Below are 71,340 nucleotides of genomic sequence, written 5' to 3'. Positions count from 1 at the left end.
AATTAGAATCAGGATTCCAGAACACTCAATGGTTGATGCAAATGTCTTCATTGAATATCTGCATAAACTAAAATGTGCCAAAATTACTCCAAACCAGTAAATTAAAGGGTGCTTTTTTTTTTGTAATTTTTTTTAAAAGCCTCACTTCAGCTCTTACATCAAGTTGTTAAAATGAGTGGGATGTGTGGGAATGTTGATCTGGTTGAGCATAGGAAGGCTCTGTAGAGGGATATGGGCGGGCTGGATTGATCGGCTGAGGCCAACTGCCTGAGGTTCAACAAGGCCAGGGCATTGATCATCCTCCTGTACTCAGCCCTGGCAAGGCCACACCTCAAATACTGTGCTCAGTTCTGTGACCCTCAGTATAAGAGAGACATTGAGGTGCTGGAGGAGGTCCAGAGAAGGGCAGTGGAGCTGGTGAAGGGTCTGGAGCACAAGTCCTTAGAGGAATTGGGCTGTTTAGCCTGGAAAAAAGAAGGTTCATGGGGGACCTTTTTGCTTTCTGCAGCCACCTGAAAGGAGGCTGTAGCGAGGAGGTGGCTGTTCTCCCAAATAAGAAGTGGTAGGACAAGAGCAAATGGCCTCAAGTTGCATCAGGGAAGGTCTGGGTTTAGCATCAGGAAAAACTTCTTTACCAAAAGTGTTGTCAAGCACTGGAACAGGCTGCTCAGGGCAGTGAAGGAGTCACCATCCCTGGAGGGATTTAAGACATGCAGATATAACACTGAAGGGCACAGTTTCATGGTGGACTTGGCAGTGCTAGGTTAATGGTTGGCCTTGATCTTAAAGTTCTTTCTAACCCTGATGATTCTGTGATTCTACAATTCTAAGATACATAGCTTTATTTGTAAACCAGTCTTAAAACGTTTAGAAAATTTTTCTATTCCTTATTGGTTTAGATCAACAATTTGTGGAGCATTTCTGCTCTGAGCACCTGCACAAAGTAACAGTGAGCAGTGATTGTGTTTCTCTGCAAGAGCTGCCTTTGTTAAAAAAATAAATAAAAGAAATAAAAAAAAAGGGAAAAAATCACTTCGGAGTTCCACGCACTTTAAGATGCTCAGTGAGAAATCCTGCAAGATTAAAAGCACAATCAGAAGGGCCTGCATCCAACTGCAATTATAGAATTAAAAGATTTTCCTCCCTAATACTTATCTCTGTAAAGCTCTGTCTCTATAAGATTTCATGAACTGAAGAAGCACTCTTCTCTGTTGCAGAAACTAACCCCTCCCATAATGAATTCCCAAAGAATTTTATCCACAACAACAAACTGATAACTGAGAGTTTTTTCCTGCTTATGAGAACTACTCCCTTTAGTTACAGAATGAAGGAATCACTGAAACATTAGATCTCACACTATGTAAGATTCCAAAAGATCAGAACTCTGATGGGTTCAGAACTGGGCAGGGAACACGCATAGGGCAGGAAATGCTGCCAATGGCCTTACTGGCCTGCCTTACTACACAAACCTGAAGCTTTTCTGCAGCTACCAGCTGGAGGATTTGTAGCTTTTCGTGGCCTCAAAAAGTGGAATTTATCAACTGCACCTCCCACTGCAGGCATTCAGCAATCACTTGTCCTCAATAATCTATCACCTAGAAAGGCAATACAGCAAACTTTGCAAGGTAACTGTATCTTCCACAGAGCGCTGTTTCACTTTTGCTTATTCCACAGAAACTGGTTTGTAGTTGTCTTTGTAAGACTAGGAACCCAAACACAGATACTGGAATTACATTGTCTGAAGAAAACAAAATCAACAACAAAATTAAGGATGAACATGGATAACTCTAGATCTAGGAAAGAAACCACTTCTTTTCATCTTTTGAAGGCAAGGAAAGATTTTTATATAGCAGTTACCAGGGTACCTGGTGTCTATGCATTCCATGTATGAGGAACAGAAACAGCCTGAAACCTATTTCAAGTGAAGCACCTCATCACAGAAATGTACTGTAAATACCTTCCCTTCATCCCATGTTCCCATGAATTTTAAAGGAATTTAAAGCTCCTGTGCTGAACTTGAACTACTTTTAGTTCTAAAGCCTTATTTTAAGACTTATGACCACAGAAGTTAATTTCTGAAACGAACAAACAAAACCAACCCACCCATTCACCCCCACTAAACCCCAAACAAAAGCCCTGCAGGAGACTCTGAGCCCACAGAAAAGGAAGACAGGAGTAGTCCAAGTTGTCAAAGCCACTGTCAGGGAACAGGTTAGATGAGACTGACACTACTACAGACACACACAGCTCGGTGTGAGCTAAAGGCAGAGAAGATAGTAAGTGGACTCCAGGAAGCTGTCTTCAGAACTGCTACTTGTTGAACATTATGTGAAACCTCACAAATACCCATTCAGAAAAGCACTTACATGTGAGGAAGACCCAGAAACAAGGTAATTGAGGGGTACATACCAAACACTTTCTTTACACAATAAAACACCAGGTTTTGTAGCATAACAAATGCAAGATGTTCACAAGTACAACACAGTCTGTTAGAAGAATACTGTATTACATGGCATATGCACACCCGTACAAAGTCTTATCTGAAAAAAATCTGTTACTTTAGTCAAAAAGGTAACTTTCTGTCATACTAAAAATATCCAGCTTTCAAAACATGTTAATTGTAGACAGAAAGAGTTCTTTTTGCCTTACCTTCAATTATTTTCACCCTAAGCAGTTAAAGCATATACATCTTATCTGGAAACTAGTATCAAAGCAATCCTGTACAAATTTCTAATTTATTAATACAGCAGGGAAAACTGAAAAGCATTTAACAAGTGACTCTCCTTACCTTCAGCACAGCAATGAATGGTACAAAATTAGCTCTCTGAAGACCATTTTTATAGAGATCTGAAAGAAAGGAAATCAGTACCATTTTGCTACTTAGTCTTAATAACAATGTCAGCTTGTCTTTTAGTCTGGCAAATAAAACTCAGCATTGCTAGAGAGAGAAGGAACTAAAGGCAAAAGAGGAGAGCTGAAACTGATTTCTTTTTTTTTTGCTGTATGAAAATTCAGTACATTCTTAAGGAAGAATGGAACAACCTGAAAAACTCTGAAAAAGGCAGCGAATGAAAGATGACTTCAATCTCTACTGACATATAACTGATTTTAGTAAAAGAAGTAAGATCAGCATCTGTTTTAAAGTAAGGACAGAAAAAAGATTTGTAATGCTGAGTACACATTGGTATGATTATGAGGCAAAAACTATGCAAATGTTAAGTCCCAAGTGTTTGGCAGAGGGGAAAAACCTAATGTCAACTAAAAATACACTCTCTGAGTTTCCAAAGTTTGCATCATTCTTGTTCAGTGTACTGTGGTACACTTTATCTTCTAGGAATTCTACCAGGCAAACCTCACTTCCCAAAGTGAGAAAAAGGGTCATCCCTAAGGCCAAAAAAATAAAAAAAAATAAATTAATATCCAAACTTATGGAAAGTTATTAAAAACATCACTGAATTAAAAAAAAATTACATAACAAAATGCAGATCCACACTCAAAAGAAAACATAAATTAATAAAAACAAACCACAAAGCAGCATTTTATATCTTATTTATCTCTAAATTTGATAGAGCATACACTTCTTCTCTGGAGACTATCCAACTGCCCAACATATTCACAACAGAATAACAGACTTCTCATAACAGACTTCTTTGAAAATGTTATCACTTCAAAGCTATAAGGGGCTGCTCTGTTTCATTAATAGTAGGAAGCCTTATAAGAAGGCAATACAGCACCTATGACTGACTGAAGGAATAAATAAAAGAATAAAGGCACACAGCTGAGAAGTCACCAAAATTCCCTACAAAGACCACACCAGATTATTAATACCACCTATATTCCCTGTGTTGCCTAAAGGCTACAAACAGGCTAAAGTTTTTATGCCCTACCAACACTTCATGGTGAAGAGAAGACACAGTATGTATGATAATAAAATAATAAAAAACACCTACAAAATGGTTTCCACAAAATTGGATACGGACATAGAAACATTTACGAAAATTATCAGTGAAGGTGATTCCACATCCTATTTACTAACAAAATTCTATGAAGCCATGTATTATTCTCATTCATGCTTCTGCAAATCATGATAGCTATACATTTGTTTAAAAAACAATCACGTATTTGCTTGCAAAAAACACTAAATATGTAACAGTACTATAAGACAGCTACTTCTGTTAGTTCTTCTAGATAAGAAGTTTTGTATTGTATCTCTGCTTTGTAAGAATGAGAAAAACAAGCAGTAATTTTGGTGAAGAAATGAAGCCAGGATTCCTCAAACACTGCGCCTCAGTATTTCCCCTCATATTCCCTTGGGGAGGAAGTTTAATATGGTTAAGTGCATCACTAGTGGTCAGCAGCGGGGTACATCTGCTCTCTAATGAAAAAGCCACTGTTCCCCTTTGTATCCACAGGAAAGAAATTAATTGAGTCTTAAACCTTGATGTAGCATACTACATTAACCGAACTCTCTTTTCTGCAGTAGGATTTCAGACACACACAGTGAGTACGTAGGATTAGTGAGAGGAGAGTAAGTGATAGCATTGACCAACATCTGGACTGCAAGATAGTTTAGTTGTGGAGATGGCATTCTTGCCTGTTGGGTAGCTAGTACAAGTGGATGACTTTCACGTTGACACAGTGACTTAATATGTACTAAAAAAAAAAAAAAGCCCTGTATGATGATAATGGTCACAGACTAACATCTCTGTTCAATAAGTGGGATACAATCCCCAAGTTAAGATAAAAATCTCTTCTGAACTTGAAAGAGTAGTGCTTCAAAAAACACAAGGAGGGCTCCAAACTGCCATCCAGTTTATCTATAGTTAATCCAACTACAATAGTTATGATTTCATCTTGTTTGCTTAAACCAGGAAAATAAACCAATGGGAAATAACTTCCTCCTCTAGTAAAAACATGAGTGTTTTCCTCTCTCTCTCTGCCCCCCTCAGATAGACTGCAGTGCAAATCTTTAGTGATCCTCTTACTCAATTTGGGTAGAAAAATTAACTGTACTTACAGTTAATACTGTAACTCTTTGGTATTTTTTTGCAAACGTTTGAAATTAACCAATCTAAAGTGTCATAAAAATTACAAGATACCATACTACTCTATAACAAACCCTTTTCTCCTATACAAAAAAATACAATTACTGCTTGGTTAAAACTCATACAGATTTTGGGACTTTGTAGGAGGATCTATCCAGCTACTCTCCATTTAAAAATATAGTTAGCAATGGAAATAACTCTCCTAAGTAATTCCCAATGAGTGATCTCAAACCAGACTGAGTGTGACATCTTCATAAGAGGTTCTCCTTTAAGCTAGTGGATCAAGTCCGCAAGTTTCCAAGTTAGAAACCAGGAAAAGAATGTACTCTCATTTACTCTCTCTTTTGCAAAATATGATCTTTTCCTATCCTGGAATACATCCAAATCCAAAGCAGTATTTTACCTCTCCTCAACTCCCCTGTCCCCAGACACCCTTCCTCTGGTTTAGAGAAGATCAGAAAACACAGAAGGCATCTGGAGGAAAGGAATGGCTTGAGCTGGAGAGAAGGAAGAAATATCTCTTAGTGGAAAACCTTTCTTCCTTAAAAACACAAAAATCATGGACAAATTGGAGTATCTCAGATTCTTGCAGACTAGAGAGTTTATTAGTATTAAACAGTGTATTGACTTTAATACAATTGTTTTACAAGTTACTGCAATTCATTGTATTTGGATAATATTGGTAGCATGTTTGTTTTACCTTCTGGAGGCCTGTTAGATGTTGCCACAACGACAACCCCATTTTGGAACAGATTTTCAAAAAGCTGCTTCAGAATCATGGCATCAGCAATGTCAGTGACCTGTAGAAGACAACACATTTGTTTTATCTTGCTTTCAGCTTCTGCTGCAATAGATCTGCAAGTGGCTTTGTAGCTAGGAAAAACGCTTGTTAGTGAAAGCTGTGGAGAAAGATTCTAATTATTGCTTGGTGAGAAAAAATAAAAGGGATAATTAATAAGCAGTGAATGCACCACAGTCTTTCAAAACTTGCCCGCTCTTTATTGCGGAACTCTGCCATTTCTTTACCAATTGCTAAATGATTCCATGTTAACTTCTATTATAAAACTACAGGTGGGAGACAGGGAAAACAGATCTAAACATTTAAGAGGCCTAATTAATTAGAAACAACATGAAAAAACAGAAGACAGAAAGAAAATACACACCGGCTGTTTTACATTTCTATTACCTTTGAGGCAAAGGTTTGCAGAGGTGAATTTAAATGGTCATGGGACTTCAGAAAAAAAGACAAGTAGCCAACTATACATAATCAGCTGCTGTTGAAAATAGAATGATATGACATAGATACTATTGTGTGATTGTTGCAAAAAACAATTCAACAGATGGCCCATCACAAAAATAAGCAATTTCATTGTTCTTTTTAAGTGCCTTCTATTACTGTCCATGAATAATCAAAAGGCAGGCAGTCACTTCCAGCACAGTCAGCCTCTTCTAACCTTCAGGCACAAAACACGAAGGAAAAGGGAAAAAAAAAGGGTGTGACAAGTGATACTGGGGGGGGGGGGGAGGGGAAGGAGGGAATAAGATGACTAAAAATCAGCCACGAAGTAAAATTTCTTTCAATATCTAAGTTTAGCTTAAAGAACCTGCTTTACAGTACCAAGAAATTAAAAGAAACAGAAACCACTCTGTACTAATGAAAATAAAAATAAATAAATTAAAAACAAAAATTCTCTGAAAATCCCACTGTTACAACAGCAACTTATATTTTACTGGAGTTCACCGGCTGAGATCAGCAACATTAAGTAAGCCATCTCTATTATTGTTACACTTGTTTCTCCTGCATTCCCTCTGATTATTATCTAGACACTTGTTGCATTTTGACTTACCAAAACAGACCCCCGTTCTGAGGAAATAAAACAGTAGTGGCATCCTGAGAGCTATATACATTCATTACCCAACAGACTGACAGGTTGCTATGCTTTCACCAGATTACATGTGTATGTTGTGAGAGTAATACACCTACGGGAAGACTATTTAACCAAGTGTAATTTTCAACCCTATTCCACCACCACCCCCTCACTATCATTCCCCATTTCTAAATGATCTTTCTGGGCAGCAGGAAAACTATACATTAATTCTACACTAAAGACAGTAAAAGACTTAGGTTACATTTGACAGCTAGTTTGGAAGCAATAATGTTCATAAGGAAATATATGTAAACACCTGTTCATGCACAGATTTCTTCCAATTAGTTCCATGGAATACATTAATATGGATTATTTTTTCTTTTTTCAAAAGCAAACTTTTACACAACCAGTAACACACCCCTCAGATTTGCACATCTGTGATCAGATCCCACATTCCAAAAAGCGTGTCGTAGTTCACTATTATAGTATATGTCTAATATATCTGCTTATAATTTATTTCTTCTGAATACTAAAATTTAGAAACTTCCCGTGTTCCTAAAAACCAAGACACACAGGGAATCAGTATACATGCACACTCTAGGGGTAACCAGATTTCTTGTATCACAAAACAAAGCTAATAACCAGGATTTAAAAGTGTATTCTGCAAATTATGCTGTTACAAACCTTTTTGTTTAAAAATCCTATGAAGCATGCTACCCTTAGAAAACAGGTAGGGGAAGAATATTAGTCCTCACATAAAAGAAAAGCATTAATAACATTCTCTTATTAACTAGAACTGCAATTTGATGTGGAATTCTGATGTTTTCAATTTCATTAAAAAAACCCCAAACTCTCCAAAGTTCCATCAAAAAAGCAAGAGCCATTTTCAGACCTGGGATGCAAATATGAGCTCTTGTTTCTAATAGAGCTTGGGAAAGACAGAAAAATTCTACAAAGTAAAGCAGGTAGAAGACAGTAACTAAAGTATTGTCATTTCTCATGTTTTTTACTGTATCCAGCATTCATTGCAAGACAGAACAAAAGCAGAGGCTACAAATTACCAATAAGGAGAGCCTGCTAAGGGAGAGATTGGAGACATTTCATTAGCATTTAAGAGAAAAGATTTTCCTGACCTAGTGCTGCTTTCCCATTATGACTCATGTTAAAAAAAAAAAGAAAAAATAATAAAAAACAAAAAAGATTAAAAAAGTTAAAAAAACACTAGACTAATAGTTAATTTACATGTGTAAGTGCCTGAGACTCAGTCAGCCACTGATTGGTACAGTTCCATGCAATGAATGACAAACATGAGCATGTATTACGAGCAATTAGTATTAGCACAAAAATAAGAGACTAATTTTTATTAGAGTCTTTTAATAGCATGCAGGTTAGTAAAAACTCCCTAAATTGTAGCTTGCTTTAAGCCTAAATGGTACTGATGGTATATAAAGACTTAGACTGTATATACTTCAGCATACCAAAAAGTAGAGATTCTGTTTTCATTATCAATAAAACGAACACAGGGTAATGTCACATACTGAAATTAGAGCTTCTAATTATCTGTGTATAGTTATTTGATTGCTAAACAATAACTAGGCTCTTTTCATGGCCAACCTCTGTGTTCTGAAAAAATCAAAATTAGAATTAAAAATGGCCTAAATTCTGTATTTTTTCTACAAAATGAGGACACATTTTTAGAACGGCATTAAGACTTTTTGATTTAAAAACATACTTTCATATTTACAATAAACTGTATGTCAAGGATCAGTAATAAGTAGCAATGCTTTAATAACGTGACAGCCTGTGAGTAAGGCAAATGCTGACAAAATACCTGCTTCAGAAAGGACAAACTCAGAAGCTTAGTGCCATCCCACAGTATTTGCAGAAAGAAACACTTTAGAAATAGTTGGGTGGGGTTTTAATACAATATTTTGGGAAAAAACAATACTTTTAAAAGTACCAAAACATTTTTCTATGGCAGTTCATCAAATCTCCACTTGTTCAACAGTCCTCCAGACTTCGCAAGAAGATTCACTTCAGAGTACTTCTGTTTAGCTTTAGCCCACTGTCAAAGAGGAATGTGCAACCTCAGCAATGCTTTTGTCTTCTGAAGTCCTGCATTCTGTTTCCTCTGAAATATGAACATTAATAATACTCTTTACTGTCCCTGTCACAATATCACTCATCCGTGTGCCTTTGTTTCAGCCTTTTTTTTTAACAGGTATTTAAAAGCAGGGTTTAAAGCAAATCTCAATCATTTTCTGATGTGCCCTGTACACAAGTATTTTGCCAAAGTCATAGAGACCCAGCTTGATTCCCACCTGTCAAAACAGATAGCAGCTTAGTCTGCAAGTTAGAGCAGTGTATGTTCTGAGTCTCCAGCTCCTTACAGTTTTCTTTTAATCTAATTCTTTAAATCTGAGTACAGAATATTACAGTGAAACATAGCCATTATCTCCATGGGGGTAATGAGCTGCAAACATCCTCAATTAGATTTGGCTCCTTATTATCAACATTAACTGTGTCACCATGTGAGCTGGTTTTCCAGTCACTGCACTACCTTATGGCTATTTACACAGAAAGTTTCCCAGAAAGCATAAAGAATCCCAAATTCAGTGCCTTCTGCACAATTTCAGAAAGCTGGGACTGCTCTTCAACAGGCAAAGCCTGCATAACGTTCCATGCCTCAGAAAACCCATCAAGAAATCTAACTGTTCAGAAATCTGTTAATTTAGAACTTTATTACACCCAGAACAAGTAGATATTAAATATTCACATAAGACTACTAAGTCTAAGATACACATTTTAGAGAACACTTCTTTCTCGGCTGTGACACATGGGAAGAAAACATGTGATTTTTACAGCTGAAGTGATTGATGTACCTCAAGCAAGTCAGCAGAGGGAGCAGGCAACCAATTTGGGATCACAAAATACCAGAGCCTCTTCTTAAAATGTAGGCACATGATAGTCTGGAAACACAGCAACACCAGGGAAGGAAAGCAGTGGATATTTATACATAGACCAGGTACCTACACTAACACATGGTACAGCAAAGATGCCTCTATCTACCACATGGTACAGCAAAGATGCCTCTATCTACCACTTGAATATCTGATGTCATGACAGTTAACACTCCTCCCTGCCCTCTTCAAACTTTCCCATTTCTTCACAGCATAAATACAATGGTCTCTGTAGTTAGATTTTAAACTGCAAGTTTTGGAAGCCCAGCATTCATATTCACTAGATAAAGTACAGTTTAAATGATCAAGCAGCTCCTCACAATCTGAAACCTTAGATCAAAGGACTACCCCTTTGTTGAAAAACGCAGGAGTCACTTGAAACAAGAACACCTACTTCTTTACAGCTACAAAAATTCCCATTATGGGAGCTGATCATAAAATGGTTATTTTCTCAGATGCACAGGCATGCAAAATAATAGCTAGGAGATATAAATTGCTCTGCCCATTTCAGTAATGTATTAATTTAACAGCATAACACAGACAATTCACAGTTGATGATTTGAGAACACAGGTCTGGTTTTATCTAGCTCTGCATTTTCTCTCTGAATTAAAAAAACATTTCAGCTGATGAGAGATACGTAATACCTCTTTGACCTCTCTCCTAAAAGTTTTATAAAGCAATTTTTACACCTAAATTTGTGACATGCCCTTAAAACACAATTCACAAGCTGTGCAAAACAAATAAAAAAACAAGTCAAGCTTTTGGGCAAAGATAATTTTACGAGTTTATTTTTAAGCTTCACATATAATTCAATAAAAGTTTCTTACAATGTTAGCTATGTTGATATAATCTGTCACTGCCATGCCAAAGGCTCCAATAAATCTAGGAAAGAATTTAGGTTGAATTCAACATGTTATTTCCACATCCTTATTCACACTGAGACAATTTTGTTGCATTAAATGAACTACAGCGAAGACCAGACATGCCAAGCAAGCATCACGCAGCTACTTTCCTGGGTACTGTACAGGCTCAGTACAGGATGATGGTTCCTGTCCTGAAATACTCATAAGCCTCTTACCAAAATCTAATACCCACTGGTATGACCATTAACTAGACTGGTAAACGACAGCACTATGAGAGCACTTATATCACCAATTTACATCTTATCTCCTGGAAAAAAAAAAAGAACAAATAAACAAACACCATCTTCAAAACTGTGAAGTGACTTCAATAGTTCACTACTGGTCAGTAATTCAAATACTGTATTAGCAGTAACAAGTGTCATATTTTAAAATCAAAAGTAATTTTATGAAGTTTCCCTTGAAGTGAAGGAACAATCTCTGATTTCTTACCTGAAATTCATCAAAACATAAAAGAGCAGCCTCTTCACTTATTTCCTCTGCTACTGGAGCAATTGGGTCATATGATTTGGCCATTAATCCTGCCTTTCTTTTTGGCAAGCTCTGCTTAAGGCGATGTATTCCTGAGTTAATAAAACAGACAAATATTTCATACTTCATTTTCTAAGATAGGGAAAAAAAAACATTTAGCTATAAAAATAGGAATGCTTCAAATTTAGTTCAGTTTCAGGAGAGGAAAACAGCTTTCAACCATATCCAGGCAACAATTAAAAGGTCACATAATTCTGTGATTTCTGTTTTCTTGTTTAGTAAAAGGTGAAACAAAAAAGAAAGAATCTTTTCATGCTCTACTTCATCTTTTAAAAACTGATATAAATTACAGTTTTATCTTGCCCCAATTCATGACGTTAGTTTCAGTTTCACTTTGTAATTTGGCATTTTCTGTATTAACTTCTCTCAGTGAAGAACCCTTACAGTGTTTACAAATTAATGGCACAGCTCTGTGCATTGCATTCTCTGAAGACATACTTAGAATGTATTTAGTTAAAAAAACCTCAGACATAGCAACGCAGTTATATCTTTTAACGTAAAGATGATAATACTGGCACAAAGTACGATTATTACATCCATACTTCACTGTCTCATGGATTGTATTCCATCTGACTATAAACAAACATTTGGAAAACAAAGATCCTGCACTAAGAAGTTACCTTTGTTAAGATTAAGCATAAATGACAAGAAATGGAAACAGAAAATCTCAGTAGTAACCCAACAATGATATAAAAGTGGGCACTAAATGTCGCAGTAGTTGTTTACAGTTCCCAAGAAAAATGTGACTGTAACAACACCTCTAAATTACAGCATTATTTAATAATTTCACAGCATTTTAGAATCATAGAATTTAGATAAAGAGCCAAATTTTAAAATATCTCAGTCAAAATGAAGCACCTTATTCACCTTGTCAGAAATTTTTTCTGAAACTAAAGATGAACTTCCTTCTATTATTTTTCCCTCTAAATTACTGATAGTATTATTAAGTTTGCCAACCAGAACAGCTCTCATTCACCCATTCATTTATACCTGATTTAGTTATTGCTTATTCAAAATGCTGATTGAATTTAACCTGTACTGTTTCAGTTTTAGCAATTGCCTTCTTTGGATTGCATGTAAGCTAATTGGTAACTGGAAAACTTGTAGTTAAGGATTTAATCCGAAATATACACCCAAATTTTCTACACAATCACGTATAAAGAAATCTTTAAGAAAAGATACTTCAGAAATAATATGCAATTAATATCACCTCTGATGTAACAGACAATGCTAAAATCCTTCAACTTCTCTCTTATTTCTTACTTTTGCTTAAATGCTTAAATAAAGTTACGATGATTAATATGAACATGAGAATGAGATAGACTTTTTTATAAATACTGTATTTCAAAAAATTCTCATAAATACCTGTGTCTGCACTTACTCTGATGTACATCTAGCATGAAGCCATGAAAATGGACTCTCTTTTTCTTTTCTATTTCTAAGTGAGAATAGAACATGTCCATCACCATTGTCTTTCCTGTGCCTTCAAACAAAAAACAATCAAAAAAGAAAAACCCCCAAAGGTAGTTAATTTAAGAACAGTATGTACTGATTACAATAATGATTGTTCAATAGCTTTGAACTAATGAAACTATACACTTTCACAGAATAAAGTACAAGCCCAGACTGTTTGTGAAGAACAGTTATATTTTCTGTTAAAAAACTTGGAACAACTGCATTTTTATTTTTCTGTTTTAAAACTCTGATCTAGAAAGAGATGGCCCAAAGGTAACACAAAAGGCTCCGTACACATCTAGGAAACATCCTTAGTATTTCCTTCTGAAATGCCAGTATGTTTTCATGCTGAACTGTTGCAATTAGAATATACAAATTCTCTCAGTGCCCCCCCAATCACTTACTAAATTGTTATATTGCATTCTTAAATATTAGTAAAGCTGAAAAAAAATACACATGGTAATGCAGTCAAATCCAACAGTTTACAGCATCAGAATGTAAGTGTATGAAATAACATAGCGTGGAAGAACACTAATCCTGGAAAACTCATTAAAGCAATAATGCTACATAAGCATAAAGCTTTTAGAGACTGAATAAACATGCATTTCAAGAAAATTCTATTGGAACTGATGAAACTGAAACTTACCAACATCTCCGTAGACATAAAGACCTTTTGGGGGGGTGCTTTTTGCAAAGAACTGGAAATCAAGAGGAAAAAGAATAAATATGAATATGGCATAAAATAAAAGCAAGGACATTGCTGTAGTAAAAAAAAAGTAGCTACACTTAACTACCAAAGTAGCACTGGCTAGCAAAGCATAACCTTGAATAAACCATCAGCTCAGAATTGGTAAGCAATCTTAACATTATATTTGTGCAAAATCTATAAAAGAGACCAAATACATATGCAGGGGCTGGGTTGGGTTTGTGGGTTTTTTTGTTCAGGTCATTGTTGAAATATCCCCATCCCCAGTGCTAGCACATACGCCTTTTACATATAAAAAGATTAAATGTATCCAATACATCATCAATCATCAAAACAAATCTTTTTCCTCATGAAGCCATTTGAGCAGTCAGCCCTAGGAAAAAGGATAGAAAATCAAGCTGTATTGTAGTAGTCATAGATATATACACTACACAGTTACTAAAACAGCTCTTTTTAAGATATAAACCATTAGGAATTAGAAAATCAGTATTGCAAAGCTGGTGAGCATTGTAAGTCCCTTTTCTCTCCACTCTGAATCTTAAATGTAGAATTATCTTTAGTTTAAAAATCAATGGAGTCCCAATAAAAATACGTACCTAATTTTTTTTTCTCAAGTGAGTTATGTTTATCTTGAATGAATACTGCTTAAGAATTTTTAGTCTCTTAATATGACTCAGAACATACATTATGACACCTGTTGGTTTATTCTATTTTATTCAAACTTGTATTTTTATAGCAAAACTTGAAATAACATCAAGACTTTACATTTTAAACAGTCCACCCCCACCCCAGTACTGTATATAGCCACTTCCAAATATAATGCTAATAAGAAACAGCTTCTAAAAAACTGGAAATCTTAACAAAATTCTCATCAAATCCATGAAAACAAATTGATATCCACAGAAAACACTGCAGAAGAGTATGTGGTTGTTTTAAAGTGCTCCACTTTCAGAGTTCTATGAGCTGAGCCAAAACAGAGGAAAATTAAAATTGCAGCTCTGTGGTCTCATTTGGAGCTGGGTAATTGCTAAACAACTTGAATCTAAAGCACTTTTCAAAACACAGTGCCATGTTAAAGAAATGGGAGAGTCAGTAGCAAAACACCAATTAAACATGAAAGAAAATATATGACCAAAGGTAGAAGGATATTTAATACCAGTTTATTCAGAAAATACGCAAGCATAGCTCTTATATAAGACCCACTTACAGACTTCATTTAGAGTTATATTGGTTGGATCATCAAAAATTTGTGTCATCAATCTGTGGCTGAACAGGGTTTCAGAATGCCTGAAACCATTCCATTAATAGACAAGGCTGCAACTATTTGCTAGTGCTCCAAAAGCACTGCAAGGCAACTTGACAAACATTTTTCAGTGTGTACTTTTTAAGACTTTGCACTCATTAAAACTACTGATGCTCAAAGCTACACAGCGAAGAAAAGAAAAATAGAAAAAAATTAAAATGTTTGTAAGAATTTATTTTTAAATTGAGACTAATAACAATCATTATAACAAGACTACCATATTAAAGGTATTACCTAAAAACACTGTATATTAATGTGATTTGCAGTTTCACAAGGAATGACAATAAAACTGGAAAACAAATCAGTGTTTAGATTACTGCTTTACCTCTCTTTGTAAAAGTTACAGAACCAGAATAAGTATTAATGCCTCCGTTTTTAAACTATTTTATTAATTGCAAAGTGTTTATTAATTACATTTAACCATCTTGACATTTGTCTTTTTAAGCATATTTTATTACTCCATTTCTAGAAAACATGCTCCAGAAAAAAGTGGTGTTTTTTGTTTAAAGGAAGCAATTATAATGGCTGGGCTCCATAACAGTCAAATTCTGGTTGATTTAATAATCAGTAGATTTTTAATACTGAAACTCAGACATCCTACCAGTTTCATGCTATTCTTCATGATCATAAAATGGATTATTTGTTATTATTTATTTTTTAATTTTTCTCATGCATCTTCTGAAGCCTGAAAGCTGCATAAGAAAAAGAGCAACTTTCACTAGGACTTCTGATAAAATCCAGACAATGCTCTTGCTTCAAGTCAGAGCAGAGCAAGCAGTCAAGAAAGTCAATGGTACATGGGGGTGAAGAAAGCAGATGACTGATCTTGGTTTCACTGAAACACATACTCCGAAAGAAGAAACTGGGGGAAGATCTACCACAGAAGATCCTCCAGTTACCCTAAAGTAAGGCCAAACTTACTTATTTCAGGGAGGGAAGGGAGGAAAGCGGGAGATGTAGGAAGGCTAAACAACTGAGCTCCTCCTTCCTTCTCACTTCCATGTTATCATGAGGTGTATTTGGGGCCGCAGTATAACAATGTTCAATTGGTTGACAATAGATTTGCTTTTGTAACAATGGTAAGATTTTAAGATGCTAAAGCTAATACTTGAAATGTACAAAAGATATTAAAGGATGCACAAAAATTCTGTTTGAAGGGAAAATTTTGAAATCCTTGTATGTGTATTTTGAATGATCACCACATCCTTTCAAATGAGGGCATCACCACAAGTGTAAAATCCCTTGAGCCTTCCAAATTTCTTAATTCCTGTAACATTTTCTATCCCACAATAATTTAAGACAGTGTAACTTAAGTGCTTCACCAAGTTTCATTATCATCAGGACATGCTACATACAGCAGGAGCTTTTTTCTTTTACAGATCAGCTGACTTGCACACTTTTCTTTGAAAATCATTCATGTGCTAAAACATCTACAATTCCACAAGTTGATACACACACGAGTGCCCCCAGATTTACAGAATTCTCTACCATCAAAATGGTTTTGCACACTTCTGTTTCAAAACTGCATGTCGTACTTTGATTCTACTGCATCAGATTTTTCTTTTCTTGTGTAAACAGCACTTTAATCAATCAATATCCTACCTCATCTAGGGAATTACATAGGTCAAAACATCTCCTTCTGACAACTGACAACAACAATTCTGACAACTTCCTATTCTTTACTAAATACGTTCAACAATGTGCAATGTTTTCCCACCTTCTCCCATGCTCATTACCTCAGACACCTGAAGCAAGCAACTCATTTCCTGGCATTTACACTTTGATTTGAAAAACTTTCAATTTAAAAGGCACATCAATACTAAGATGGTTAATTAAAATATGCAAAATTCCTTCAAGAGACAAGCCTCGAAACAGCAGATTTTTTTTAACACTAACAAAACTGCCTCTTTTTCCCACTTTTCAGGCCTCATTTTTGGTTGCTGTTGTAGCTGACCACATTTTCAAGGTCTTGAATGGTGTTTACTATTGTTCATACCTCTTTTGAAAACATGACCTCACTTATAATTGAGCTTATTTCGAGTCATTAGTACAGCAACTCAACAACTCTTAAGATGTCCCAGTTGGTATTATTTTGAAAGGCTAGAGATCTGAAATGACTATGCAAACTCTTTAGAGCTTTGAACTTCAATTCAGAGGATCTCAAAATATCTCGATATAAAAGGCCATGCTTTCACCAAGCTCAAGATCAAAGTCATTGTTCAAATTTGAGTAATTCTGGAAAACAGAAGCCTACTTAGTTTGCAGCAAGACTAATTGTTTTTTCTACTCAAATTCATCCTATGCTGATGCCCCAGAAAACCTACATCATAAAAAGATAGTTTTATTATCATAAAGGAAACGGCTGGTGTGGTGTCATCCCTGTCATATCCTGTCCCGTTCCACCCCAGACTACTGATTACAGAAAGCTCTGCTCTGTGAGGTAATGCAAGTCTCTTACATAAACACTAAAATGTTTCCATTTTACCTGATAAAAGTATTTGTTCCCTAATCCTACTTCCACCATATTTTTAGTGAATAAAACTATTTAGACAGAAAGTGACAAATAAAGAACAGAACTAAATCCAAAGCAGACCATTCTTATAATGGTTCAGAAGTACAAGAAGTTTCTATTTCTGGAATAACTATTACTTAGGAAGAGGCTTCTGCAAGTGTATCATAAAAGAAATCAGGCAATAAAATAAGGAATATCAGGCTACAGAAAAGGCTTTTCTCCCTCTTTCTCTCCCCTTCACTGCAATTTCTCAAACACATTCTTTTCAGCAGCAGAACCAGGAAAAATAAGCATGCCTGAAATGCCAAGCACCACTATTTCTTTCATTTCTAAAAAGCTGTCAGTAGATTCTTTTCAACGCAGGAGATTTCATATTTAAATTAGGTTAACCAGGCTGCTGGAAACCTGAAAAAGCAAAAAGTCAATCTACAAATTACTACGTGTAACTGATTAAAGTGTTTGACTTATTTCCAAAAAGTCCTTAAGTAATTTACAGCAGTTTAATTTACAGCTATTAAAACACATTAAGTACAAAACATTAAGCAAAACCAATGTCAATCACTTTATCATAAAAACAATTGAACATCTATAGCATAAGGTTTATCTTTTACTTCCCAGCATATTCAAAGTTTCAGAGTAGCACGCCTTTGTGGGAGGAGAGTGACAACACTATTCACCAATACAGGACTTACCTGCACCCTGTTATCATTAGTACTTCCTGGAGATGCTTTGATAATTACAGGAACTCCTTACACTCAAAAGCCTACACAAATCCTGTTCAACCCAAGCCAGTTCCAGAGAGCAGTACCTACCACCTCTTCTTGGCACAAAAAGCCTTTAGTTCTAATCTTCAAAACTGAATCAAGCCTGCAGCAGCATCCCTACTCTGAAAGTCTACCACAGCAAAACATACATTTTGCTTACTTAGAAAACCTGATAGATACAGATATATGATAAACATGATGCCATTGTCTATAGCTGGTACAGTGCTAGATGCCTATGATTTTACCAAGTACCTAGTCACAGCTGTGACTGATCCTGGAATAAACTTTCATTAAAGATGTTCATTACAACTTTCCTGAAGCAAAACTTGGCCTGTACTAGAATTTAAATTATATTTATTTGGCTTCATTTTGCATAAAGAGGGACTCTGTTTGAACAAGCAAATAACTTCCTCAAAGACAGCAGAAGAGAAAAGGTTGTCGCAACTTCTCCTCCATCATTAATCACAGTTTGATTTAATTACACGAGCTAGCAGGCTTTAAAAGATTTACAAAAATCCCATTGCTCTCCTCCTTTCCTGGGGTTTTGATACATGGCACAGCACTATAGTGTTCAACCTGGTTATCAGTCTTCTTAAGGTTTATACAGAGATACCAATCTGTAACAGAAAAACCTCAAAATGCAGCAACACTTATCTCAATAGCAAGTAGTTCTACAACTGCTTCTCACTAAATGTGGCATTAGTTCCCAGGTACTGACGAGCCATGCAGCAATTTTCAAAAGCTGGTTTAAAAATAAAGCATGGAATTGACGCAGTGTTAAATACGAGCAGCACTCTCAGAAAAGAGAGGAGTGCTTTAAAGAAATTAGGGAAAAACATATTCTCAACCTAAAGAATGGCATTTGACTTCTCCCCTTAAGAAAGTGTCAGTCTGGCTTTACTGCTATTAGCTGTGTTATACAGGGACAAAGTAGCATCACAATTTCCTACATAGAATACAATTAGTATTTGTTCTCTGCAATAGAGACTTTCCTCCCTATTCATGCTTTGCAATCAAAGAAACAGTAAATAAAAAAACCTACATAATGCTTTATCTACAAAGCTATTACGAGACAACTGCTCTAACAACTATAATGATTCAGAGCAGTCCAGTTAACACAAGTCAGCTCTCAAAACTATTCTCAAAGACAGCACTCTTAGAACAGACTATCTATATGTCCAAAACAATTTACCAGAAAAGATCAAAATGGTCTAGCCTTTGATAGCAACACCAGCACCTTCATCATAACTATTTTTCTAAAGAATGAAAATGAGTAAAAGTCTGGCAGTATGTCCAAAAGATAATGCTTTTTCTCATACCAATGTTCTTTTCTCCACTTCTTTTTTTTCCATGCCTTGAAGCCAAGGTTATATATTATAATATAGCATAAAGGGCAGAGGACAGCATTTATGTAAATGGACAGAGCCCTGTAGCTCTGGCTTTCATGATCTCATGCTTCACCATTTAGGCTTGCCATGCAAACAAAATACAGTATCTGTGCTAGGTATAGGATAATTTGGGGTTGTAATAGGAAATGTATGGGTAGGTAACAAGTTCAGCAGAGTTGTATAGATTTATGCCCATGAGATGAGGTGTATTGCATAACGGATGCTGAGAAAGGCTGACGTGGAGATTTATAAGCAAGGCCTGCAGCTGACAGCATACATTGACTGCAAATGTGAAAATTACTCCTGATGAAAAATAAAAACAAAAGTGGGGCAAGAAAAACAGAGAAAGAAAAAGGAAAACACCCAGTGGTGGACTGGGAAGAGCAATGACAGCTTCTGTACATCCTTCTCTTAGGGATAGCAAGGCCTCTCTCCAGTGCAGGGAAAGTAAAGATGACGATGGCAATGAATATTTTGCCATGCTTTTTTCCCAGCACTACAGACTTGGTTGAACACCCTGTTCTTGTTGTTTCCCCTCACCATGTTCTTCATAAAATATTTATGCTGACTGGAGTGTTATTAAGGTGCAAATGAAGCATATTCACAGGTTATTCAGCTCCTGTGCACATCTATAATTGACTAAAATTTACCAAGTAATTGTTTTATCTGCTTTGCTGGGCACTGTTTGGTTTTCTGGGATATAAACTCAAATCTACAAAACAAGAAGCAAGGAAAGCTGAGGTTTCACACCAGTTCTAGGTGCTTCCCATGAGAACCTGTCATAACAATGCTATCAATATTTGCAGCTGCAAGGCCACAACAGCAATAATCTGAGAATAAAGGCATGAAAACAAGACATGAAAAATACTGCTACAGAGGCTCTGGAAAACATTTCCTCAGCAGCTTCAAGGGAAAGTTACAGAGGTACAACGGCAGGCTATCACCATGCCTAATGTTAAGGCATTACAGTTGCTAAGGCACTGAGCAAAATGAGTATGTCTGAATTTCTGTTAATCCATTGAAAAGGAGCTGTGATGTTCCTAAAAACACAACTGGGGTGCAGATCACACCTCCGCTTTCTTACCTTACCTCATCTGGAGACTAACAACACTGGAAAATACAGACTTTTTTAAAATTAGTCATGTCTGATTGATGCTATCATGTTTTGCAAAGCTAAATTATTTAGACTCGTCTATCTAATTTCATTTGCATAAGACCTGTTAGAACACAAAACATTAGCATTCAGTACATGTAACCAAAATGCATGTGTTATACACAGTTTAGGCCCCTCTCTCCTGCGGTCAAATGACATTTTTGGAAAGGCAGGCAGTGGACATAACCTAAACCGTATCAGATTTTTTATACAATTATTTCAGTAATACTTAATGGGGTTACTTCTAGAGTGCCACTGGAATTTTACAAACCAAAAAAGGAAAGAACAGAGATCCAAACATGAAGAATGAGCGACCTGTAAAGACTCAGCTGCAAAACCAAGATCCATGTTAACTACAGAAATTTCTGTATTTCAATTATATTCTTATGAGAAAATATAACTGAAAAAAAAATTATTATTATAAACCTCACCTTTGAGAGAAGATTTTTTGAACTGATGCTGTAGCCTTTAAGGCTCTCATGCAACTTCTGCAGGTGCTGCACAACTCTTCTTTGATGCTCATCATTCTTCAGCTCTTTTTGCTTAATCAGAAAGTCATAATGTTCTAAAGGTCCACTGCAAACCAATAAGGCTTTGGCATTAGCATCTGCAGGAGTACCAGGGACTGTCTTCTCATCTACCTGAGCTGTGTATGCTGTAAAATGAAAAGAAGGCAATTAATAGAAATGTTTTGAAAAGCACCCTTTTATATTCATAAATAACATACATTAACAGTTAAAGATGTATATACATTACTTACCTATACAACCACTAAAGCACACTACCCTTTGTTTTTCACTAAATCGACTTCTAACTTCAGCAGTAAACACCACTAATAGTATGTTTTAACATTTATTTTTATTATTAACAAGCACATACACTAAAATGTCCAGCTGGAGTGTTGGTAAGATTTGGATGAGGAGTTGCAAGAGAAGTTTTGATCTTTTTTCTTTTTATTTTGTTTTGGTTTTTTTTCAAAGTGGGACAAAAGCATTAAAAAATTTCAAATTACATTTCTCTGAACAGATTAATCTGTTAAACAGAGGTGGGCTAAACTACACAAAAAGTATTTAAAAGCTAGCAAACAGGAGAGCAAACAGGAATTCTGTAAGAAATCTGAAATGAAAGAGTCAAAGAGCACACTAAGCAAGGCAATAGCTGTGAAGCCCTGAAATGCCACAGCCTGCTCTGCTGGCATTATCTTCTGCCTAGAAGATAATTTCTGCCCAAGGAGGAATTCTGTTTGCAAAAGAAAAAAAAAAAAAGAAAGAAAGAAAAAAACCCAAACAGAAGTACTGGACATAAAATGAAATAAAAGGAAAGAAAATACAGGATTACAAAGAACACTTGCTACATCAGTAAAAAGCTGCTTAATACCTTCTTTGCTTCCACTGTCAACAACTGTTACATAATTTGTAGCAATGATAAAATAGATTTAAGTAGGAAAAACACATATCATAGGCTACATAGTTAGATATTTTGAACATTGCGAGATCTAAGGAAATTCATCCCTAAATGCCTGAGGCAATTTTCCTAAGCAACACGATGGCCTCTAGCAGCTTTCTCAGAGGCCTGACTGAGGGCAGGTGAGGTTTGAGAACACTAGGAAAAGCAAGCAATCTTTGTCTTTATCAAGGAGAGAAAGGCAAATCCAGAAGTTCGTGGGCCAGTCCATACAACTTCTAAACACTCAAAAATACCAGAACAAGTACAAGCACTTTTTTCCTTTTTTTTTTTTATAAAGTGCTTAACAAAATAACAACATAACAAAAGGCAGCTCCTATGGAACAAAGCAAGATCAAGTTTTCCTTTCTGGTCAGGTAACATGCTAAGGAGGGAGAAGAAAAACAAGTTAATTGCAGTAATACTTTTGTCACTGGGTCACACAGCATTCTCATATATAAAGTAGGAAAGTAAACTGCAAATGAAATTACTTTTGAGCAGGTACAAAACTTCCTTATTGCAAAAGATGGGCTTTCATTTATATCTTCCTGTTTCATTATCTGACCTGTAACTTGATGTTTCGTTATCTAAACTGTTACTTGATTTTTATTAGCTAGCTTCCGAAATCTTTTAAGTGTTACACATAGCCAAAAGCATTTCATATCTCTATGTAGTGTTCTAGATATGACTATAGAAAAGCACAGTGTCAATTCATTGTCCACCTAGTCTTACAAAACAGTGTAAAACTACAGACATGCATTTATCCGTAACCTATCTTTCCCACCTTCATGGTGCAGGACAGTGCTAGATGCTACCACATTTAGCCTGACACCCCCTGCTTCTCTAAAAGTTGCCCCCAGGTTGTAACTTTTTCTTAAATTCATGTTCCTAAAACATATACATTTCAGTGTAATCTCACTTTATTTCAAATAATCAGCTGCTTGTATTTGCCTTTCTGCTTACCTATGCAAGGGTCACAGACAAAGCTGCCATGAAGACCCACTGTGATACACACAAAGAAGTCCTTCTTTAGAGAAATACAACAGGAAAAACTCATCAAAGGAAAAAAAAAATCTTAATGTATAAATACCTGAGGAAAATTCCAATTTAAATTATAAAAATTTCTTTTACAATGGGGAACTTCAGTCACCTTCAGTAAACTGGCATTAGTTTACCACTGCAAAGATAAGTACCTACATAAAAATATTAAAAGTGTTCATAACGCTAGAGACTTTCTGCTCGAGAAAAGAGCAGTAAATTGAAAAACTAATCAGTATGTTGTCTGGTTTTCCTACTGCCACTTAGAACTTATGCCTGATATGACACAGGAAAAAGGCATGTGAGTTTCAATGACACCACTTATGAAAGCAACAGTCACAGCTGAGGCAGGCACTAGAGTTACTTATGTAAGAAGATACTCTGAAATGGAAGCTAGGTTGTGGCATATCAAAAACTGATCTTGACAACAGCCAGGAGGTTGAGAACACAGAATGGTAACCAAGATAAACAGCACTCACTGTGATAACCCTTATTTTTTCCCTCATAGTTGGGTTTCATTATATAAGGTTTTGAACTGTAATGTCCAAAATCTGTCAGAAGATAATTCCCAAGACAAAAATCCTAGCAAGTCCTTGTCTCCTTTTACTTCAGGGCCCAGGAAAAGAAACCGGGCTTCCCTGACATGTATTTCATCCTTGCTATCTTTCTATGACTGCAGAAACCAATACCTTTGCATTCATTAATCTGTGAGTTTTTAAAAAAACACAAAAAGATTCCACGTAAATTTCAGAGGACTATTCACTTCTGGGAGAGACAAAGTATTGCACTTCCACAGATGAATTCAAATTTATCCCGTAGGATCTCTTACTGTCCTCAAACTCAACATCTTTTAAACACATGATTAGAACTGTAGACCTTTAACAGTGAAAAAGAAAAACCATGACAGACAGATAATACCCAGTTAAAGAAGCAAATATCAAACAAATGGAACTGAACTCCTTTTATTGCAAAAGGAGAGTCATTCTTCAGATTACAATATTCACCTCACTAGAGGGTCACTCACAGTACACATGAAAATGTGTTCTTATTAATTCAGGAAACAAAGTTGAAACAAGCATTTTAAGGGACTGATAGGGAAAAAATATATCACCTTTAACCATTGTGCTGTACGTATGCTTCAAACCACTCCTTCATAGGAATGATCAGAAATAGTTTTCATTCGTGGAGATTAAAACTTGAAACAACGCCGACCTTTCTAAATATAAGGAAAGCTAAATTTATCTAATTACTCCTGATCCACACTCAAAAATAGCGATTGATTACAGCATATTTTGAAGAAAATACATTCTGAAGACATAAGAGAAGGAGAATTAACTATTTCCTGTGACACTTCGCTGTAATGGTTAATTACTGTTTCTCTTAAAGATAAAAAATATTTCCCATTAATAGTTGTTTGAGAACTGCATCTAAACCAAACCCACGGACGCTACAACTGCATCAAAGTTAACAACCCTAAGTCACCCAACTACAGCCTTTGCTGACTGACACACTCAAGAAGCTGGAACAGCTTCTGTTAAGCCAATGTTAATGCAACATACAGGAATTGCATCTGGCTTATTACCACTTAGCAGACAGAATTCTGGCTTGAGAGCTTTTCACAAACACAAGATATTACTCTAAGATTACTTGTATCATTTCAATGCACACCTCACTTAACAATCTGATATACAAATGAAAGTAGAAGTTTGTCAATAAAATTGCAACTTTGCATAACTACTACTTGCCAAGTCTTTTAATTAAGAAGATACAGAAGTGTAGAAAGCAAAAAGAAGGACTATAAACCAGTGATCATAAAACCAAGAATAGAAACCAATTCAATGATGGCTGCCCGCTCTTGCAGATCTCCTCAAACAACACATGTAAGGACGTCCTTCCCTTTAACATGGAAGCTGAAGCACTGCCTATAGCCACTTGACTTGCTCTGACAACTTTTTTAAAATGGTAATGCGTTGGTTACAAAAAAGTAACCTATATAAAGTGTTAGGCCAGTATCAAATAAAACATATACAACTACAGTACTATCTGTAGTGCTTGTCTGCATTCCTCAGGATGAATAAATACTGTACAATTGCAATGTAATATGTGTATGTCCACATTCACATTTAAATCCTCCTGGATCTACTGACTGACCTTCAGACCTCTGGGACCCACCTGACCTTAACTGAACTCTCACACATTTGTCAGCCTGGCAGAGGATGAATAGCTCTCGCTTAAGAAAACAGACCTCTGCTCCTAACCTAAGCCACAAGTTAACAAAACCTAGTTACCCATAAATTTGTCTATTGTGACAGCTGTTAAAGTAAGGCTGCCAGACAGAGCTCAGCTGTTGTTATACATTGGAGGATCTTTAAGAGCAAAGTCCCTCAGCACCCTGAAGCACAGTAAAAGCTCTGGCCGACCCCAGTGCACTCGCCGCCCGTCAGGCTCCCGGTGTACCCGGAGTGTAAGGCATTTAACGAGGCGGTGCACTGCAAGTCTGTTTATTGGGGGACAGCGGCATCTTTAAACCCGCATCCCCCTCCGCTCCAGGGCCCCGGTGCTCACTCCCGGCACCATCCCCGCCGCACAGCCCGGGCACACAGGGTGCCTGTGGAACTGGCTGCGGACAGGCCGCCCCAGCCTGCCCGGCGGGCAACATGAGGACACGGTCAGGTCATGCCAGCGCGGAGTGACCGGTGCGCGGCCCGGCCCGCTCCGACACGGCACCGGCAGTCCCCTACCCCTCAGCCCGGACCCCTCTACCGGAGGAGAGACCCGCGGCAAGGCGGAAAGAGATGCACCAGCTACCGCAGTCGCTCCACAGTACGCTCCCTACGCGGTGCCACTGCAACCTGTCGCTCGCCCTCCCCTCGCCCGGCTGCAGGCAGGAAAGGGCGCAGAGAAGAGCACACGGCAGCGCGCGTTGCAGGGACCTCGGCGGTACTGACCTCTCCGCAGGGCGGCGGCCGGCGCCGGTAGCAGGAGGCCAGCGCGCTGCGCGGAAGCCCGCAGCAGGCAGCGCACAGTAACCAAGGGCGACATGGGCGCCGCCATCTTCCCGGCCTGGCCTTTGCGGAGGGGACGCGGGGCGCGCTGGGAAATGGAGTTCCGCCACTGCCGAGGAAACGACCGCGGTCGCTCAGAGGAGCCGGGACTCGGGCGGTGCTGAGCGAGCAGGTCTAGGGGGGATTCTCGGCTCTTCTCCCTCCCTTCCCCTGACCCCCAAACAGAACCGCAGGCTGCAGGCGAGCCCCTGAGAAACCGGCCGAGCTCGGCCAACGGCCGCGCAGCCCCTCCGGTCACTCCTGACAAATGGCACTCCAGAGGCAGACCCACCAAATGCCACAGCGGTGCCGTTTATAACACCTTACTGCCGCATCCGCGACCTCATACCTCCAAACTACGTGCTTGCCGCCTGCCATTTGTACCGTTCCGCGCTGTGCCTGTGTCCGGTGCGGCAGCCTTCAAGCCAGTTTGGCTGTCGCTGAGCAGTTTCGGCAATTGAACTAGCGTTTGTGGGTGGTTTCTAACTCGTGCTGTTTATGCTTGAAAGCACAGACCACGAAATATTCAGGAAAAACATCGTTAAAATATTAAGGACAAATATTTCTGGCCAGAGTTACTACAGTGCATCTGCACGTTAGCAGTACAACCACTTCTATGCCTATAAATATGTATTTAAACCTCAACAGGAAGACAGGTTAATATAAAAGCAGAATTCCCTGAAGGTTATGCAAAACTCTAGGAGCTGATTCAGTCCCAGCTGGCCAGTGCGTGCTTAGCACACTGTAAGCCTTGACCCTGGTAGTATCAGTTCAGATTTTCAAGCAGAGCTCCTGAGACCTCCTCAGAAGAATGCTGGCTGCCTGCCTCCCTTGGTAGATACCCAAGTGTCTTATCCTACCATCTCCACTGTGACTGTGCAGCTCTTTCGACAGAAAGGTACAAGGCAAAAAGCCTCTGCTCCAAGGGAAAGGCACTGGCATGCATGAATCACTAACAGTAACACCTGCCTGTTTGCCAGCCAGTGCTTCATTCCCATCAGAAATGCACCCCAAGGTCAGGATGGAGCTTCAGATGTTCCCTGCAGAGTGCATTGTGCAAGAAATAGGTAATAAAATGTCTGCTCCTGATAAAAGCACAAAGGAAATGCTTTAACTGACTTTTACTTTTGCAATGTCAGAATTCCCATGTCTTTTTCCAGCATTAAATTTCTGTGTGACATGAGAAAGCCAGCAAGTAATTTTCATAGACTATTAATCAACCTTTTCGGGGTTTTCTTAATAATGGTACAGCAAAATGTTACAACAGGGCACTACAGAACAGCTTGGAAACAAAAGCTGGTTATATGCTGAACAGTATTGCTAATTTTAAAAATAATGTTTATGATCTGGAAAATATTAAGTGATTGAAGTTATGTTCTAACATGCTCAGCTGTTTTAAAATATGTGGTTGCTCCAGACACATCTTCAGTACATAACTAATTTAGTAGTGAACTAAAGTGCCAATTTATCACATTTTGAAAGAGCTGGTTTCAGTGCGTTTTCTTTCATCTTGCCTTTATTGAGCATTTATTGGTTTTGACTCATTCTAGCATGTTACAGCTATCAACACCTGTGCCTATTTAGGAATGAATTCCAGTATTCCAGTACAAATCATAGTGAATTGAACAGACATCTCAAAGATGCATCACAATTGTTGCAATATTTTTAGAAACTCAAACAAGGAAACAACTTCAGTAAAAGTGATTTAAATAACAAATATGTTATCTTTATAAACAGCTTATCTCCTTGAGAACAAAGAATAAACAAGACAACGAGAGCTGGTGTTTCTTCCATTATTAGATCACAATATGCACGGGTGAAATGTCAAGAATAATTGGAGAAAATGACAGCATAATCTTTGGCAAAAACATCTGATTCATTGAAATTGTGGGGGTTTTTTTCTTAATCTTGTTACCCAAGACAGCACAGAAAAACTTCCCATCTGAGTCTATTCCAACATCTTCTACCTAAAAGAATAAGCTCTCTGCAATGCTATGAGCCTTTGATAGACCAGCAAACTCTGAAATGCCATCACACACTAGTGTACTGCACACCCCAGGAACTGATTCTCCATTGGCTGTAAGCACTTGGTAAAACCATGTTTTGGTGTAAACTTAAACAAACAGGACTTTCAAGTATACTTCTACAGATTAGCATGGGTAGTGTTCCATAACAGAGACAGATCTGTTCTGTGACACTTCATTTCCTGTAGCTGTCCCTTTGCTCAACTCCAAAAATGTGACACTGCAACCATGTAGAAATTAAATCGACACTTGTTCAACCCAGCCGCATTATTAGTCTGCCAGCTAGGCAAAAGTATAGTCTTTAGCAGGAGTAAGAATCAGGGGTTTAAGAAACCCCCCCTCTGCCCAGAGGTCCCCTCTGGCCTCTGGTGGTGCAACTCCACTCCTTTCAGAAATCCTCATGTGCTAAACCCTATCGGGATGTATGTGTCCAAGGGTCTTTAGGTGTCTGCCAGACCCTGAATTCCTGTAGGATAGCAGGGTTTATGTGACTGTAAGGCTCCAAGACATTCCCCCCATGAGAAACATCTTTGGCTCCCAAACATAAACATACTTTTGATACGTAACTGGTTATTCAGCCTGCTCTACGAAAATGCATTTTGAGGGTAGTTTTCATCAACAGTTTCCATCAAAAGCCATTTTCGTGACATTATGTCAAAACACTCTGGGGTAAACTTGATATAACCACATGTGTTCTGAGACAATCAAATATGCTATTAAATAGTCTACCTTGCTTATAAAGCCTCAGATCAATAAAGCTGTGTAAATGTTCCCAAACTTAGAGATTTACAGCCATTTTCACTATCTGTTTACAGCTTGCATTTCAGTCAGCTAAAACAGCTCAGCGTATTAGAAATTCATTGCACAGTTTTCCAGCTACATGAGCACTACCCAGCATCTCTCACAACAAGGAATTCACAATAGAAATGAACACCCTGAGGAGGTGGATGGCATTTTGACATTTTAAACATTAAAAAATCTGTAAGTGTATATGAATTGAAGCTGTGAATGCTCCACCCCTGGCAGTGTTCAAGGCCAGGTTGGACAGAGCCTTGGGTGATACGGTTTAGTGTGAGGTGTCCCTGCCCATGGCAGGGGGGTTGGAACTAGATGATTTTAAGGTCCTTTCCAACCCTAACTATTCTATGATTCTGTGATTCTATGAGAATAATCCCATGATGAAAGGCAGAATATTGTGTAAAAGTGATGAAATTTAATATTATAGTTAAATCTGAAAATATAAATATATATATAAATGTGAATATTACCGATTATATTTATAAGCTTAATTCTTTTATATGGCAGGTAAATACACAATGTAGATACTCGGCCATCATGTTTCAAAGCACTGGCAGCTAATGCAGGAATCAGGAAGTCATTTTTCCACATAAAGCATTGCACAATTAGTTCGGTGCCTTCTGGGTTTTGCCTTAACCTGAATCAGCACTCCCCACAAGTTTTGACAGAATATGACTTTGTTGACTGAAATGTGTTAACCTGGACACTTGACAAAACGTTGGAGCGTCCTAACTGAATAAATGTGACTTTTTTCTCTTAAAAACAAAGAAACAAACAGAAAAACCTACTTGAGAGGTAGAAAAAAATAAAAAAAAATTTAAGAATTAACAATCCATTAATACCTGCTTCTGTGGGTTCAAGCTATGAGACTTTGCTGTTCATATTGCCACTTGAAGTTATATCAGAAAATCTTGGTGTCATAGTTGAGTTAAATAATGTGTAGTAACAAATCTACAAGCACCTCCTCTTGGATATTACTCTAAACACTTGATTTTTTGCATCTAATCTTTGAACTTGCAAACAGCTGACCCCTCTCCCTCTAGGTTTGAAATCTGGCCTGAAGTTCATGTCAGAAACAGAATTAAAACTTTTTTTTCTGAATTTATGTTCACCTCCATCCTGAGAGAAGAACCTTTCTAGCAAGCAGAAGGAACTACAGACAGTGTAACTCCAGTGTCATGGAGCAAAAAACATCCAAAATACAAATCAAAATAAACAAATGCATTTTCTGAGAATTGGAAGGAAACATGGAGGTTCACAGATCTCAGATGCCCGACCCCATTCATTCCTTCTCTTTTGCTCATGAGCCAGTGTGGTACACATGCTTTCATATGTACGGAGGGCTAGTCATGAAGCTGGGCATCTTACCCTTTGTCTCCTAGATCAGAGGATTTGTATGTGACCTCAATGAAAAAAATACCACAGAGATGGGAGACCTCACCAAATTACTGTAACCTCCTTACTTACCAACACTAGTGACACATGGGCACTCAAACATTCAGTCCCAGTAGCTTGCCTCCATAAGGCTCTCCACCACTAGTTATCCTGTTAGGAAAAGCAGACAGAACAGTGGTGCTGTGATGGTATGCTGTGAGAAAAGCATTCAGCTTAAGCCTCCCTCTTAGTACTTACCCAGTGTGAGAACAAATTGTATTCTTCATTCACCATAGGCTCACCAACATCCCAAATGTACAGTATTAGGCAAGTTTTTGTTTCTTTAGAACAGATAGTGAAACCAAGCTTGGCCAGGAGGCAGGCAATATATTATACTTAAGACAGTCAGATGTGGTAGCAAATGTGTAACAAGCAAAAGGTTACTTATGCACACATCTGGATAATCTCAGTAGAATGAATCAGTTTTTTCTTGCCTTGCTGCAAGACCAGTTTAATAACTAGTGCAGTTCAGGTAAGGCTTCCTTTCACTCCCACGTCGTAAAACGCTGTCAGCTTAATTTCTGTTTATAATAATGGAGTAGTTGGCAGCTATTAGCAGAAAGAAAGGAAGTAAGGATGGTGCACTAATAAGGAGTGATGAACAGGAAATTCACAGAAGTTACCAAGCAAACCATCTACAGTCATACTGGTTACATGTATGCACTCACCTCTGCTTTCTGATCATCTTCTCAATAACATAGGTGACTACTAACCAAACTTGCCTCATGTTAACACAAAGCATCTCAGATCTGATCTGGGGGTAGTCTGACATGTTTAGGGAGATAAAATAACCATTTTTAACTGTCTCGTTCTTCCTGGATAGTAATGGAGTGCCCCCAGAAGTACTACATAAGGAGGGGAAAAAAAATATATGCCTTTAATCATTGGGGGGCCACTGTAAAGAGACAAAAATCTGGAAGACCTCTAAGATGTTAAGAGTTACTTAGAAATACTAGCATCTCTATTCACTGATGTCCCAGGTGCATCAAGAAACTAAACATTCCACTTCTTTTGTCAACATTTCCTGTGTCATAACACACCATCTACTTGAACCAGGTGCTGAAGAATCAAAGACCATATGTCTTGAAAGGGAACAATCTCTCAGCTTCCCTCTCCCCTTCTTTCATTTTGTTTTTAACTTTCTCTCTTCATGTTACTAAAATACCTTTTTTCCCCCTAATTATTCTGTAAACACAATTTCCATTTCCTTCATTTATAAAATGTGAACTCTTATCTTTGCAAGCTATAAGGATATAAAATCTGTGCCAGTGGTTCACATTGCAACTAAATACATTTGTGAAAATTCGGGGATTTTTAAAAGCTTTAAAGGTACTACAGACAACATTGACACTGTTTGCAATAACCTGGTCCTTGTTTTCAACACACAGCACTTGGGAGGCACCTCCTCCAGCCTACATTTGTACCTGGCTGATTCCTTTTGCCTAACACCTTGCATATATGGCTTTTCCTAGCAGTTTTGTCATCCTGCTTTTCACCATTTCATCTTTTCATTACAGCATTGCCTTTTCCCAGTCTTGATACAGTTTTGTCCATGTCCATTCACAACACTGTTACAAAAAATAACTTCTTATTCTCTTACACGAAGACCTAGGTTAAGCTTCTGACTAATATACCAACTTAACCTACTTGGGGCTCCCCACTTGTAATGAACAGCAATCATTCCTTTGTGCACTCTTTAAGGGCTGCAGGTGAAAAGTTGCAGTCGAGAGCATTGCATTATTATTGTTATATTAAAACATTCCCCAGTTTAAAAAGAAAAAAGACTACCCTGTATCCATCGCTGCTCCTTTATGCTCCTGACCCACCGCACCCACAGCGGCCCCCGCATCGCCCTCACCGAGGGCTGGGCCCAGGCAAGCCGCCCGGCCTCACACACACCCTGACCCCACACGAGCTCCTTCCCCGGCTGACAAGGAGGTTTGCTGCGGACCCCACAGCGGGGGAAACCCGCGGGGAGGTGCTCACGACCCCCACGGAGACCCTCCCGCAGCGGACCCCAGCCCGCAGCCCACGTCGGGCCCGCCAAGCCAGCTCCCACAGGGACGCACTTCGCTTCCCACGCACGCCGGGACCTGTAGTTCGGTAGGCGCGCGGCCGTGCAGGGCTTAGCGAGCGTGGCGGGCCCTGAGAACTACAGCTCCCAGCATGCCTTGCGCGCAGGCGGTGGACGCATCCGCTGGCGGCGGCGTGGGTGCGCGTTGCCGGGCAGTCAGCTGGCTGCGGGGCGATAAGAGGGCGGGCGGCGGGGGCGCTCGGGGCAAGCTCGCTCGGTCGCTCACGTCCTGCCGCGCTCCTCTCGGCGCGGAGATAAGGCGTCCGCTCCGCCATGGCTGAGACGATTGCGGACACCCGGCGGCTGATCAGCAAGCCGCAGAACCTGAACGACGCCTACGGGCCGCCCAGCAACTTCCTGGAGATCGACGTGGGTAACCCGCAGACCGTGGGGGTGGGCCGCGGCCGCTTCACTACCTACGAGATCCGCGTCAAGGTGAGCCCCGAGCTCGGTGGGGAGGGTGGGAGGCATTGGGCGCTGCGGCTAGCCCAGTTTCTGCTTGCCGGGGCCTGGGCGGGTGGCCGGGGGTGCCCATCGGGCAGCTCCGTGGGGTCCGTGCCCGCTCTTCCTGCGGCGGGCCCCGGGAGCGAATCGAGAGCTAGGGAGGTAGAATGCGGAGCCCGTGTGTCGGCGTTGGGCTCCAGCCGGCACTTACATAACCGGGACGGGTGTACCCGGGACCGGGGTGGCGGTGGCGGGCTGCCGCCGTCGTGTCCTTCAGGGCCCGTTTGACAGCTGGTGCGGTGGGTATCCCTGGGCAGGTAGGTGATGGCTGCGCGGCAGCGGGCTTCACTCAGCATGAGAGCCGGGCCTGGCCTCTGCAGTAGGCTGGAGCTGGCAACTCTGGCGCTCTGATGGAAGCGAAAGCAGTGCACTTCGGCTGAAATAACCGAAGGACAAATGTTCTCTCAGTGCCACTGTGCACAACTGTCAGTAGACCGAAATATTGCTGTACTGTGAGCAGTCTGGTTCTAAGTAAATAGAAGAGAGCGAACTCTTAGCTATCAGAGGTGTAGTAATATGGGTGGATCTGCCCTGAGAACAAGGCCAAGTTCAGGATTTCAGCAGCCTCAAAAACCTGTAGAGAATGTGTAAATAAGTCTAGTAAACAGAGCTAGCTGAAGTAATAAGGTGAGTGTGTACAGAGAGGCCTTCCTGTTTGCTTTTGTACCTGAAATATAAATTGAATGCCAAGTAAATAAGGCTGTTTCTCATGTGCTGTCAAATTTTTCTTAGTGGCACTGGACTCTTTCCTAGCTGGAAGGGCAGTGTTCACTAACATGCCCCAAAGGCTAATTGTCTTAAGCTTGAGAAAAGCTATGTGGGGTAATAAGGTCTTTCTCATTTCATAAACAGGGCCTGGAGGAGTGGACAGTGAAATGCAGTATCTATGGCACTGGTTCTTGCCTGTGCTAGTAGGGACTTGAGGCAGGACATCCTTTTAGTCTGTGCTTATAGGGATGAGTTGGAAGATTACCAATTTTGTTGTATCTTGTGGTTGAGTCTACTACCTTGTATAGCTTTACTCTTTTGCAGCTGATTGAACATGATCAGTTATTACAGGCAGTAATAGAGAAGGAAGAAGCCTCGTTGACTCTCTGTGCCTATTTTTGCAGTATGGGTTCTTTTTTCACATGAAATGCACATGCCTTCATGGCAGGGAAGGCTTCAGCTGAGGGCTGCTGCCCTGGTTTCTAAAAGTCTTCAGACAAGACTAAAACTCTGCATGGATTTTCTGGTTGAAGTTCTCAGCTTAGTGTAACTTTACTTTAAAAAGCAACATCATTTGGGGTCTAAAGCTATGACGAAGGATACTTCTTTCCTTCTGACACTCCTAAATTGCCATGTCCCCTGGCTATTCCTATGTTTCAGATGTGCTTATAAAGTGGGAAGAATAAACTGAAACAACTGTAACCTGTGTTTGGCCTCTCTTGGACAAACTCGAACTTGCACACTTGTGTTTCATTACACTGCCCTAGCAGCCCACTTTGCAGAAAGATGTAACTCTACCTTGTTTGGAAAGTATTTGTGCCTTAAGTTCCTGATGATGTTCCTTTTTGTGAGACTGAGCATTTGGAATTGCTGGATGTAGGTAAGATGATACAAAAGGAACATAGCTGTGATATTGGCCTTGGGAATGAGACCAAATTTACTGGGTTTAAAATATTTTTTTTCCCTGCCCCCAAAATCCCCAACTGAGGTTCTTCAACAGAAAGGAAAGCAGAAAAGCAGGTTATGAGGCAGATTAGTATTAGCCCATCTGCTGTTTGGGTGGAAAATTCTGGATTCCTGTTGTAAGGAAGACCTAGAAGTGGTTTGAACAAATATGCTGTGATAGTACTGTGACCTTCCTCTGTTCTTCCTCACATCCTGACTATTATATAAACATTGCTTCCTCCCACTCCTTACTTGCACCTCTGCCTGTCTGTATACAGGACTGCTTCTGATACATGATCATTCCCTTTCCAGTTCTGTGCTACTTTTACACAGAGTCCATCCATGCTGTATACGTTCACAGCTGTCATGAACTGTAAATTGAGTTTTATGTCTCTGTGTGCTGGAAGGCTACAGAGCAGGTAATACAAGTCATGCAGAATTGAGTTCACTGTCTAAACGTATCAATTAACTGCTTCTCAGCAGAGCATAGACCACGTTGCTAATAAAGCAAGTTTCAGTATGGGAGAAAAGTTAGAACTTGAATTGCTGTAGTATTTTATTTCTAAAAGATAAGTTTGTACTATAACCTGTTTGTTGGTGCATGGTGGGCATCAGCCACAAGCCAGCCTCTGTGGTTTGATGACTGCTTATGTTCATAGAAAGTAGCAGCTGACACTTGCTGTGTTCCACAGTGGTGCTAGTAGTGGCAGCAGTACAAACCTGAGATGGAGTGAGTTATCTGTGCTGTATCTGGAAAACTATTTCTTCAATTAACATCAACATTAAAATGTTTAGGGGTGCAGAAATTGATAGTTTAACTGCTGCCAAGTTCTGATAAAAGCTATTGGACAGGCTGATGCTATGGCTGGAAATCATGCTAAGCTGGAAACATTGTCAGAGAGGACACAGAGATTTAAGTTTAAATTAAAGCAATTAGACCTGCACCATTGCCATGGTGTTCATAAACTTGGTGTAAGCATAATTCTATATTGGTTTGTCTGACTCTCAAAGCTTAACTTTTTCTGGGAGAGACTGAGCTTGCTAGCAGACACTTGAACTGATGTTGGATCTTGCAAAAAGTGCTTGTGTGAAATACTGCAGAGTGTGTCGTCCCCCCCCCGTCCCAGCTTTTATTGGCAAGCTTTCTGTTAGTATTGCAGCTGAAATGTATCTGTTGCCTGGAAAGCAACAAGTGGAACAAGCCTCATGATTTAATTCTTATATTGCTGTACTCATCAGCTTCTGGTGGAAGTTGGAAAGCTTAATGGGGAACTTAAAAGTTTTGGGTAGACTGTTCAGCAGTATACTACTAGATAAGTGAGTCAATTTCAGTACTTATGACAAAAACTTACTATTTCCTAGCATGTGTGTCTGTGCAGGCTAGTGGGATGGCTGTGCGCTGTGGTAAATGCATGGTACTTTCACAAGCAGTTAGGCTCAGAGTGCTGCAGGTAGAACCTATACAGCACTTCCAGTGAGGCAGCTTACTTCACAGAAGGTCAGGTGGTTAAAGTATTGCCTTTCTGAGCCTGAACTTGCATTAAATAATATACTTTTCTTGGCAGACTGGACAAGGTGATGACAGAAAGCTTTCCACTGTAGCAACCAGTATAAGACAGGGTGGTTGGTATGCCCCTGCAGTGCAGCTTGGCAGTGAAAGTCAAATGTCTTGTTCAGTAATGGTAAATGCCATCCTTCAGTGCTAAAATAAGAAATCGGAGTGGATCATATTCTTGACAGGGTGCTAGAGAATTTGCTCTCCATCAGCAGCATTAGGCAGCGAGTTTGCATCATTTTAAGATATTCTTTGTGTGAAGGCTTAGTGAGCTAAAAAAGAGAACAAAGCAATAGGATATAAAGCTCCAAGTGCTTTTTCTAGTGAAATAAAACTTGATATAGTAGTAATCTCATCTAAAGGTATCTAGACCCTCCCACTATGGTGACTGCAGGGATCAACTAACATAATCAACTAGATGGCCTGGCAAAGTAATACAGCAAACTACTCTGCTGCCATTGCCTCTTGAGAGGTGTGAACCAACAGTTAATTTCTCAGTGTAAATACCCTTACATGCCATATGCTGCTTCTTGGGAGTCTTTAGCTGTTCACTCAGGAACCACCACCAGAGGGGTAGTGCTTCCCTTCCACTTGCTACACATTTTCAGGGTGGGCTTCTGCCTGTCAACATAGGCATGTGAACACTTGATAATGTTTATAGGCTGTCGGCCAGTCCTCTCTGTGAATTCCAAGAAGCAAATGTAGAACAAATGGCAGTTGTTATATTATCATCCTACGGCGTGTCCGCAGTCCTCAATCCAGTTATCACCTGACTTCTACTGTACTTAAGACATAGTTTTCCTGGTAACTGGGTCAGCAGGAATGACTTTGCTCAAACAGATTCTGTGCAACATCTTCAGTTGCTAAATCCTTTAAGGAGACAAGATAGGCTTTACAAGTTAACTCTGATCCCAGCAATTGGTGACATACTTTAGAGCCATACAGCCACTGTAAAAGCAGTGCCATAGGAGGTAAGCACATTGGTTAGACTACTGTCAACAAAGCATACAGGTATGCAGGAACTTGCTGCATATGGGAAAATATCCCTTTGTTCACACTATATTATCTGCTATTGCTTCTGTAGAAGTAAAAGTGACTTCTGTGCTGCCTGTTTTAGTTGGGTTTGTCAATTAGACTAAAAGGTTAAATTATCTGTTGATGGTTAGTGAGAGCTTGCAGAGAAGTCATTAACAGTCAAACTGGCAGTTAGAGTTATAATAAAATACCTGCTACAGGCGCTGCTACTCCAAGTAGTTAAATAATTCTTTCTAGTCAAACCAAAGTTAAACAAAAAGCCTTTGTCTTAATTCTGTTCTTTAATACTGAATTGCCTCTAATCAGTGTGATTAAACTTGACACTGAAGCACACCTTAAGTTTCCTGGGGTCCCACAGCTCAATGGCTTGTCTAAAGGTACAGGAGGGTAATGCCTTGCTGTTGTGCTTGCAGATGTAAAATGCATCACTTGAGTGGTGCCAATGCTCTTGAAGGCAGCAGTCAGCTCTCCTGTTTCTTCTGCAGAGACTTCTGTAGACTTGCAGAGGTGTTTGACTGTGTAGACCCAATGTGGGGAAGGAAATGAACACACAAACTGTGAAGTGCCTGCATTGTTAAAAATAATATTGGTCTCAAAGGATTGGGGAAGTATATCAAAGTACCGCTGAACTTGAGCTGCTTTTGAAAGTCTGTTCTCATCTTAACCCATTGTTTTCAAGACCTCTCTTGGATACAATACCTGCATTTCAGCATATTTATAGTAGTCTAACTTGAGTGACTGATTTGAGTTTGACTTCTGCAATCAAAGTCAAAGTAAGACAGTAAATGAACTGAAAGTATAAATTGCTCAGACAGAGCTTATCTTGTGCCATGGCTTTGCAAAGTGGCATTCCTGATCTGGTGAATGTGCCTTTGAAATGCCATCCTTGAACGGTGCCATATTTCCTGTTCTTCTTGTGTTTAGCTGGGTTTGAAGTTGCAGGTTCTTCTCCTAACATGAGAAGAATCAAATCCATTGGTATACATAGTTGACTTTAGCATTGTTCAGTTTCATAGTCAGTGAAGCTTGTGGTGGGGTAATGACTAAATACTGACTCAGTGTTGGATATGTTTAGGGATGCATAATCAGCACTGTTCTTTCTCTACTACTGCAAATCTCGCATCACACTGCAAGTCTACTCTAACTGTAGTTTAATTACTCTTCTAATACCCTATTCTAGACTGTGCTACCAGTTTTAGACTCCTCTTTGAAGGATAAAAATGCAGTGATTCAGGTGACTTTGTTCTACAGCCCACCTTAAACACTCACTGCACCATTGATCACAGAAAAGGGTAGCTGGAACGGTAACAACTTTTCAGGACACTGACTAGAGAGACTCAATTAGGGTGGCTTGTACAAAAGAAATTTCTGAGGCAAGGAGAGAGGATTTACAAGTCCACTGCATGTATTTACTCTGAGCAGCTGATTTTTCTGTAGAGTTTTTTTATTAAACTAGGTTCAAGAGCCAAGTCCAAAGGTACTGAACTGGTTTGGTGTTGATGCCTGTTACTGTGCAAATAAAGTAGCCAAATCTCTCAATTGTGCTTTGTATTAATATGTTAGTTTAGCTGGTGACTTTGAGTCTATTTCTGCACATACGGTGTGAGCCTTGATTGTCATGTAGTAAGAGTGTGCTCTAGTACAGTACTGAACAGACCCATCAAATGAACAATGGCTGATCTTTGTAGGATGGATGGCTGCAATCCAGGTAGGCATATGATGCCGAAGTATTTTGACATGTTTTTATTCTTAGATGGCTTGTCAGAAAAGTGTCAGCCTGAACTTCAGAGCAGCTGGGTCTCTACTCTTTCATCTGGGGAAATGAAATAATGTAGTGTAGATGTGAGCTTCTAACTGTAGGGGAAGTACTTGCTTTAGAAACTTTTTCACTTGGTAGTGCAATGCCAGTTGCACTACTGGAGTCTGTTTTAGCAAGTAAATAATCTGAATGCCTATGAAGCTGTAGCACAGAGTGAAGGGTCTGAAGTTGCTGTTACAACTTTTTTTGATGTGAGAAGGATGGAGAAGCCCTAACCTTCTGCTCAAGGTATAAAAACAAATATTTTACTGACTGAAGACAGGTCCATGAACATATTCCTTATGTGGTTACTGAAGAATGCAGCTCAAAGCTGCTATCATGGGATGATCTTTTGTGGTACATGACAGTACAGCCTGTGTTGGCCACAAAGCCAGTTGTGAAAGTTTAGCTAATAGCTAGCATATGGCAGCTTTACTCTAAAATCCAGAGGAAAATGAAGCTGTATCTGAAGTGGTTTAAAGCCACCTCTATACCTGGAAATAATGCTTTAGAGACTATGGGTCTAAGCTGCAGCACCTGCTAAATGTGAAGATATGCTACAAATTAAAGAATGTGAATGTTACTATTCCAATAAAAACTGAAAATATTAAGAGTTTTTTGTTGTGGTGTTCTTGGGTTTTATGGGTTTTTTTGTTTGTTTTGATTTTTTTTTTTGCTATTTAATGTGCCTATGTCTATGCCAGTTATCTCTTGTTTCTTACAGGCTTATGAAGTGTAAGGATGCTAGACTGTCTGTAGCTCACAAAGCATGTTAGGACTTTTTTTCCTGATAAAAAAACATCAGTTGCAGCAATTTACTGCAATTTGTTGTCCCTATTTGACTGTAGCTGGTAGATGTCAGCTAATGATGCTAAAGCATCAACTTAATGTGATCCTTCTTCAGCCCTTCTCAATAAGGAATGAATGGTAACATTACAGTAGGCCAAACCAGAGCTTATGGCAGTTACAACTTGCAATTATGTAAAAGTAGTAATTCCTTCTTTTTAAAAGGAGTATTTGGTATGCCAAAGGAGGCTTTGCCTTGCTAACCCTAAAATGATTATCTGGAGTTACTGATTCTGTCTAGGTGTTGTAAAAGCTTATGCCTGAATGTGCCCTTAAAGTGCGATTCTGTTTTTACCTTTGGCTTATAAGGATGAAACCCAAAGAATAACAAATCCCTAAACAGTGTTTTTCTAAACTCTGCTTTGAGCTGTTTGACCATGGCACACCATAATTCAGCTGCTCATGATGATGGTGAACTTTGGATCATATGATGATAGATGCTGCTTGGCTAACACCCAGACACCCCTACACTATTTTTCATAGAGCAGCTCTGGGCTCAAGGCATTTGACTTGGTGAAAGTTAACTCTTGTCTAAAAACTAATAGTCTTTGCGTTGGAATTAGGATTTTGCTGCTTTAGTCTTCAAGCTGGGAAGCATCCTAGCTCCATGTCTCGGGGCTTTGGAATGGGAAGCTGTATAGTTCTTGGTGTAGCTCAGGTCAGCATTGTTTAAAACTTGGTGTATACAAGTGGTCAAATCTGACCAAAACTTGGTCAGATTTTTCCATGTTCTATTAATTTCAGATTTTTACCTGTAATATACCCTTAGTAGACCTGGAGGTCAGTTAGATGAAAGGGGAGGTAGAATTCTGCTTTAATCAAAATGACTGAAACAGGTAACAGCCTCTTGTCTGACCTTTTGCAGTGGGGAAAGGTTTTACTTCAGTGTACAGCAGAAAACTAAACTTCTAGCAATTGAGGTTTAAAGTATGCTTGCCTTCTTTCTTGCTTTTTATAATTGTAGGAAATGGAGAGGTAGCTGCTTCTGTCAAGTCGGGAAGGAAACAAATCACTGGCAAGGTTTCTGCAACAACAGTGCACTGCTGGAACCCCTTTCTTATACTAAAGGGCAGCAGGCTCTTATGCTAAGAAAACTATACTTTTCTGTGTTCCCTGAATGCTACTTTCTGCAATACCCCAGAGCTCTTATTGGCTGTCTGGTAAGTGTAGCTGAAGGGTGTAGTCTCTTGACAGATTACAGCTTCTGTGAAGAGATAGTAAGAAGCTTGGATTTAGCCTCTGAGAGTCAAGGGCACAAAATCCTATCAGAAGTGAGCTGTGTGCTTTCTTTCACTGTTTTAATGGAACTAGAGATGTATCAAGGCTACCATAACCTACCTGAAGAGACTACATCAAAGTAGGTACTGTGGCAACACTGCAGCTTTATTCTCCATCTGTTAGGAGTGGGAGACATGGGCAATTCAGGACTGCTGGTGAATGTCTCATTGACAGATGAGGAAATGAATCAAATACACCACAGAAACTGTCCTGGACAGCTACTGCTATAGAGCTTCTGCAGCTGTAGGGTGGACTGGGCTGCCATGACATTTAGTGTCAACCTTGTGGAGTGTCAGCATGTCCTCTGAAGGAATCCAAATGCAATTGGCTTTCAATTTATGTCTGGAAACAAATTTGTAGGAGCAAGTCTGGCTATTTGCAAGGCTTTTTCCATGCATCGGATAAATTAATCTAGTCTAGATAACAGAACACTTAAAACCTCTTAGAATTATGAGGTAATATATTTAAAGTACTCTAGCTTTCCTCCTGCAGTTAAGGTAACTCGTATACCAGAATGGCTGCCCTGGGGAGGTGTGTATCTGAAGCTGAATGGGCAGTACTGACTAGTACTCAAACTACTTGTATTCTGCCTGTGAAAGTCTCTTCACTTGTGTATGCATATAAACAATTCTGGGACTTCTGGCCACAGCTCAGGGATGGACTGAAGCAACAGCTAGAAAACTTACCTGGTTATCTGGATTACTGCCTTAGGACTGTCATTTTTCTTCTGAGGTGTACCGGGAACCTCTTGAGCTTAGAGTTAGACTTGGAGCTTGAATACGTTATGACATAAATGTAGCTGAAGAAACATGCTTGCTGTGAATACAGGTTTTGCCCTGAAATCTGTTAGCAGGCAACCACTGCTTCCCGTTAGCAGTTTGAACACTAACCAAATGTAGAAACTCATTTGGCATCTGAATGGAAGAATGTAGGAGTGACTTAAGGGTTTGGGTTTGTCATCTGCTGTTTAACTGTGTATTTGGCACCAGTTCTGACAATGTTTATTTCAGTGTACTAGCTTGGCCATTAACTCACCCAGCAGAATACAAACTGAAAGCCTAACGGATGTCTGCATATGGTCTGATACAGAAACAGTGCTAGACAGAATCTGTCTTGCATTAATTCTGTGCTTAGGATTTGGGGCTATGTGGGACTTCACGGAGCTGATTTATTTGCCCTCCTGGAGTAATGCTTTATCTGTAATTGAGTAGTGACTGCTGGTTGTCTGGTCTCTTGGGTAATGCATAATCCTATCAGATTGAGGGCTTGCATTCAAACTGCTAAAAGGCATGATTTTGGACTAGGCAGTTGTTGAAAATGTTCTTAATAAAAAATTAGACTAATTATTACACTACAGAGGAAGCAGTTGCTGCAGTAATTGTGCTAAATTTATCAAAGGAATGAGCTATGCTCCAGGGGCTGTGCCAAACTGGGTCATGAATTTCATGACTGTAGACTTTGCAGATCAGCAGGCCAGAAAGCCATCACTGTATTGCTGAATGAGCACGGGGAGGTGTGTTTGTGAAAATGAAACTAGCCTGTCTTTAAGTTTTGTCCTTACTCTTATCTCTGTTCTAGCAGGCAAACAAAGCACTAACAGTGTTCAGAGTAGCCACCAGCATCTTAGTGACTAAACAAAGATAACTCTCAACATAAACTGTGAAGCTGAGAATAACTCCTTTGATATCCTCTGTGGTCTTGAAGTGACACTTCAATAGAAGTTGATGCCTTAATGTTGTTTCCCTCTACCAAATTCCTGCCCAGATAGCTCATGCTTCAGCAGCTCTCTGGCTTGTTTCATGAAAGCCATGTACCCATGATAGGTGGAGGCACTAGGACATGCAGAAGTCCTTCCTGTCGAAGGAAGAAGTGATCTGCTCAAGCAGCGTAATCATCCTTGGTGAGAAAGGCACATGCAGTAACCTCAGGTGTTAATATATTCTGAGTTAAAAGTATGGAGCTAAGGTGTAAGTTCAGGAGGATAAACAGGACTATGAAATTGCCTTTTTTTGTTTTTAATAGATCCTGCCTAACAGCTGTATCTGAAGAATGCAGCTCTATCAGTACTATCTTCTAGAAGAAGGAGAATTGGTGTAGTTTCTGGCTTTTAAGAAACATGAGGTTTAGAAGTTTTAATTCATATCCAGAGTAAAGGATGGGACACACACTTTCCTTTAGCATGTAGTTCTCAAGTTGTGACTTCTAAGCTGCTTAGTGTAATGGGAACCTTTTGTTCAGACATTTCCAGTGTTCATGATCAAAACTGGAGATTTCAGCTGGAGGGGAAAACAAGTACTCTGTCCTTTTCAACCAACTTGCTAGCTGGACTAGCATGCCAAAAGTTCAAAAGGGAATGTAGAAGGTAAAACAAGCTCAGCTGGCACTTCTGCACCCACATTATACCTGTAAGCCTGATATGTTGATTAGAGATTAACTTTAATAGACTTCATGCCCAGAAGCATGAAGAGAGTTCCTGAAGACCTGGGAACCCATTGCATTTAGCTGCTTTTATTCAGATTTAATCCCTCTTGTAAGTAACCTGAGAAAGTAATATTTTTGCAGGTGAGAGCCAATGTGTTAAATATGGTAAAGGGCTTTATATCCAAGACGCTGAGAAAGAGTTGGTGCTGCAATGTGGAAGGCTGAACTTAGTTAAAAAGCCAGTAGCTGAAATCAGAGAAAAATAATCCAGTACTTAACTTCTGGGAATCTCCTTCATGCATTCTGGGGGACCGGGACCTAGCTCTCTACACTCTTGAGTATTCTTATCATTAAGACAAGAGTGTTTCTTTATAAAGCCTGACTTTCTGACACAATAGTCTTAAGTGCAACTTCATTATTAGTCACTGGTACAGTCAACAATGTTTTACCTTGGAAGGAGAGTGAAGATTTCATAACAAAATATTTTGTACTTTGTCATTTAAGTGCGGACTAAATAGCGTGTGAAAGTACACAGTTAACTCTTCAAGTACTTTTGCACTGTGACAGCCAAAAACCTTGTTATTGGTTGGCAGTAATGCAGTGGCCCATAGTCATAGTCCTGCCTAGTGCAGGAGAGTGTCTCTGCAATTAAACCTGTTTTGAGCAGCCAGAAGTATCACTCAATGAAACCTTAAGCATTAACGGTCTACAGATGATATTGTACAGGGATATCCACTCAAACTGTGACCAGAATATGAGATGGCTTACAAGTTAAAAATAAACCAAAAAAAAAAAGTCATTAGCTGAAAATGGCTACTGTGGTTCTGCCAACAGGAAACCTGGGGTAACTGTAGTCCCATGTGAACATTAGCGTCCGAGGGTAGGTCTCAGGAGTCTTATTTTGAGGTGAAGACAGTGAATATGCAGTCTGATGACAGCAAGCTTTGGTCTGTTACCTGCTGGTTATGTACGGCAATTATAAAGTTTTGGTCTTCCTTTTAGTAGGTCAGATGCCTACAAACATTTTTGTAACACCCTAGCCAGTTTGATATCTCTATGTCATTTAAAGTTCAGATTGTGGTCTTGGATCTTGGGATGACATCTAATCCTAATGACATCTCTAGATGTCATTAAGAGTGCATTCTCAATGTCTACTCTTAAAGTAACATTTAAGTTGGATTATAACAATAGTATAACACTGCACCCCAAGAATGAACAGAATCAATACAGGCTCTCATGAGTCAGTGTAAGGACACATACCAGGGTGCTTGTGTATTTAACATGGTATTGTGCAGCATTAAAACCTTGTTTCCATTTGACCCTTTCAAGGGTATTAGAATTGAGTTCTGACTCCTAGCCTTGTTCAGAAAAGTTCTGCCTAATCAAGCTCTGCTTGGTGTAACTTTGTAGCAAACCAGTGTGATCTCATCACCACTGAATGTTACGTTGCATCTCCACCTTACTGGCGTCTTTGGAGCGATTCAAACTTGGCAGCTTGTGCTGTCTTCAGCTTCATCTGTCCTGAATGGATTTACTGTAGGACTTAATAGTTTTGCTTTTGAAAATGTTGGAAGCCAAGGTATATCAGGTAGCAGAAAAGTACAGGAAGCTTGGTTATGTTCCATGCTGATACCTGAAACTCTGCCTTAAAAGCAGTAAGAGGAGCCTGTGTGGATTGTGAAGACTTTCTCTTCCCCCTTCCAATTTCGTGCATATATTGGCATTGGGAATTCAGTTCCTGAGACAGTAAGAATAGCACATGCTTGTGCAACCATAGGAACATATCCTTAAGTGGCCAGTGAATCTGCTATACTATTAGGTGATACGGTGTCAAAGTACCAGTCATTAGGATGCCATATAAATGAGGCCCACAGTTAAGCAGTTTGAGGCACAACTTACTTGTGTACCTTACAGACCTTTATTGGTATTTCTCTATCTTGGTTGTTTCTCAATACTGTTGTGGCTTAAGTAGAAGTAATTTATAATTAAACAGCTTGCTTCTGCTTATTGAAACTTCTAATTTGTCTAATCAATATGTTATGTTCTTGTTCTCAGACAAATCTACCTATCTTCAAATTGAAAGAATCTACAGTCAGAAGAAGATACAGTGACTTTGAATGGCTAAGGAATGAACTAGAAAGAGAAAGCAAGGTGGGTAAAATCGTGTTGTCGTTTAAACCAAGCCTCACAGAGCTCGTGCACTTCCCACCCTTGCTCCCCCAACTCCCGGAGAGTTGGGAAGGAGAATCCAAAGAATGTAGCTCCCATGGGTTGAGATAAGAACAGCTTAATAACTAAAGTATAACACAGATCACTACTGCTACCACTACTGCTAATAATAATGATAAAGCAAATAACAAGTGAAGAGAATACAACACCTCACCAGCCACCGACCCATAACTCACCCCACCCTGCCCGACCGAGCACTGACCGACACCTCCCTTCAATCCCCGAGCCCCAGCCCTTCTGGGTAACTTGGTTACATCCTGGGCATGACATGCTATGGTATGGAATACCTCTTTGGCTAGCCTGGGTCAGGTGTCCTGTCTCTGCCTTCCTCCCGGCCTCCCCTCCTCCCTGGCAGAGCGTGAGGCCCAGAAAGTCCTTGATCAGAGTAAACATTTGAGCAGTAACTACAAACATAAGTACTATCAACACTGTCCCCAGACCAAAAGTCAAAACACAGCACCGCACCAGCTACCAAGGAGAAAAAATGACTGCTACTGCTGAACCCAGGACAGAAGGGTGAATACAAGTCTTTATAGACATACAAAGAGTAGTGGTGCTAAAACACTGTTATAAAGCATATATCAGAACAGATATTGTGCTTGAAAATGTCCAGAACTAAACCACTGTAAAATGTAGTAAACCTCAGTTATACAATGCTAGTGGCCATTTAATGGTTTGGAGTTAATTGTGAGAGTTAAACTGCTTGAATTCAGCTTACATCTATGGGCAGATACTGTTCTTCTCTGATTGTGTCATCTTTCTTCACTAGGGATGTGATTGAGTTGGGTCCTCTAGGAAGAGGAGGTGGCAGAGGAGGTGTATACATTTGCTTATGGGCTGTGCTTAAGGACACTTTCCTAAATCTTTCAGGTTGTGGTACCACCTCTACCAGGAAAAGCTCTTCTCCGTCAGCTTCCCTTCCGAGGAGATGATGGCATATTTGATGATTCCTTTATAGAGGAAAGGAAGCAAGCTCTTGAACAATTCATAAACAAGTAAGTGGTTGTTGTAGTTGCCTGGAGGCAACCCCAGAACTCTGCTCTGAAAAATTGAATTAAAACTGCTAGCCCTCTAACTAGGGTACTTGCAACTAGGTCCAGAATGATAACTTTCACTAATCTTGCAATAGGACATGCTAACATTGCTCATCCAGTGTTCAGTTAGATATTGTAATGCTTACCTGAGCAGCTGTTGTTAATTTATGTAAATTACTAGTAAAATTATAGCATTCAAATATTTCTACTTTTCATTTCTGAAAAGGTATCCTCCACTGGGTGAACAATGGAGCTTACAATGGGCTTGCAGCAGTTTACTTTGATTGCAGATGTGAGGTTTTATCAGCTTGTGTAATGATGCATATTTTCTCTAATCATCATGAGAGTTTTTCTGAAGATGTGAAAACACTACATGAGGTATGCACATACAGGGTTTGAAATAGACACTTTGGGATTTGTCACTGCCTTTCAAAGGGTTAGCAGAAATGACAGTAACAGTCTCGTGATTCTTTTTCTGCCATCTGACTCTACTAACTGCCATCTGTGTATTGACCTGAAGAGCTACCTTAATCCCTTTAACAGTATGGATCCAAACAGTGAGTAAGAAGGAATACTGTCAGTTAACCAGCTCTTCTAGTCTCCAGAGCAAATGCTCTGCAGACCAACTGCATTTGGGACTGCTCCCTTTTAAAAGTTCAAGCTTGTTAATTCCACTGACATTCTAACATTGTTCAATAGTAATGATGTTTAACAGGAGCAGAGGATGTCTGCGAGTTGAGCCATAATTCAGAAGAATCTGCTTGTCAGCTGTTGTTAGTCAGTTCAGGCATGTGGCTTGGAGTTGCAAATGATGGTGACCCTGTGAAGTCTCTGCCATTTTTTTCACATAGTTGCTTGTTAGCTCAATTTAGTGGTATTGTTAATGGTTCTGAGCAGGTAAAATGCTTCAGACTGCTCTTTGTTCACAGACAAGTGGAATGAATTTCCAAGGCATCTAGTTCTCCATTCACACTACATGAAGGCAGATGGAATGTGTTTTGGGGTTTGTTTTTTAAGGCTGTACAATCAAAGCAGTCCTGACTGTAAAATACAGCTTTTATCCGTGCAGGCTTAGGAATCTACATGAAATGCAGAAAGCTTTACTGAAAACTTTCTATGCTCAGTCGAGTAATATGTGGGGGAAGAGGGCTGTTCATGTTCTGAAGCAGTCACCTTGAATGGAATTTCTGAAAAGCGCAGTATAGCTGACAGAAATGGAGTGGCCTGTTTACTCACATCACTTATTCAGTCCTACAGCAAGTAATGCATTGATCTTATGGAAGTATTAGACTTCCTGGTCAATTTTTCTTCCTTTGAAACAAAAACAGACCATTAATGTAGATACTGAGGTAGTCGCAGACTTAAGTACAACTGAAACAAGGCTCTTCAGGCACAATTCCATTATTCAACCTCATCAATTTATTCTAATGGCATCAAGCAAATATCACTAAATTTCTGAACCATGTAGAAGCTTTAAGGCTTGGCTTCTACAAAGTACTCTGAGTACTAGTGAACTTAGACTTGAATGTAATTTGCATAATACATGCATATTATTGCAATCTCAAAGATGGTCTGTGTGTCTAGAACTAGAATCTCTCGGATAACTGTTACCACTGTACCCAAAAAAGACCTGGCACTGGTGCTAGTTCTTGATATCTAGGAAGAGGAGTGGTGAGAGAAGCTTTTATTCCTCTAGATAAAGAATCTAGAGGGACTATATCACAGCAGTGCAGCTTGAGTCAGCTCTTTTGGGCCAGCTTGCTCTTTTCTGCCAGAATCTGACCTTGTGATACATTAATATTTTTGAAGTAACAGCTGTTAAGTGAGTGTCATCTTTAGTGAAAAATACTGAGGAAAAGCCAGTGCAGAGCAAGATGCTCCTCTGAAGCCAAGAGCTGAATCTGAGGGATTAGGTCTAGTCTTGCCACCAATTTGGAGGACTTCCTGAGCAGGAGAATTAATATGCTGCTGCTGCCTCATCATCTTCTCCTGTGTAATTTTGCCTTAAAGTTCAAGCAGCTGCAGTCTGATGGGGGTGAGATACTCAAACTAGTTATTCCAGACTGTCTTCCTTGTGAACTGGAATGCTGGATTGTTGCTGATTTATTAAAACCTGGCAGGATTGATAGGCTTTATGACTGCACTTGAAATAATCTTAGTGCTGAATAGGATGGCTCAGCTTCCTCAAAGGACACAATGACAAGTGCACAGTGACAAGTGAATCTGCTCAGTGGTGAAATAAGCACTGATATAGATATATCTGGAGAAGATTGACCAAAGTGCTTGAAAGTACTGATGCTGAGCCACTGGAGATGACAATGTATTACAATGTGTTCAACTAGGTATAACTTCCATTTAGAGTAGAAATGTTCTGACAGATATGGGGGCCATAAGGCTGACATAAGCTGCCCTAGGAAGGATGAGAGGCTTTCTGTCTTCAAGGAAGAAGCCTGTCTTAATTGACCAAACTGGATGTAATTTTTTGACACAAAGCTGTTTTAGGTTTTTGTAAGTGATAAGTTTCCAGGGATTTTGGTTCTCTTGGATTTTTACCTACACAGAAGACTTCATTGCATTTTAAGGGTTTAAATGTGTATCTTATGGGTGCTTCTGAGCTTTAGAGTATCTTCTTATTCTATTTCAGCTGCTTTATTGCTTTTTAAAAGGATGGTGGCTGAGTCTTTATATGGAACAAACCTAAATCTGCAGTAGAGATTCTGGTCTCTTCTAGCACAGACAAGATCTATGTCTCTTATGTCTCATATCTAAAGATACCTACAATAAACAGAGTGGCCAATACCCTCTGGCTGTGCACCTGTGCTGTTTGCACATGCAGATGTGGACCAGTGACCATGGTAAGCCACTGCTCTAAGAAATGTGAGAGCCTTCAGAAGACCTTCACACCCCCTGGTGGAGTAAGTCTTTAACTCTGCCTCGGTTAACTGCTATTTGAATTAGACTGAGACTGAGGGGTTAAGCAGCCTTTAGAAGGGTGTCCTGTGTCAAAGGCATCAAGACCTGTAAAAATCTGCTCGGCTTGCTTAACTTTAGGCTTCTTAATGCTAAGATGATAGTGCTCTCATTTGCAGGTGACAGATAATGAAGTAGCATGCTTCTAAGTGATCAAGAGGTACCTCTGGGTTCTTGTGGACTAACTTCATCTAGGAGAAAATGACAAGTCTTGCTGTTAGACATTATTCCAGTTGCCAGCAGTGGCCTGGAAGTGAGATCTGTGCCTAAGTGCAGAGCCATATATTACTGGTATCAAACCTTGCTAGCTGCAAGTAGGCTTGATTTGTTAGCACTAATGCTTGTGTTTTCCTCTCCAGGGTTGCAGGTCACCCACTGGCACAGAACGAGCGCTGTCTTCACATGTTCTTACAAGATGAAGTAATAGACAAAAACTACACACCATCCAAAATAAGACATACTTGAGTTCTGAAACTGTCTTCTCAAATATTAGTGGTTCTTATGCTTGGTTTTAAGAGGTTGTAGTTTGTCTTAGCATGCTGAGGATAAACAGGCACGAAGTCTCCACTAACATCAGTACACTGCTTGATCTTTGCATATGCTTTATAGCATTAAAGAACACACTTCTCTTCTAGCTAAATCCTTCTGAATTCTCAATTTAAAGGTATTATACTATGAGACCATCCACCCCTTGTAATGTCTCACAAACCTTTCCACTCTTATTTGCAATGACTTACAATGTTTACTGACTTGGCCTTACTTGAACTCACAGTTGTAGTGTCACGTGTTCACTTGTATTTGACTAAATTGCTATGCTGTTTCTGAGGTAGTCATCTGTCTGAACCTGTGTAGAAAGATTGCTTTATTTCTGATACCCTGTATGAGAAACACTTATGCAAATGTCTTCAAGCTTATAAAACACTTTATACTGAAGTAATGAGGGAATTATCTTTATATTCTGTAAGAGGAAAAATCAAATTTATATACTAAAGTAACTTGTCTAAAGTTTTGAAATAAAAGTGAAAATGCACTTCAAATGTGTTGTCACTCTTGACCTTGAGTGTGGGGTATCTCATGTTTTCTGAGAAGCATGGACTTGGCTGTCAGTGAGCTGGTGTTTCAGCCTTGCTGTGATGCTCTTCTGCAGTGCAATCTTGTGTTACAAACAGACAGCACTAAATGCCCTTAAATGTTTGTGCTTGCTGCTCAAGTGTTAAAGAACATATAAAGATATTGAAGGCTGTTCCTGTGTTGTGGAGCCACAGCTGCAACCCTGCTTGTGATAGGCAGTCAGCAGATTTATAGCTTCAATAAACTTGGGAAAGAGTACCTTTCCTACAAGCTATGAGAGGTATCAGTCTAACTTCAACTAGCAAGTGGAAGTTATACCATCTGACAGAGAAACGAATGTTGACATAACCTATGGTACATTATAGCTTCATTCCTAGATTAAACGAGCTCTCTACAAATAGTTAGGGGCACAAAGTCATACAAGTATAAGATGTGCTCATAGACCACTTCCCTGAGTGTTAAAGGAAGGGGAAGGTGTAGAATTGTGCTTGTATAACCACCAGTGAAATGCAGGTGGTTGGTGCCTGAACTGCAGCTCACAAGCAGTACTGCTGAAGTCTTTTTCTCTCACGAGATGCTTTTATGGCTGGAGATGTGCCTTAGTGCTTCCAAATGTGACAGGGGCATGACCTGTCCAGATGTTTGTGAAATCAGATTCAAGAGCGTGCTAGTAGCAGTCTCATCCAGTGTCTTGTGCTATTTGGTAACTGTACCTGTTGGCTTAGATGTGGCTCTGCTGCTTTTTCCTTATAATACTTATCACTGTCAAGAACATTTACAGACTTGCTGGCAAAGTTACTAGTTTCCTTTCACTAAGACCATAACTTCCTTTATGGCAATCTGGGTGTAAAAGATTGCACTGGATGTAACAGTGGTGGCTGACTGGATTATATGTAGTGCTAGTACCTAGCTACCCTGAATAGTTGGATGCTCAAATAATTGCCCTTTCTCCCTCACACTAAACAAGGACTTTGAATCTCTCCTCCAGTTCTGTTCAGGAAATCAGGCACCAAAACTGATAGAGCCCACTAATAGCCCAAAGCTGACTTGCTTTCCAAGAGGTTTTTGGTAATGTAAAATCATTGCTAAAATTCCATGTGCTTATTGAATTGCATGTAAAATTGAGTTACTCTTGGACATGGGGAAGAAATTATAAATGCCTGTCAAGTTTTATTATTTAGGTTTAGATACGTAGTAAGGTATTTTCTCAAATCTTCTTTTCTGAGAAAAGCTTCATTCAGAAACCAAAATAAATGCTCCAACTTCTCCCTGGAAGATGATGACACAATCTTTATCATTTGCTGTGCAAAACACAAAAAGCTGAAGAGGGAAAAGCTGTATGCTTGATGGCAGAACATTGCTGTTTCTAAAGTGAGGACTTTTGTCAACCTCAGTGGTTAACACTGGGTGCCTGCACTGGACCTTGGGATTTTACCTGGCCTCCAGTCCTTCAGAATGAACTAAAGACCTTAGTTCTAGCATATTTTAACTAGTTCAGCTTAGGGTGCAATCTGCAGCACTGAGAGGAAAGCATGGTCTGAGGTTAGCTGTGCCTCAATCAAGGGGATCCCAGGTTGTGAGTCTGCTCTGTAGCAAGGGGTAGGTCCTGCAGGTAAGAGGGTGAGATGTGCATTGCCCTGGCTGCTTTGCAACTGGGAGAAAGCTAGTATAGTGTTGCATCCTCTGGCCTGGGTGATCTAAGGACTGGGGCTACAGCATGCTACAGAGGACATTATTGCTGCTCTGGGACAGTAGCATGTCTCTTACTGGAATGACTGATGACTGTTCTGTCATGGGTTCTGCACAGCACTGGTTCAACTTCTTTAGCTCATAAACTGAATTGTCACACAGTGGAGAACCACAGTTGATTTTTCTGCCCTGTCCAGTTCCTTTTACAAGTGCTCCATCCTAATTTGTATAGATGTTTTCAAGTCCTGTAGTTTGTGCTTTGTCTCACCTGACTCATCAAAAGACTGGTCTTGTATACTTAATGGTCTGGCTGTCTTGGAAAGGGTAGGACGTGAGCCCTAGCAGACAGCCAATGGAATAGAGCTGGGGTGAAAACTGACCTCTGAAGAGCAAGGTTTTTGTATTTGGAGTCAATGGAGCTAGGATTTCACCTGTGGTCTGTACTCCTTGATACTGAAAACCAATGAGCCATTGATGTATGCTGTACACTTCCACCTGTCATTTTACTGTGTGTGGCTCATTGTCACATGAAGGATGTGTTATATTTCCATTCTATTGCCAACTTGTTCTGTGCATTGGGAGCTGCTTACCTCTTCAGTGTGATGACACAAATGAACACTTTAGTAAAACCTCAGTATCTTTTTAATCAAAGCAATCTTTGTACTTGTCACCCTTTATTAGCTGTGCAATTCACCTACACTAAAAATGGTAATAACACAAAACGGAAGACTTATTTATACTAGGTTAGACTTCTGATCTGCTTAGTATCGTGTCCTAGAAAAAGCTCTGTGTTAGCTCCTGAGAAGAAAACCTTGCAGAAGGTATATTTGAATTACAGGAAATTGCTGTATGCAGGATCTCAAAGTCCCTTGCCCCAAGGCAGTATCACCTAATCTGTTCCTTTGCTGTTTGTCTAACCTGCTTTTTAAAGCCTCTGATGGTGGAGACTCTGCAGCATCCAAGGCAATCCATTTTAGTAGAGAATATTTCTGTTCCCTGGCAAGTAGGGTACAGGGGAGGAAACTAATCCAGAAACAGAAGGACAATTGTTAAATAAACAGTGGAAAGTTACTTAAATTCAATATATTTTTATTCTTTGTAAATACAATGAGTACAACTTTTTAACTTCACAAATCAGTTAATCCACTTTGTACAGGAAAAGTTTTACTCATTCTATGATAGTCCAAGTGCTGATTTTTCTCAGTGCTAGTTCCTAATAACAACTCAAATTTTGAAAAGTACAGCAGCTATCTTTAAATGTTTTTTTCCTACATTTTTATACATCAAATAAGCAGCTTATAACATGTCTGTGTGTGAGAGGGTGTAGGCGAACAAGGCTTCAAAATTAGAACCTGGAGTTTTCTAAAAAGGCATTGAGACTTTTGGAAATTGTTAGCATTGTATCAGTCAACAACTTAATTTCTTCAAAATAAAATTCCTTCCATTGATTATTTTTTCTTAATAGTCATTTCTCTGCACATCTCATTGACAAAGAGTTTGGCCCCCGTTGCCTTTGGTTTCAGCACTGTGCCAACGGGACAGCCAGCAGGTGACTGAAGCGGTCATCTCCATTGTATTTGGTTTTGCTGTTTTAGTCTTCCTTTCTTGACTTGTGTCTTTTCAGGTGTGTTTGTTTGTGAATGAATGTCTCTGTGTGTGGAAGAAGGGAGGAAGGTCAGGGAGGAAGTGTATAAAGCTCTTCTGTCTTTGAGATGTTAGCCAAACAAATTGTGGTGACATCCACAGCAAAGATCACCAGTTCATTTTGCAGGGAGAATGGAGCTGCTGTCATAAGCTACTTTTTAATCAGTTCTGAAGGCCACTTCATGATGTATTATAAGCAGAAGCAATGTTTTGGTAACCTGGTCTTAAATGTTGCCTATCATATTAAAAACATTTTCTCAACATAGGCTACTTTTAAAACAATTCTGAAGGCCACTGCATCTCATGTTACAAGAGAAGCCAAGTTTGGTCACCCGGTTCCAAATACTGAACAAACTAAAGTACCTTCTTTCACATTTTGTCTCAGATCTGCCAGTTAAATGAGAGAATAGCAGAGTCTTTGTTAACTATGACTGGCATCTGAATTGCTTCCATCCTGTAGTAGCAGGAATAGCAGCCAAATTCCAACCACTTTCACTTTTTCTGTAGAACAAAGCATTCTCTCCATGATCTAAATCACTCTGTTCAGAGCAGCAGAATCATATCTACTGGGGTATTTTGTGTCAATGGGTTTAAAGGCTAAACATTCCAGGCTTATGCTTCCCATAGATTTTGTTAGTTGAGGCTTATTCTCCATAGATAAAAGTTCTTCTCAAACTGTCCATCCTGATGGTTTATTTTAAGGTGATTTATATGTCACTGGATTTGTACATATCTGAAAGCAGTCTTGTAATTGGTACATTCCCAATGGTCTTTTTGAAAAACACTTCTTCTATTGTAGATGGGCTAATGGAACGTAAAGCTGGTAAAAGCAATAAGAGTTTTCCAAAACGACAGGGTTGTGTGGGATACCTGGGAGACAGAGAGAGAGAAAAACTATTATTGATGTTTTAAAGTCTATTTTTCAAATAAAATCTTTTACTTTATAGAAAAGACCAATATTCAACAAATTGTACAAACAGGTGCTACCTGTGCTAAAACTCTGTGGTTTGTACTCGAGTGAGCAAGAAGGTTAATTCAGAGGAAAACTCTCCTAATGCAGATCAGCAGAATATAGACCAATGTCTCGGAGCTGTGATTAGCTCATTTGTTTACTCCCTCAGACTGGTAGCAATACAGAGACAAGACCTGCTCTGACTTGTCCCTCATACAACAACAATGTTCTTGATGCAGTTCAGGGAAGAGCTTGACCTATAATAAATACCCTGTCATTTAAAGTGCAGTTTAAACTTAGCTGGATTGTCATAGTAATCATTCTGCCCCCTTTTGGTTTCTATATACATTTTGAAAGAAATTTTCTTGTTAAAGAAGCTGTATTTTATCCTCAGATACTGTGTTTGTGTAATAGGATATTTCCCATCCTTTCCCCCGGCTTTTGAAGCCAGCACAACGTAGGATATGTGTTCTAGCTGTGCTTTCACTGACTTCACACTGATGATTCTCAAGCCTCTGCTTACACTGGTCTCTCTAAAAGAAGGACTGAAAAAGATCATTTGAAGAAACACTCTCCTTCTCCAGTCTGGCCTTCCTTGTGTCCTGTTGAGAGCAATTCCACTGAGGTCAAAGGGCTGATGCTGCTGTAACACTGGCAGGAGGGTAAATTCAAGCCTGAGAATGAAATGCAAGCTGAAAGCCTTATCCCTCTGGAGTCAATGTAACAGTCCTGTCAGTGGACTGTGCTTTTTTTCCTGTAAAACAATGTCTTTTACAAGTACTGCTTAGCCCAGTAGCTAAGTATTTCCAGCAACACAGAAATGCAATGGAAAAGTTGCCATGCTTGGAATGGAAACCATGGGTATGTAAAACTGTTCCTCCCTGGCTTTTATCTCCAATAGGCCCTGTCTCACTCAGAGACCCTAGGGAGCAGTCTTTATGGGAAAGGCCTTTCATAAGGCCTTCCTTGCTCTACAGAAGTTATTCTTTTTGCTCTACTATATTTTTTTTGCTCAACAAGGCGTAACTGGATGGTATTTGCATTTTTGCTCCTATCCCCATGGTAGGCCATTCCCTATAGGCTAAACAGAAGTTCTTCAATGACTGCTACCATCTAATCTCTGATACCGAGTGGACTTCTGCTAGATAGAGCTATTATGAGAACAGGTCAAAATTGCAGAAGGAAAAAAAATGTATGAAAGTATCTTTTCCATTGCTCCATCTGCCACTGTGCTAGTGTCATGGACTGCAGCTAAGGGACTTAAGACATGGGCTTTGCAAAACCTGTTGCATTTCTCCCCACAAGTCCTGAACCAACCAGAACAGCTGAACAAGACAAGGGTAAATATTTTCTTCCCAAACAATGATTCTCATCACTCTGCTACAGCATCAAAATAGGATTCACAAGTTCTGGGTTTTTCATTTCAACTGAGAACAGACTCAGGGTAGTGTCTTAAAAGAGCCATTTAACTCCCTTGTGGCCTGATTTCTGTGTCTGCAAAATGGGAGAAATTATATGGGACTGGAGATCATTTGTGAAAAATACTCATACTGCCATCAGATGTGGTTTCCAGCATCACAATTAACGGTATTTAATTGAATAAAATGTAAAAGAAAATGTAGCTTTCTGAACTGCAAAGTGTTCCTCAGCAGGTATCACTTCCCAGAGGAAGATCTTCTCGTGCTTTTCAATTTGTCTGAATATATTGAGGTACTGGAGTGCATTCAGAGAAAAGCAATGAAGTTGGTGAAGGGCCTAGAGGAGAAGTCCTCTGATGAACAGCTGAGGGAGCTGGGGTTGCTTAGTCTGGAGAAAAGGAGGCTCAGAGGTACCTTATCACTGTCTACCTGAAAGGAGGTTGTAGGGAGGAGGTGGCTGTTCTCTCAAGTAACAAGTGGAAATGGCCTCAAGTTGCACCAGGGGAGGTTTAGATTGGATATTAGGAAAAATTTCTTCACCAAAAGGGTTGCCAAGCAGAGGAACAGGCTGCCCAGGGAAGGTGTGGAGTCGCCATCCCTGGAGGGATTTAAAAGATGTGTAGATGTGCTTGGGGAGATGGTTTAGTGGTGGACTTGGCAGTGTTAGGTTAAGGATTGGACTTGATGATCTTTAGAGTCTTTCATAACCTTTTCTATTTATTCTGTTTCATCAGGAAATACCAATAGGCTCACAGCCAATGTATACTTGCTGTAACAGCCTAGTCCCTACTTCAGTCAGTGGAAATGTCACCTTCACTACAGTGAAAGCAGGATTTTACCCCTACACCTGCAATAAGTATTGAGAGAAGACACCACTCACCTGGTATGAATGTAGCTGTTCAGAGTGAGCTGGGCTTCATCTTGAAGGGCTGCTATGGCGGCAGCATTTCTGAAACTCCTCAGTTCAGAACCACTGTGTGTAGGCACTGGAAAGCAGATCAGTGACTAGTTACTGGAGAGGGACATTTTACAGGGGTTGTAGTGACAGGGCAAGGAGTAATGGCTTTAAACTGAAAGAGGGTAGATTTAGATTAGATGTAAGTTCTTTACTGTGAGGGTGGTAAGGCACTGGCACAGGTTGCCCAGAGAAGCTGTGGCTGCACCATCCCTGGCAGTGTTCATGGCCAGGCTAGACAGGGCTTAGAGCAACCTGGTCTAATGAAAGGTGTCCCTGTGCATAGGAGGGGGTTGAGGCTGGATGAACTTTAAGGTTCCTTCCAACCCAAAACTTTCTGTGATTCTAGTTCAGCTTTACTCTTAGGTGGATCAAAACCAGTTCAGCTAGTGCTGTCAATGGAAATTAGACATTCCCATTAGTTCCCCAGTGCTCCAAATACAGCACTGTTGGAATTCAATACTGAGAAACCTATTGGGTGATATAAAGCTATGTTTGGTTTAAAGCATCATTGTTGCTTTAAAGTAGCAACTTCATAGTTATCAGACTCGATGAGCAACAGATTCTTTCTGCTTACCAGCTTTAAAAGTGACAATGCATTTGAGACAGGCAAATTCGGTAGCATCTAGCCGAAGTTGTCTAAATCTAGCCACAACCTCCTGTAAAGCCTGTATTTCTGAAATAATTTTATTCAGCTTCTGAGAATCTGTATTGTCACCGTTCATGCCTAAAACAGAAACAGATGAAATAAATAATATTAAAGGCATTTGCTTTATTTTATATTGATTTCTGACAAAATCCTCTGTATCAATATCCACTCTATTGTCACACTTGTCTATCTGGTTCCATGTAAACTGACTATATTGTATGAAAGTTAATATAAAATCTTCTCTTGGATGATAACAAACACAGTAATTTGCATTTAAATGACAATGCAAGCAGTCATGAATACAACAAAACAACATTATTTGCATTTAAATATAGATTTATAAATGACAGGTATGCTCTATTGTTCTGTAGGAATTTGTTATTCTTTACATGTTGTTCTTTTTTCAGTAATGTATTTTTATGGTAATTTTTGTAACAAAGTCATTAAATCGTGCAATTCTTACCAGATACAGCCAGTAGAGTGTTAGCATCAACTGGAATGGCCCATTGTGCTATTCCTAGAACAAACAGTTCTCTCCAAGCATCTTCCAAAAGCATCAGCTGTCATACAATAGATGTACAATATAACATAGTGTATAATTTATAGATTTATAGACAATTTAAATATGTAAATTTCTGTTATTTTAAAAGCTACTTTAAATGCCTGTCATGGTATTTATCCCACAGCATTCGTTAGCTCTTCTCTTAGCTTTCTGAGAAGGTGTCTAGAAATAAGTCTGCATTGTACCAAACCACTGAAGGTTGGCTCACTGTGCACTGTGTTGTGGACCAAATGGGAGGAGAGAGTGAGAACTCCCACCACAGTGAGCTTGCTCACAGCATAAGCATGAGCACTCACCTGTGTTTCTCAGCACAGTGTGGCCTCTCTCCTCCTCACAGCTGTACAAGCTGGACTGTGCTCTCCTATTACCCTCTAGGGATTACCCTCCTTTCCCTCAGGAAGACAAGATTTGTTAAGAAAAGCCTGGACAACATCCTGAAATTGCATCATTCTGTAGGGAGCACTGCTTTAGAGCACAATTAACCCCTTCCTTACTAAGCAAGTCTTTAGCTCTTTAAAGCACAGTATCTGGACACATTCAGTTTCTTATGTCGCTTGGTTTCCTGCTTTTGCTTAAAATCACTCAGAAATTCCAGGCACTAAGAGCTTTTGCTGTCAGGAAACTGAGTATCCAAGCACCTATGCTGACAGCATTGCTAGTTCTCTGCAATTTTTGCACATTGCCTGGTTGTGTGGAGGATGTGTTTTTCTCCGTTTGGAGGCATTGCCTTTGGTTTCTGTGGAGAAGCAGTGGTACATCTGAAGAGAAGACAAGACTGGTGATACAGATTGGCAAAGCCAGAACAGCCATGTTTAGTCTTGAGGGCATCTGTGGATTATTGACCCTCTTAAGAGGGGTATATAGCATTTCTGATTCAGCTAAAGTTTATGGCCTAAAGGACATGCTGTGGTGCGTACATATTGCTGGGACCTCATGTATCTCAGTAGGGTGGGAGAGATTTGTAGGGGTAAGAACTGTCATGGAACTGGGAGGTATCATCTGGTGGCTCCATGCAGTGAAAACAAATTGCCCAAAACTAATGCAGCAGAAAAACCCAAATGACAAGAGTTAATATTGCTATGGTCCTGAAAGTGTCAGCAGCTTAGCTTCTTAGGAAAATAGGTAGGAGGGTATTTTAAGTCTATAAAGAGTATGCAAGGAAGAACAAAGTAAATAAATGTGTTGTAAAAATGAATTATTATTTCCTTGGAATGTATGTGAAAGTAATAGATACAGAATGCATGCAGTAAAAGTGAATCCTTTATCTATGTGCCAACTCTTAACAGTGTTACAAGTTTTAAACTACCCTGGTCCAATCAGAATGGAAATGCTTTCAGAGTCTCTGCTCTCTGTCACTGCAGGCTTTTTGTGCTATGTGCTGTGCAGACCTTGTACAACCTGACTGAGGAAACTATGACAGGAAAGTACTTCTGACTCTGCATGCAATTACTGTTTGAAATAATTAAGGATTTTACAGTACTGGAAGCTGCCCAGATCATTGTATGAGATGAGGGGTGGCATGGGGGTGCCTGGGGTGCAGTGCCCATTTCAGCTCTGAGAGCAGCTGAACCTGCTTCTGAGTTTCCCAACTGCTGCAGCCTGCAAACCCAGCCCCTCCTCCAGATAATCCTGCCTGATGGATGTGCAGGTTTCTGTATGACATAGGAAATGATTCAACAGCCTTTCATTTGCTTTTGTAAAACTTTTTTTGTCATTCATCCATGCAGATACAATGGTAATGAATGGTGGTTCCTGGAAGATATCAATTTCGCATGTTCTTTCCCACTAAGTCTTTAAAGTCAGAAGACTTTAGAAATAAGAGACTATTCCAATAGCTGAAGCTTTCTTCATGCCTATGCATAAGTCTGTAAAACCACCAATTAAAATAATTCATGCTGAAGTCATACTCAGCCCTCCTTTTTCAAAGAAACAAGAAATACCAGGCTTCCTGAAGGACTGGTTTCTGCTTCTTAATCAACCCTATCCTGTAAGGATGACCTTTTGTTGGTGACTTGCACTGGGCCAACCTGTCCTATGGACAAGCTGGGCAGGTGTGCAGGCCAGCAGAACTTAAAGCATGGAATTTTGTTGTGTGGCTTCCAATCCACAGCAGGGTTAGCTGTGCGGAGCTGGGGAAGGGACAGCCTCTGTTTTACTGAGGGTAGTGACATAGCAATCCTCTGACTTGTGTTTTATCAGCAAATTGTTTTCTACTTATTTCCTTGCCTTCAAGATGAAACCCTCACAGAGTCCTGGAGTCACAATGCACTTGCCTTTTTTGGAAGAGCACAAACAAAAGCAAAATCCAGGAAAGGGTTTTAGACTCTTCTCAGGCAAATGTCAGGGATACAAAAAGAGAAATGCAGACATTTACAGCTGGGCCATTGTCCCATTAAATAATGCAATGGCACGGTTATATAAATCAACTGATTATTGATGAAAAAAGGTGATTATTAAAATCAGAGTTATTTCTTCTACAGCTCTCCTAAATATGACAAGGGAATCAAGCAGAAAGAGGCTCATTCAAAGCTTTGGAGCTCAGCAGCTCTGAGTTTTGAGGAAGCTGGCTTGCAGTGAGGTACAGCAAGTCAAGGTGATGTTAAGGAAAAGCTGGAATTTTAACGTGTAATTCACTAAGATTAGTCCCTGGTACGAAAGTGAAAGATGCAGCAGGTTATTTAAAGATAATGGGAGCACTCTGGCATGTATGGTGGATAGGCAGGGTGTGCTATCTGAGGCATGCTTTATCATCTACAGTGGAGACTTCCTTTGTCCCCAAATCCTGCTGCCCCCTTCTCTGCACACTAACAGAGACGATGACCTTGTGGGAAACATATCCATATTACGTCAAATAAAGCCTTCACCTTAGCTCCTGTGTACATCACTGGTCTAAAGACAGAGCTGGCTCCTTCCCGTGTACTGAGGCTGCTGCTGAAGTGGCACACGTGCTGCTTGTCCCTGATATTTGGGCCTGTTTCTTTGGTTGCTAGATATGATAGACCCGGTGCTCCACAGGAGTGGCGGCAGCAGAAGAGAGCCGCCCCGGGACTCCTGCCTTGCTCCCGGCTTGTGTAGCCTCCCAGGGTCTACCTCATTGCTCCTCCCATGCCCTCGCTGCAGCCAGAGCTGAACAGCGACCCCCTTTGACTAATTTCACGGCAAGGATTTCAAACCACGGGGCTGGTGCTAGAAAGAGAACATTTTAACGGACCTCAGCTTTATATTGCGTTGGGACCACCATGATTTACCTTTAGGTAGAAAACACTACTGGTTTCCTAAGAAGCTCTTTTCTTTCAGTTCAAAATATGTATTTGCATATCAACTGCAATCCTTGCAACATGCATCTACAGAAAGGAACTAGTTCCTCTGATGGCTGCTATGTAACATCTAAGGCACAATGTTTCTAGTTACCATTTAGGGAAATTAGCTCAATCATATCAAAGTATTAGATGTCTTTTATGATTGGAGCTTTGTGTAGATTTGCCCCCTTCCAGTTTATAATCATCTGATTACTTTTTTAAAAAATTAATGCATTATACAAAGCACACTGTGTCCTCATCAAGAATCAAGTCATTAAGAAATTACTTCAGCTCATATGGTTCACGTATGATTTACTCAAAGCAAAGGCAAATTGTCATAGAGGAAAACAAGACAAATTAGGGGAGATTTTAATTAATGATGAAAAATACTGGGGGGTGGCCATATTCTGCTTCCACCATATTGGTGTAATTTTAAGTTCACTGAAGCCAACATGAATAAGGAAAAAATGTTGGCTATGTAAACAGGAAGAGAGGAGGAGACGGGAGAGGAGAGGAAAGGAGAGAAGAGGAAAGGACTGGTCCTCAGAAATCACCTCAGTCACCCCCTTGACTGTGATAGCCTGGTGACTTTTCCTCTAGAACTTGTCCTCCCATAAATATATGCTTTATATTAGTTGTTTGGTTTGGGTTTTTTTGGTGTTTTTTTTTTTGTTTGTTTGTTTGTTTGTTTTTTCCTGGCTTGGTTTTCATTTGCTTCATGGAATGAAAGTTGGAAGAAAGCTGTTCCTAAATCACTGCCTGGTTTTCAGGGTCAGACCATAACTCTGCCCTAAACTTCAGAACTTCTGATGTCCATTAAGGATTTAAAGGTCTAGGGCTGAGGGCTCAGGATCCAGTCTGAGCTCTGAGCCTTCTTTAACAGGCAGGCCAAGCCAATGCTTCTCCCACCACAGGTGTCTTACCTGGTCTTGTAAGGACAAGGTGGAGAAGGCTGGGACGCTCTTGGCCCACTTGATGCTCATGAACAGAAGTCTGGCTGCTGACTCGCAGACGGATTCGGTGGCCACTTCATAGAGATACATAGGGGTACCATTGACTTCATGTGGGTACTAATGTCAAAAAGAAAATAAAGGAACTTCATACAGTGTCACCAAGGCAGCCTCATCTTCCTCTCCCCTACAGCTGCCGTTCAGTGCATCATGTTCATGCACAATGCAGTGTGCACTCTCTTCTTCTGCAAGCAGAGGGCATTGCTTTCAGTGGGCTCACCCCAAATGCTCTCTGCTGCTCATCCGTGTGGATGAACTGTACTACAGAAACAGTTCTCCAGAGAGAATTAAATTATTACATCGGGGAGGAAGGGGGGGAAGGGGAAGGAGAGGGGGAGAGTTACCAAAATGTGATGTCTTCCTTTACCCTGTTACACGGTAGCACACCTATTAGAATTAAAAGCCTACACATTTTATTAGAATTCGTGTTTTGTAACCTCTGCTTCAGATGATTTAGCATTCCTGCCTTTGCTCAGCAAAGCAGTAAGCACTTGTTTACCCTTAACCTTCATCTAGCTCCCTGACTGCAACAGGCAGTAAGCAGATGTGTAGAGCTAAGCATAACTACCTAAAGGTTTTGTAGGACTGGAATGGAGTGACATGTGCTCTGTTTCCTTACTAAATAATTTCTCCTTGGTATTTTCCAAAATGCAATATAAAACTATACAGTGTGATCATGCTCATGACGGATTCTGCCAAGCTACTCTGAAAATGCAAGACTATTTAAGCAGCCTCTTCTGCTTTTCTAGGTGCTTTTCTGGTTTTCTAGGTGCTGTAAATACACAAAATACCATTGCAAATTCGTTAATGATAAACATCACCTTATCACCTATGCAGCTGAGGCCACAGCAGTGCTTCCACTGGACTACTTAGGAAATGTTACAGCCAAAAATCACAGAAAGAGCTTAGATATGATAATGTTTGTGTGGACAAGCTGCAGGCTTTGGTTGCTATGGGTAGTACTTTCTGGATGTGCACACCACTGTGGAGATGGGCATTCTAAGAAAACTCAGTGACTGCATTCCTCATGAATCAAGGGTTAAAACTGACTTATGAATGGACCACTCCAGGCAGGGGTAGCACTCCTGCAACCATGAAGGTGTAAGGATGTAGGAGAGACAGGCTTTGTATGGAGCAGGCTATCAGTCATTCCTTTTGCATACTCCTTCTGTAAAGGGCCTTTTAGCCCTTGCACCCCATATCTTCAGACCTTTTAGGGACATAACAAGAGTCCCCACAACATTTTGCCATGCCTACCCCAGAGACAGGAAGGAGTAGATGGGCTGCAGGCCCACCAGGGACCAGGGCAGTGGCTGACCTTTGGGGTGGGCTGCGCCAGGCCCACCAGAGCCTGCCTCTCTGGTGTGCCAGCAACAGCAGCCAGCTCCAGGCCATGTGGCTCCAACTGGGAGACAGTGGTGAAGAAGGCGGGTGCTGGCAGGGCAGCAGCAGGGAAATGCGGAGCACTGCTGCTCTCCTCCTTGTGCCCGCGGAAGTAGAGGGCCACCTGCTTCCGTATCGTTGATGTCCGGGGGCCCCGCTCGTGCTGAACCGCTGTGGGTACCAAGAAGAGGCGAGGGGGTCACTGCAGGGTCACACACCAGGTACCCCACACTGCTCCACTGGGCTTCTCTCCCTCTTGGCAGGTTTTTGGGGCCAGTCCCATACCCCCACCCGGGGATTGTCTGGGGAGAAACAGGAGAGGCTGCTGCAGCAGGGCAAGGGGAGGGAGGGAATTATTTGGGGCCCGGGGGGTTAAGGGGAGACCCCGCAGGGACACACCGCTCCCCAGTTTACAGCAAGGCTCATCTCCCTCCTGCCTCCCCGCCGCCAGGGCCCCGGGGGAGGGAGAGCAGGTACCGTCTTTGTTCATGTTGACCTCCAAGCACTTCTTCAGCCGGCAGGCCCGGCACTGGTTCCTGTGCGTCTTGTCCACCGGGCAGCCTCCCTGCCACACAGCCAGCCGTCAGGCGGGGGGACCAGCGCGCTCTGCCCGCAGCCCTCCCCGCGGCGGCGGCGGGCACGGAGGGGGCTGCCCCTGGCAGGGCACCGGGGGACCGAACAGGCCGAGCCGCACCGGGCTTCTTGGCCCAGCGGCGGGGCGGGCTGGGCCGCCTTCAGCACCCGAGACAGCGACGGCGGCACCGCCCCCTCGGGGCGCCCCAGCCCCTGTCCCTGTTGCCCCCTTTCCCCCAGCTCCCAGCCTCCCCATCTCCCCATCCCCGCGGGTCCAGGGGTGGGAATGAGTGAGGCCAGAGAGACAAGGGGGAAAAGAGGAGTGACCCGCCGGGGTGGAAAGCGTGCTGGCTGTCCATCGACCGGCTACAGGCGGTGGCTTACCGAGGGGCTGCCCCTCTTCTCTCGTGTAACCATTCGGTGAGCTGGCCGCACGCCTCCCCTCGGCACCATCCCCGCTCCCTCCTGGCTCATCCCCCCATCCTCTCCCGAGAGAGGGAACCCAGCGACCGGCCTCGGACCGAGAGCCCCCAGGGGAGGGAGGGAGATCCAGCTGTGAGGCAGCTGGATCGTACCGCTGCGGGTGTTCCTGCTGGTGGGAGGGGGTGGGGTGGGCAATGCGGGGTCCTGGGGAAAGCAGGGTAAGAGGTGCAGGCGGTGAGGTACCTGATTGCCCGATTTGCAAACATAGGTCCTGTTCCTCCTGATGCTCCGCTTGAAAAACCCGGAGCACCCATCGCAGGCGTACACCCCGTAATGCTTCCCGGAGCTGCGGTCCCCACACACTTTGCAAGGGATGTCTAAAATGCGACCTGAAAGCAGAGAAGGGGGAGAGGGAGCGGGAGAGAGCTCAGCAGTCTGACCTCCTGAGGGATTAGCCCCAGAGCCGCAGTACAAGCAAATAATGAAGTGATTTTATAGCCAACTTTCTTTTCCTTGAGCAAGTGTCAGTTTTCTACAATGAGCATTATTCATGCCCCGCTACGTTTATTTGGATCTTCTATAATCGCCAAAACCCATTTTGGAAGGGAAGATTACAGCCGCGGGAGCAGCAGACTTGCCTGCTAGAAGTGGGGATGCGGGGGGGGGGGGCACGATTTCGGGGACAGGAGGGGGCGGAGAGTGTTCCCCCGCTCTCTGGCTCTCTGCAGACAGAAGTCGGCGCTTTCCCTGGTCAGGAGAGCACTCGGGGCAGGAAGGCGCAGAATAAACCAAAACAAAATAAAATGACCGGGGAGCCAAGTGATCTCCTTCCCCCCGCTCGCAATCCCAGCGAGAGGAGCCCTGTTCCTGGCACAGAAGAGGGGTGCCATTTTCTTCACCCCAAAACCTGCAGCAGAACTTTCCTCCTCGCCTTTGTGAGCGATCGAAGCTGCGGGCCGGGCTGTGGGGATGGCGGGAGGGCTGGAATTGGAAATGCTCCGAGTGTCATGTAGAGACTCGCACAGAGAATATCCCAGCCTGGGTCAAGAAACCCGCCAAGCTCCAGCCGGCTTCTGCATTTTCTCTGGCTTTTCTATTTACTTTAACTTTTTCTTTTTTTTTTTTTTTGTTCTATTTAACTTCTCCTTATTCTTTTATTCTTTTTCTTTTCCTCTTTTCCTTTCCTTCCCTTCCCTTTCCCTCTTCTCTCCTCTCCTTTCTTTTTTGCCCTAAACAGCCTTCCTTCCTCCTACCAGAACTTAAGCTGGAGATTCATTCCAAACCTTGGTCTCCAAACTCGAATGGAGAACGCTCGGGGCAGCTATCTTTGTTTGGAAGTAGTTCAGGAAGAGCCCCGGCAGCGGGTGGGAGGTGAGGGCTGGAAGGGGGGAGGCGGCAGCTTGCTAAGGGGTGCGGAGCGTTGCTGGGGGGAGGGTGGTGATGGAAACAGGCCGCAGGGGCTCCTCTTGCTCCCTAGAGAATTTAGGAGTCCGAGATACTTTCAGACATATCTACTCTACGGCTCTAAGACAATGCCTGCTGGCAGACAATAGGGACATTAGATAGTGTTAACTTAATGATTTTGCCCATTGAAACTCGTTTGACTGCCTCCAATGAGCACAAGCTGCCAGCTTCTCCCCTAAATGAAACCCGACAGCTGCTATACACAACACGGCGAGAGGGACGGGGATTAGGTTAGGAGCTGCGAGAGGGAGGGGTGGCGGAGGGAGGGAGGGAAAGTGGGAGGGAGGCAGGGAGGGAGAAAGGTTAAAGAATAAAAAACTTTTACGCAATTAATAAGGAGCGCAGCTAAAGGAAGCCCCCCCCCCCGCTGCCTCGCCGCCTGCGAGCAAGCCGCGGCTTTGGAGCTGCAGGTAGGCGCCCGTGAGGAGGGCTGGGGCCAAGGCACGGTTTCTGGGAGTGTGTAATTACAAGCCCTCCTTGCCACCTGCCTATTGGGGCACCAGTGACCCGTCAAAAAGTGTAGCATGGGAATTCGGATATCGCACAATGCCAACGGGGGAAAGCGCTCGACTTCCCTCTCCAGCCCTTAGCATCCACGGGGAGAGAGGGGGTCCACACGCACGCACACAAAGGAGGAGAAGGAGGAGGGGCAGACTGGGGGTCAGGGGAGAGACACTGAAGCGGTACGTGCAGTGGTGCTGCATCCCGGAGCAGAGCCCCGCGCTGCCCCCCGCGCACTCCGGCCCGCAGCCGCTCCAGGCACCGGGGACCCCCCTCTCCCGCCTCCCACAGTAGCGGGTGGGCCGGGGATCCGCCGTCCCTGGAACCTGGCAGAGCCGGGGGTCCCAGCTCCTCCGGCCGGCCTGCGGCGCGGGGCAACCGGCTCGACAGCCTCGACGCTAAAAGTGGGCAGCGAGGAGGAGAGAAACTTGGGTTAGATTTCCAAACCAGTTTTCCCCAGACGGATTTTAAGTTTGGAATCGCTTTAAAAAAAAAATCGGATGCATTATATATGTCCATATCCACACCATGTATGTGAACATGAGTTCCGTGTATTCCTTCCTTACAAGTCCATAAAACCAGCGCACCTGGAGCACCTCGCTAGACTCAAACAAGCACGTTTCTAGCGGTCGGAGCGGCGCGGCCGGTCCGATCGGTTCCGTGGTCCCCCAGGAGGCGGAGGACGGGCAACGGGGGACACGGAAGCACCACCAAGGCGGGGGGAGCTGCTGGAGCCAGGCTACCCGGTCCAGCCGCAATCCCGGTCCCGCTCTGCACCCCCACCAGCCCCACGGAGGATGTTATGAGAAAACTTTCTTACAGGGCAAAATATGGAATAAGTAGACGGGGAAGAGGCAGCGCAGGGGGTGTGGGAAGAGAAAAATGTAAGCTTGACACGGGGTCATGAGATAACCGGTGAACTCTGTTTAAAAGTGCTCCGGTTCCCCGAGGTACAGCTTCGTCTCAGAAGTTTAGCACTAAGAAAATGGGATTTCTGTTCGGCTGGGAAACCGTTTTGAACATCCCACGACAGGGGGTCCTTGGGGGCTTTTTTTGTGTGTCATAATTGCTTAAAGGATATATGGCAGCCCCGATTACTGTAATTACCATCAGAGGCTGTTGAAAGAAGTTACTCTAGGCTCGGTGGACGGCGGGACGGGGTCTCGTTACCACCCAAGCAGACATCGCAGCCAACATCGCCAGGAGCCCACCGGCGCGCAGAAAGACTGGGCCGGAGACCCCTTGCCTGGGAGCCCCCCGGGAAGCCCCAGGGACCTCCGAGACTGGCGCCCGGGCCCCTGGACAGCGGGCAGAACTTTTGTGTGCGCTGCCGAGGCAGGCTGGACTCGGGCCCCGACCCGGGGCAGGCCCCGCTTGCTCCCGTCCCCGCGGGAACTGGCCTAGTCCGGCCTGGGGATTCCTTTCGGGCGGGTGCCCGGCGCCTGCAGGGGGTCAGAATAAGCAGTGAAAGCGGCTGCAGCGGCCGGGGTCGCTCAGCGCCGTATAGCGCGGTCCAGCCTTGCAGAATTTCTGCCCTGCAGCATGTCTCCGGCAGAAGCTCTGCCGCACTTTGGGGACGAATCTCCCCGGCCCTTTCTGCCCCGTCACTCAGATCTCTGTCCAGGTACCCGACAACGTCCAGACGCAGCTGTTTAAGGGCCTGATGCTGCACCGGCTCCCTTCGCACTTACCGGGCAGTTCGGCAGCGCAAGCGGCGGGAAGCAGCCTCGGCCGCCGCTGCCCCTTCCCCTCAGCCGGTTCTTACCTCCACAGCACCCCGTTACTCGTTTTGTTATTTTTGTTTTTCCCCTCTCGGGGGCTTTGCTCAAAAACGCCTCGCTCAGCCCCGCGGTGGGGAAAGGCAATCCAACCCACATCGGAACGGCGGCCCGGCCGCAGCCCCGGGCCCTGCGGTCTCCGCGCCACCCGTCCGTCTCCTCCAAGCCGAGGCCCCCGCCTGCCCTCGGCCCCTCCGCCGCGGGACTGGACTCACACACACACACCCCCGGATCCCGGCCCCCGTGGACAAAGGACGGACCCGGGTCAATATAACGGAAAGCAGCGGCGTGGAGAAGGCCGCAAGGGCCGGGGGGCGGCCGGCAGCAGGTACAGCGACCGGTCCCTCCCGGCCCTGCTGCCGTTTTTCCGCCGCTCCACAATCCCTAGAGCCGGCCGGAGCGCGGAGGAAATATCTGTCCTATCCATCACTTGTCAGACATTAAATTGGATTGGGTATTTTTTCCCCCCTTTGTTACTGACTCCATCCATATTACAAACTCCGAAAGTCCCATTGGGATTATACGGATTGAGCCATTCTGCAAGAGCGGTTAGTCATGCTTTAAATTCCCCAGTTATGAGGTGTATGGATTTAGGATTAAGAAAAATGTGACTTTTAAGTTGTTTCTGCTTTCCTCGTTGCAGGATTATTTTTTGTAACTGGAAATGGTGTGCAAAGTATTGCATTTAAATCCTCCTTCCACAGAGCTGCTTACGTGATCCCGCGTAATTGAGTGACCGGAGTTTCAAACTCTTAAAAAGAAATTATTATGTCGCAGAAGATTGCATAAAGTCCGTAACAAAAACAACACGTTTCAACTCCGTAACGCCCTTTAAACCCAAACCTTCTTCCCTCCGTCCCAGTACCGGAGATCCGCGAACAACCCCCCGCACCCCGGCAGGACGTGCCCCATCCCCGCTGCCTTTCCCGGGGCTCGCTGCCCCCTGTCCCTCAGCGGAAAGCAGGGCCGGGCCGCGGGAAAGTGGCTTTTTGTAATCCCCGGGCCTTCAAACTCCATCGGGACAACTCCGAGCCGATATATTGCCACTCCGGATGGAAATACACACTTATTTTTTATGGGGAGGGGGTGAGAACCCAAACTACAACACACATACACACACCCCCCGCCTCTCCCTCCCCTCCACCTCCCGCCCCCCAGGCCAGGCTGCAGCCGGTCTGGGAAAGGCTGCTCGAAGCCTCCACCGCGTTATTACCCACTTGTTGATCCCGCCGGCTTGCTCATGCTCGAAGGCCCCGGAGTCGTTAAACTCAGGGCGAAGTGTCGGTGCCGGGGCGAGGCCGCTGTCCGTGTTTCCCCCCCCGTGTTCTTCCCCCCTCCCCGCCCGCCGGCGCGGCGGCAGCGGCGGTTTCGCGGGGCAGGTGCCTCCCTCGGGCGCTCACTGCTGGCTCCGCCGAGGGGACCGGCGCATCCTCGCCGCTGTCCCGCTCCTCCGAGGGACGGGGGCACGCTGCGGGAAGGCGGCAAAGCGGTGGGGGGGAAGGAGCAAAAAGGAAAGGGGAAAAAAAATATAAATATAAAAAAGAAAGAAAAAGGAAAAGCAACGAAATGGCTCAAAGCCGGTGCTCGCTCCGGCGAACGGCTGTTCTCGGAACCCCGTAAGGTGCGGGGGATGCGGGCGGGCTCGCTGCCGGGCTCCTGGAAGACGAGCGGGAGCCGCAGCAGCCAGGGACAACAATGAGGCGAAGGAGAAGGTGGGATGGGGAGCGGGGCTCCACGCCGAGCGCCTGGGTGCAGCGAACAGGGAGATCAGAGCCTGGAAAAAAGAATGGAAGGGGGAAAAAGGCGTCAGAGGAGGCTGTCTCTGCCTCTCAGAAACTGAATGGTATAAAAAGGGAAAGGTTTCCAGAAGTTCATTACACTGGCTGACTTTGCGCTTTGAGCTCCAGGCTTCGGCCCCTATAATAGCGGCAGAGGCAGTGACAGCGGCGGTGCGGGGAGGGGACGCCCCTCTCCCACCGAGCCCCCCTTGCTTCCCTCCAGCTCCCGCCGCCGCGTGACGTCACCCCGCGCGGGCACGGGGAGGGGGTTACATGCTAATGATATTAATGAACCCCCGAGCGCCTTTCGCACAGGACACGGCGGCCGCCGAGGCGAGCCCGCCTCCCCGCTCGCCTTGTACCCTCGCTGTCATAGGAAGGGACAACCTCTTCCCTCCCCCAAAAAA

General features: G+C 41.8%; 3 protein-coding genes across 4 annotated transcripts in view; 1 reads left to right on the top strand and 2 right to left on the bottom strand.

Moving 5' to 3' along the window:
- The window catches only part of AFG1L (AFG1 like ATPase), a 55,050-nt gene extending 28,909 nt beyond the window's left edge, over positions 1–26,141 (bottom strand). Inside the window, exons 1-7 of the mRNA XM_031053990.2 lie at positions 26,036–26,141; positions 21,038–21,261; positions 13,427–13,478; positions 12,707–12,808; positions 11,227–11,357; positions 5,746–5,845; positions 2,789–2,847 (exon numbers count right to left, since the gene is read on the bottom strand). Coding sequence (XP_030909850.1) covers positions 2,789–2,847; positions 5,746–5,845; positions 11,227–11,357; positions 12,707–12,808; positions 13,427–13,478; positions 21,038–21,261; positions 26,036–26,141 — 774 coding nt within the window. The remainder of the gene's footprint in view (positions 1–2,788; positions 2,848–5,745; positions 5,846–11,226; positions 11,358–12,706; positions 12,809–13,426; positions 13,479–21,037; positions 21,262–26,035) is intronic.
- Positions 26,142–32,587: 6,446 nt separating this feature from the next.
- SNX3 (sorting nexin 3) lies at positions 32,588–50,821 on the top strand. Of its 2 annotated transcripts, XM_005154781.3 has the most exons (4): positions 32,588–32,896; positions 45,607–45,702; positions 46,651–46,775; positions 50,144–50,821. In XM_005154781.3, the coding sequence occupies exons 1-4, from the start codon at positions 32,735–32,737 to the stop codon at positions 50,247–50,249; spliced, it is 489 nt and encodes a 162-aa protein (XP_005154838.2). In that variant the 5' UTR covers positions 32,588–32,734; the 3' UTR covers positions 50,250–50,821. The 2 variants fall into 2 exon arrangements, with proteins under 2 accessions (XP_005154838.2, XP_033916932.1); XM_034061041.1 differs by lacking the exon at positions 46,651–46,775 and having other exon boundaries at positions 32,590–32,896.
- A 2,795-nt stretch (positions 50,822–53,616) lies between these two features.
- NR2E1 (nuclear receptor subfamily 2 group E member 1) lies at positions 53,617–70,397 on the bottom strand. The gene is made up of 9 exons (XM_005154675.3): positions 70,373–70,397; positions 65,656–65,801; positions 64,894–64,981; positions 64,352–64,587; positions 62,947–63,093; positions 58,626–58,722; positions 58,091–58,240; positions 57,439–57,544; positions 53,617–55,058 (listed from the first exon to the last, which is right to left on the bottom strand). Exons 1-9 carry the CDS (start codon positions 70,395–70,397, stop codon positions 54,896–54,898), a joined length of 1,158 nt encoding a protein of 385 aa, XP_005154732.1. The 3' UTR covers positions 53,617–54,895.
- Positions 70,398–71,340: the final 943 nt, after the last annotated feature.

Source organism: Melopsittacus undulatus, chromosome 3 (genome assembly GCF_012275295.1).
Source record: "Melopsittacus undulatus isolate bMelUnd1 chromosome 3, bMelUnd1.mat.Z, whole genome shotgun sequence".
NCBI lineage: Eukaryota > Metazoa > Chordata > Aves > Psittaciformes > Psittaculidae > Melopsittacus > Melopsittacus undulatus.
The sequence above is the reverse complement of the archived record's forward strand: the minus strand, read 5'-3'. Positions and strand labels throughout refer to the sequence as shown.

Excerpts from the sequence above, each read along its gene's own strand:
- SNX3 (XM_005154781.3), top strand. The coding sequence starts at position 32,735 with ATGGCTGAGACGATTGCGGACACCCGGCGGCTGATCAGCAAGCCGCAG. Across the intron at positions 32,897-45,606 it reads CCTACGAGATCCGCGTCAAG|ACAAATCTACCTATCTTCAA; the intron begins GTGAGCCCCGAG and ends TCTTGTTCTCAG. Across the intron at positions 45,703-46,650 it reads AACTAGAAAGAGAAAGCAAG|GTTGTGGTACCACCTCTACC; the intron begins GTGGGTAAAATC and ends TAAATCTTTCAG.
- NR2E1 (XM_005154675.3), bottom strand. The coding sequence starts at position 70,397 with ATGAGCAAGCCGGCGGGATCAACAA. Across the intron at positions 64,982-65,655 it reads TTTGCAAATCGGGCAATCAG|GGAGGCTGCCCGGTGGACAA; the intron begins GTACCTCACCGC and ends GCTGTGTGGCAG. Across the intron at positions 63,094-64,351 it reads TGGCGCAGCCCACCCCAAAG|TACCCACATGAAGTCAATGG; the intron begins GTCAGCCACTGC and ends TTTTGACATTAG.